Genomic DNA, 60,644 nt, shown 5'->3' with positions numbered 1-60,644 from the left:
ATCTTGTGCAACCCCCCTGTCTGTCATAAAACTGAATGTTGTCTTGCCGACGAGCCACTCTTTGCTAAATGACCGAGACAGAGATTAGCACCTATATGGCACATTTGTTTACATCCATGTGAACACATTTCATCCTTTCATCATGTTGAGAGGAAAATGTAAAAAAAAAAAAAAAAAAAAAAAAAAAAAAATTGACTAAGAAGTCTGGGCTGTGTAATCTGTACAAAATACAGGAATATGTCTATTTACTTTTAATGCTTGTTACAGTTGCTATTGATAAAATGCAATGAAAGCTGTCAGAGACAATTTTTGATGTTTTATGTTGACTTTATGTACAGTAAAAAAAAAAAAGCACCTACAATGGAAGATGAACATACTTCTCCCAAACTTGAGCAAACTTACCGTGAGCAACTATAACTTTACATTGTATTTTCATTTACATTTAGTGTAAGTTTAAGTGGAATACAACAGTATTTAACATACATATATATAATATATAAAGTAACTAGTTTATGTTCATATTTTAGCTGGGTTCTTGATGATCTTCTGTTCTTCGGTCCTCAGGTCTTGAACAGATGGTATAGATGCCTATCAATATTGTATCAAATTTTCTTGTTTTAGAATATTATATTATTTTAAAGATAATTCTCTAATGACTGTGATTTTATCACTTCTTTTAGTATAAACAAACCATAATTTCTTCATACAACAAAATAACAAAATATCTCACTTACCGTCTGGTACAGGCTGGTGTCAGCCACAGAGATATCAAACACAAAAGAAACCAACTGTCACTGTTTACACTGGAGCTGAGATCTGGATTTCTACAGTTGCTCAGGTCCCACATGGAAAACTCTCTCTCTCTCTCTCTCTCTCTCTCTCTCTCTCTCTCTCTCTCTCTCTATATATATATATATTTATTTAATTGTAAATAGGGACAAGCGACATTACTATTTTCTAATACAAAGCTTGGAAAGTTAATGATTGTTTGATCTGACAGTCACAATGCATAAGATCTAAAGGGCTAAACTAAGATTGTATTGGTAATTTTTATTCCACAAAATGCACAATATAGTGTCTTCCTCCAATTGCATGTTCATTCAGGTAAGCAGTAGGACCATATAAAAAAATTGCTCAACAACCTAAGGAAAATATTCACTATATTAAGAGATTACCTTTTTTCTCTTGTCTTAGGTCTTGTCATTTTCATTTTCTCTCTTTTCAAGTTGTAGCCTAATCTAGGAAAGAAGCAATTTATGAGACTCCACCTCCTAAATACAGTTTATGCAGAAAATGTTTCTGCTGCTGCTGTTAGTGGCTCAGTAGCACCGACTTTAAAAATGCAACTGATTTTTTAAGGGGCTAGAAATTGCCTCTAAAATAGTTCACTGAAGGTGCAGAAGGACATGGATTGTAGCTGGGCAGTTGTTCAGAAAGACCTAGTTTATAACTTAATGGAGGTGCATTAGTGGATCATAGTTTGGAGGATGTGTAGAATAACTTGGATCGTAGTTTGGAGGTGTTGCTAAAGGACTTGGGTTGTAGTTTGCTAGAGGTGTAGAACGGTACAGATCGTATTTCAGTGGAGGTTCTAAAGGACTTGGGTCATAGTTTGGTGGAGGTGCAAAAAGGCCTTGCTGGCCCTGAAGCACAATATTGTTGTCGGTCCTATAAGGCACATCTCTGTTTATGTAACTGACTGCAACATGCCTTGACTGAGAGAGAGAAAGATAGAGACTGAGAACACAACAAAAATAGAACATTATGCTGCATTCATTATTGCATGTAAATCTAAAGGGGATGTAGTGACACCTAGTGCCAGATAATTAACCAATCAGAATGGATATGATGAGGATGTTTGTGTCAAAATGCAGTTAATTAATCATAAGAAAGTGGCTAATCAGAAAGCGGCTAATCATAAGTGACTCTATCGCTGTCCATGAAAGTACTAATATGTAAATCTAATATACATTTCTTTAAAAAATATTCTGCATTTCCACATTTAGAAATACAGATTTTATTATGATTTTGGTTAACTTGATATATACAGTGATTAATTTTGAAAGAAAAACCTTTTATATCGTTGTTTGAATCACTTGCTTCTGTAGAGTACAAAACAATCATTAAATGTAACTTTTTATGTCATACTGCTTTGTGTGAGTTTATATGAGTATTTGTGAGCTTTAACAGATCTATTTCAAAATAAGACCTAAGGCTGACATTGCTGACATTGCAAAAGTAAATTTGTCCGTTTTTCAGTTTTAAGATAAAAGATCTTTGAACTTCATCTTTTTACCTTCATGCTGCAGCCGTCACAGGAAGATGAGGCAACAATTACAGAGATGATGAAGACCAGAACATCACAGAAAACCAAGAGAATCAGAATCACACCCTGAGTGAGTATACAGACAGGACGATCACAAACTAAAATGCATTTTTATTATTACTTATAAATATTTCTCTCTAAGAAACTATCAGAAATGGCACATGATTGATATAAATGTTATAAAGGTCTAGTGTAGATTGATATAAATGTTATAAAGGTCTAGTGTAGATTGATATAAATGCTATAAAGGTCTAGTGTAGAGCTTAAATATGCTACAATTAAAACAACGTTGATAATATTGATATTAGCTCTTTGTCTGGTAAAAAATTCTAGTTAGATTGTAAGTTGTTTTAATGCGGTGCTTGATTATGATTTCACCTTTTGAACTTTAGTTAGTGTGTACTGTTGCTGTAAGAGCATAAACAACATCTGCAAAGTTATGATGCTCAGAGTTCAATGCAAAGGGAGAAATCACTGTTTAAGGACTACAAAAAAAAAAAAATGGCTGGTTGGGACTACAACAAACTTCTTCCTGGGTTTGTGGTATCACTAACCCCGATGTTTACATAAACCCCATCCCCGGGAACATGCAACATCTCTATACCTATTGATATTTCCAAAACCTGTAAGATATAAAACAAGACAATATCTGTTTCTTAATTTCTCCTCAAATAAAAATGAAAAATTTAAATGGAATAGTTTGTTTTACCCCCAGAATCTTTGGCCTGATTTTCAGGATTTAGACACCACACACTGGTCAAAAGGTGATGCTGACTGCTGTAAAAAGCTGGTTACATCATCACGTCCAGGCCTCTTTAAATGCACTGAGAGAAATATGTGTTGGGATGGAAATTGTAAGAAACTTAAGTTCCGAATCTAATGCACTTAATGTTTTCGGTTACAAACGAATGTACTAATATCAGTTCCAATTTATTGTCCCTACAGAAGTTAAAAGCATGCATTTCTCTTTACTGTCAACCCAGAGGAAGAGGAACCAAATGTCACTGCACATTCCCAAAGCTGAAAATCAGGATTTACTGGAAGAGTTGCTCAGACAACACATCACAAGGTAATCAAACAGTGTTGGCAAAGACAGCTGATTTAGATTTTGTTTGTCGATCTTTTTTCAATGGAACTTCAAAGTGCAATTTCAAGATAATGGCACAGGAAAAGTCACTATTTTCTAGTGGTCCATACAGAGTTTGGAAAGAACATGTTCACTTGATCCTGCCAGTTACAACACGTAAGATCTGCATGAACTTACAAATCAACCATCTACACAGTATATTTTTGCAATAACCACAGTGAGTACACAATAAACAAATAAAAAGGATTTATGTAAACTGGTATTTTGTTGTAGCTGCTTATTCCAACTTTTACTTAACCCACAAACACAGAGAGATGGATGATAAATGTGCAGAATACTTACACTAAGTAACATTTTTTCAGCCGCCAACTTAAAATCCATTCAGATTAGTAGTATGTGTTAGTAGTATTTTCATTTTGTTTTTGCTAGTAAGAAGTCGTCTTTCTGTTCATAAGCAATGACTCCACTTCCACAAATTATGAAGAGGATTATTCTTAAATGTCACATTGATGTAAACACTGGGTGAATTCTGGTTATACGGATATGATTTTAAAGGATAGGAACAAAAACGTCTGAAATATTGGACGTTTTTAAGAGACTTGCTTATGTTGGGGCATTTTGAGTCAAAAGGGTCAACTCAAAAAAGTTAGTATGGCATATTATGCAATCAAGGAAGCAAATTATCATTTGTATCAGTTAAGGTGCCAAACTTAACATCTTATGTTAAGATTTCTGGAGCTGTGGATTCAATTCCCACTTCTGACAATTGTTTTGGATTGACAGGACTAGAGGTCCCAGCTTTATTATCAGAATAAGTGATTAATAAACAAGTAAGTGATAAATAAGGGATTCAATATCAAAATGTAAATGCAGTTTTAAATATCAAGAATAGTTTGCTTGTTAAAATACAATACAGGGAACCTAATTTAAATGCCTTTACTTATATTATAATAATCATTATATATAAATAAATGTTGGAATAAAAACACAGAATGTCATGTGACTTTATGTTTAAAAAGATAATTGGATGAAAGATGAAAGAAAAATAGATGCTGAGAACTTCTCGACCACTAGGGGGAGATGCAGTACTAGGATAGAAATTGTCCAGCAATTCTCAGCTTGGCATCGATTACCTGAAGTATCGTGTGAAAAAAAATAAGAATAATTAAAATATTTAAATAAATAATCCAGTCGATATCAGCCATAATGTGAAACAAAGAAATTACTATTTTATTTTAAATATTTTAGTCTTTTTCAGACGTCTTTTTGTTTTTTGATGTCTTTTTCAAAGCATTTGTTAGAATCAGTGGTATCAGTAGTCATGCATAGTTGTGCCTAGAAGATTTTTAAATAAAACAAAATTATTTTATCTAATATGCCATCAATAACAATAAATAAATAAGTATCATATACTTTGGGACAAGAACACATTTGCATTTGAGCGTTGTTTTGTTTCAGTCCTCATTTGCCACAACGAAGGACCTTAAAAAATTGTTGACAAAAAGAAATAGTGACCAGTTACAGCTGCGATATGCAATATGATGGACCTTCATTAGGCGTTAAAAAAATGTTCTACTTGGATCTAAAGTACAGTTGAATGATGATACATTATAAAATATTCAAGCATACAAAACTATAATACAGAGTCGGCGTCAGAGCAGATCTACTGGAGGGGCATTGGATCATCGGCGGGGGGGCACTGTCGTTTGATAAATATTTTTTGACGCATTGGCAACATCATAGTAGCATGGAAATCCAGACCTAAATCTGAAAGATCTATATAGAATGACAATGAACGATTTAGACTTGGGTTTTTATCTAAAAGAGGAACAGAAGACAGCGCTGAAATTTGTTGTTTTTGCCGACCGGATACGGCAAGAGTCAGTTAGCTCCAATGATCTTTATAGAATGACATTCTACCCTAGAATGTTAGCTCCAATGATCTATCTATATAGAATTGTGACGAGTGGGGCGGGGCCGAGAGCCGTGGGAACGGAGCGAGGCCGGTGGAGTGATTGGGAAATGAGCGACACACTGCTCCACTCACCGGTCTCGAGTCCCCACGGAGGAGATTGGGAGGATACAAAAGAGGAGCGACGACAGTGAAGGACGAGAGAGGACCAGGCCTGGGCTTTATTTTGTGTTTGGTTTTTGTTTGTGCGTGGCAGTCGACCGTGAGGGGCTGTCGCGCTGTTTTATCTTTATTTGGTTTTTAAAGTTTTATTTAAATGTTCGCCGGTTCCCGCCGCCTTCTTCCCGTGACTATGGAGTTTTTTATTATTACAAGAATGTCATTAAATAATTTTTTTATTTTTTATTTTTACCTGTCTTGATTCCTATTACACAACAGATGACGATTGTTAGTTAAAGCGTTCAGAATACGATTCCATATAAGGTTAGTATAGCCTAGTTCAGCACTTTGCGAATGGACAGCGACTCAAGTAGCACGTAGCCTATTCTCGAGTTCTACGAGTTCAGTAGCCTACATTTTTGGGAAACGCGCGAGGCATTGCGGCTAATGTTTGTAGCCTAAACAACAGAACAGGACAGAAAATAATAATATAAATATAATATAGGCTAAATAAAAAGCATAAAATAGGCCTACAATAAATAGCAATTTATTTTTTATACTTAAATAATTAACAAATTACGACGACAAAAAAATAAAACACTGAATCAGTTTGAAGCTTTGAAAAAAACCGGCAAAAAAAAAATGTCCCCATCAGACAAAGTTTTTTTCGTATAGATGTTTCGGAAAACTTAAGGCTTTTTTCTTCATAAAACGAGTTGGACATCATCACACAAATGTCTGCGTATTAAATCTTTTGGCGGTTGTCCGGAGCTAGCATTTGCAGAAGAAGCGCCAGCTCGGCTCTCATAGACCGTGGTACTGGTGGTCGTGGCTGGAGTATCTAAGTCTGCTGATTGACGAGTCTGCGGAGGTCTAAACCATTTTCCTAAATCCATTTTTTTTTTTAGAATTTTTTTTAAATTAGCTGCTAACAACTTTCTATAATATAGACGGACAAACTGTTCTTCAACTTGAAATGGATTTTGCGCGCGTGCTGCAAATCAAATGTAACAAGTTTACTCGGCGACCAATAAGCATTCACTATGACGAAGCCTAGTAACGTGCCATGAACAACCAAAATTATGCATTTTCCCCATTCTTTTTATTTTATTTTATTTAAGTTACAGTTTGAACATTTAATATTAAGATAATAACTAATAGGGATATTTTTTTTGGGGGGGGGGGCACGCCATGGCCTGTAGGAGGGGCATCAATGACCGCTAGGGGGGGCACGGCCCTCGAATGCCCCACCACAGCGCCGGCGCTGCTTAACTAAAAGGGATATTTTTTGTCTGCAAACAGTTTGTGGTTAAGAAAGAGAAACCCTGAGTTACAGCACCTAATACACACACACACACACACACACACACACACACACACACGCACGCACACACACACACACACACACACACACACACACACACACACACACACACACACACACACACACACGCTCATCGTCACCACGAGTTCTCTTTTCCCTAGTGAATTTTGCAGGCCAACCAATAGTCAATCAAATCTTCCGCTCCTCATTAATATTCAAATACGAGCGTCGTTCCGACGATGTGATTGGCTAGAAAAAAAGCCGGTCGCCTGAGAGTGAGCGGATGGAGTCACCTGTCAATCTCCAAAAGGGCGGGATTTGCCAGGCCCCGATATATGTAAAAATACCATTCACACGCTCTCAGTGGCTGTGACACGAGCGAAGGGGCATTTCGAAATATCATATTCAAATCAGTCTCCGGCGAGGGACGGAAGAAGTGCACAGTTTGAACAAATGGAGGAAGATAGCGCTGAACAGATGAAACCCCTTCTAACCACAGTAAGCACACATTTATTTGTTGTTGTCTCTTCAGATGTGAGGGGTTGCGGGAGCGCATCTGCGCGCGTTCGTTTCAAAGAAAGGAAAGGGACGGGGATGAGGGAAATGGATGCGGACTGGTTTAAAGCATCACTTCCTTTGGGTTGTTAACGACCCAGGAGCTTCCACATTGTGTTAGTGGACTTGATAGGTGTTTGTTTTGAGGTTGTATTGCTGTGGAAATGTACTTTCATTGTTTTGGGGTGGCCACGCTTCTGCCAGGAAGTGTCGTTCTGTCGTTGCGTCACAATAACGGTGAAAGACGAGCGCAGGAGGCTATGAATCTCTCTCTCTGCTGGCACGAAACACACACTTTGAAACTTTTGTTTTATGTTTTATTGTCTTTCCTAACAAGAATGTTCTCTTCTGATACAATTTTGAGAACATTAAAGCAAGAGTTCGGTGTGTATTCTTTCTTTATGTACTTATTTTTTTCTCTTACATGATTTGCTATTTTAAAAACAGAAATGTTTCTTATATATATATATATATATATATAACATGTCATAACATCCTCTCGGGATATGAACACTTGACATTGAAGTCCACTCATTTTTATCAGTTTGTCAGTGGGAGACTAAAATATCAACCTATTTAACATAAATTTTGAATAGTAAACAACTGATGAGTCTTACTCTGTCTGGCTATTATTATTTACTTAAGTATTTATGAGTAAGTGCGCCCTGTCCTCTGTCCCTCTCTTTCAGTCCTCAGAAGCTTAATTTCCATGTAGTCATAACAACTTAAGTAAATATTTCCTTCCCTTCACAAATCATTTGCACTGTCAGTAGATACTAACAGCCTTGATGCGCATTCAGTGGTTGTGTATATTTACATATGGACAGTACTACATCATCTACAAGTATCAATAACGTAGCAACTATTGAGTAAAGATATATTATGAATATTACTCCATTAAAGTATATAAGCTTATATGCTTACACTTTTCTTATGAGTACATGAAACATCTTAAAGGATTAGTATAAAAATGTCCTGATAATTTACTCACTCCATGTAATGTTTTTATTCTGGAAGTTAACTAATCCTTTAAGTGGAAAACTAAATGGCAGTAAGTGGTAGCTGACAGTATTGTGTCTCATAACATCCAAAATGCGATGGATTTGATGAGTAACATAGCCAAAACAGACATTGGATGGCTTATTCGTTGCAAAGATAGTATTACATTCGGAGCATCAGGTGTGTTTGCATGATATTTTGCTTGATTTAGAGCATTTAAGATCATGCAAAGGATAAATTAATTTTTTTAATTTTATGATTGTTTTATTTACATTCAAGAATATTGTTACTTTTGATTTATCTTTTCAAAGCAGAACATAACGGCTTGTGTTTTTATATAAACAGAAACCAGTGGGCCGTGGGTGCACTGTTTTTTTTTTCTTTTTTTTCCCCCTACAGATAGTGTATTACTGATACAGAATCATTATCAAAACCTCAAGATAACAGTCTCTGTCTTGCTACTTGCTATTTCCACAATTGCCAGTCTGTTTATGGAAGCTTATTTTTGCCATGGAATAGAAAATACAAAAGGTATTTCCGAGAAAGAAAGAATTTTGAGATATAAACAACAATTGTGAGAAAAAAGGTCACAATTACCTTTAAAGGGGTCATAAAATGCAATTTCAAGTGTTCCTTTCTCTTTGGAGTGTTACAAGCTCTTGGTGCATAAAGAAGATCTGTAAAGTTGGAAAGACTAAAGTCTCAAACCCAAAGAGATATTCTTTATAAAAGTTAAGACTCATCCAAACCCTCCTAAAATGGCTCGTTTAAACACGCCCCCACATGTCTATGTCACAATGTGGGAAGATTTGCATAACGCCGCCCAAATGTTCACGTAAAGAAAGGCGGCGTAACTTTGATTCTTGCTGTTGTGGAGACGCTGTTACGTTGTGAAAGCGAAAATACTTTGTTTGGCCTTCCAAAAGAGGACACAACTAAATCATTGGATAAGTTGTATTTACAACAGTGTTCCAGAACAGTTCAACCCAAATATTCAGATGTGTGCAACACATTTTATGGATGACTGTTTCCTGATCCTGGGAGAGAAGACTACAGTGCCAGCTGTTCTGACTCAAAGTCTGTAAGTACGTTTACATACAGTATGTAAAGGATTTGCCACTGATAATTCAAACGTGAGTTTTGAGCAGTGTAGAGTAGCGGTTCTCAATTCCAGTCCTTGCGCCCGCCCCCCCCGCTCTGCACATTTTGTATGTTTCTCTTATGGCTTCAGACGTTTGTTTTATTCAAACGTAAGTGGAAATCCCAGGATATTCCGCCATGATTCCAGTTCGAAGGGAGCAGATATGTTCCATTCAAAGTGCATTGAAGTGTGTGAGACCTGAATTTAAATTGTATTTATTTACAGAGGTATATGATGTCACACTTGTCCGTGTGTAAAGATGTTGCGCAGCGCAAATCCGTGAATGAATGTTCCGAAGTGAGGTAAACTTCAACAGATTTCCCCTGCTCAGGGAGTAGGGAGCAATGAACACTGTGTAGGGACCATGTTAATGGGAATCCAGTTCATGCACGGACCTCACTTCTAACGAGCTGATTATCTGAATCAGGTGTGTTAACAAAGAGAGACATGCAAATATGCAGAGCTGGGGGGCGCGGACTGGAATTGAGACCTGCTGAGAGTAGCGCTTGTTGTTTGTCATTTCTCTGATCACAAATGCAGACATTGTTTTATGTTTATGCGGCGCGATGCAATGCAACGTGTAAAAACAGTATGTTATCATAATCCGTAATTATGTCCCCACTGGATGCAACAAATTGCTTGTTTGTAATGGGTTTTATTGTTTTTGGCGCTCCGGTGTTCTGACCGGGACACGCATCACAGTAAGGCAAGGGGCGTAACATTTCCGTCATACGCTTGAGGTATTCGTCCAATCACAACGCACTGGATAGCTGGCCAATCAGAGCACACCTCGCTTTTCAGACTGATGAGCTTTGTTAAAAACGACACGTTTCAGGAAGATGGGGCATAGAGGAGAAACAATAATGTACAGTATGTGGAAAAAGGTTTTTTTTTTTTTTTTTTTTTTTTACCTTAAACCGCATAAACGCATTTCATTACACCAAATACACAAAATAATGTTCTTTTTTAGAAATATCATATGACCCCTTTTTTAATTCTGTGGCAAAAAACAAAAACAGATTTCTGAAATGTAAACTCAGACCTTTAAGAAAAAAAATAAAAATTAAGTGACATATTCAGAAATTAGAGTAAAAAAGTGTAAGATATAAACTCGGAATTCCATGTAAATTCGCAAATACCATGTATATATCTTTCTATTTTTTTATTCTGGGGCAAAATAAGCTTTCATACCTGTTGGCGCAGGTACACTTAAAAATGGTGTAGAAAGTTGCTAGTAAATTTCACTATTAATTACAAAGACACGGCAACTAACATTGAATTAAACATGAAATTTGGAAGCAGAAAAGTGACATGGCATTTTTTTGTAAAACCTACTCTATTAATCTTGGATGTATTCACAGCTTCAAAAAATGTTAACAGTGTATGTTGTCACTATTATCTGAGACTGGAATTTAGATGAGGAAAAGGTTGTGGGTTTTTGCATAAGTATGTATAATGTTTAGATGTCACTAAACAGAGCTAGCTTTCTATTTATCCAAAAATGTTGCAAATGGCCAGTTCCTGTTACGTAACGAGCCTTGTTTCGATTTCCACCTGTTGCTTACTTCACTGATATCCATCACTCAGGTGTCTTCAGGTCATTGATGCTCTTCTGTGCTCTGTCGTGACTCTGTGAGGATATTGGCGATGAAGAAAGATTTCATGGTTAGTTGAGTGTGTGGTATCGTAACGTCATCGTAACATCATTTGTTCAGATGGAAGATTAGACAGGAAGTTTGTCATTGTTCTCTGGCTGGAGGATCAGCAGCTCTCGGGGGTGCTGGGACCCAGCAGACAATGCTGTTGATAAAGCCACAGAGGGCACAGCCGTAAGCTCAGCAGGTTTAGAGTAGTTGGGGAGAGTAGTAGGAGGCGCTGTGACCTGTCAGTGTGCAGTAGTCAACACAGTTGCTCTGCTACAGCTAATTCACAACAAGTCTTTCCAGTCCCACTTGTTGACATCTATTGAAAGGAATTGTTTGAAAATGCAATTCATTAACTCAGTACTGATCAGGCGTAATGTTGGCACAATATCTGTCCCTATAGAGGGAATTTGGAAACATTTTATTTTGAGGGAGAATCTGCAGAATGGAGCTGAGAATACTGCAGTTTTATTTGTACCACAAATATTTATTAAATCACAGAAGGGGTGGAATTTTTATATAGATATTTGTAAATGACAAAAATCTCTAATCACAGGTTAATAACAGTCAAAGCATTTCTGCAGAGGTGGGTTTTATTATTGTGTTGTAAATATTTCATTAATCTTAGATGAGCGTTTGTTCAGCAGTGCAAAGTCTGTTTGCCAGTGCTTAGTATTAGCATAATCTGTTTTATGTTTTTATGATTTTACCAGAGAAGATTATTTACAATAATGTGTTACTTCAGTTTTGTTTACACAGAAGGGGTGGGATATTTTACAAAATATCTGATCACATATCAAAACAGTCAAAGGATTTTTTTCAGAGGTGGGTTTTGTTGTTGCACGTTTTGCATTGTTAAATATTTTGTTAATCTAGATGAGGGGTTGAGACTGTTCAGCAGTGCAAAATCTGTTTGCCAATGCTTGTTAGTATTATAAGTCTGTTTTATGTTTTATGAGCTTATCTAAGAAAATGATTTTGATTAAAGGTTACAAAAAAAACATGTAAGATGTAAGAAAGCTTTTAACCTCATTTTTCTTTAAAACACCATAATTTCTATCTCTCTCATTTTTTTTTTCAATCTCCTTTCTTCATATTGTGTTTTCTATGTCACTTTGTATGTGCAACCTATTACTTTTCACAATTTAAATTTCATTCTAAACCCTAGTTAATTGTGATCTTGGGTAATCCCATTTCATGTTTCACACTGTTCATACTTAAAAGTGAGTTCTAGTTTGTAAACACTGGATTACCATGCCTGGATGTATGTTTTTTTAACTTTTGCAAATGCTTAGTAGTACATCAACTGATAATAAAATGAATGAGTGAATTCTTGAAGCATCCACATTGTCTTTTAATGGTTCCTCCTAGATTAGAATGGGACTTTTTTATTTATTTTAAACCCCCTCCATTCTCGCAGCTTCCCAGATTTAATTACTGACTTTAACAGCTTCACTGGCTGAATGGCACTGACTTCCCCCTCTGTTGTCAGGGGCAACAGGTATGTGTTCTTTCTCTTTATGAGCATATTATCAGTGCTTACTTACAGCTTAGTAGCATTGTGTGCACTTTTTTTCCCCCCACTTGCTATTAGGGAGTAGGGTTGTGCCAATAGACAATAGTATCGTGTATCGACGATATATCTCACCTGTGGCTGAGGATAGCAAGACAGTTGTTAGTATTATTATTATTGTTGTATCATTTTATCAGGCTAGTATTATTATTTATATAATATTAGGGCTTATTTGTTCCATCATATATCTTTTTCTGCGTTTTCACAATGTTGTGCATTATAACCAATCACACACAATCCCGCTGAGTTTATGAATGCAATGGCCAATCAGAGGCATTCTGAAACACTGGAGTTTTGTTGAGTGTGCATGCTCGCCAACTAAATCCTGCTCTCTTGCAAATTCTCTCATCATTAACAACAAAGTGTAGAATAGATGTATGTGAGATGAAAGTATAAGAGATTTATTCACCATAACAGTGTAGTTAGCTTCACTGATTATAACGGGAGTGTTTTTAAAGTGCATAAACTCACACTAGACTGAAGTCAGTGATGATGTTCTTTGATAATGTAAATGTTTTTTGTTCATTTTCTGTAGCTGCTGTTTTAATAACTGAGGAAATGGAAACATTATAATTAGTAACTTACAATGTTTCTATTAAATTGTTATCATGTTAAATACAAATTCAGGGTGTGCTCACACTAGGCATTTTGAACCGTGCCAGTGCCGGAGCGTGGAACACGTATTGTTTTGTGTGTGCTACTCTCATCATTACGACCGCAAACATATTCTATTACTACTACTACACTACATTTTTTAATAAATGTAATTCGATCAAGTATATTTAGGTTTATAATGGCTCTCGTTCTTACCTTATTGATGAACAGGAAATGTAGTTTGCGAGTAAAACTGCAAATTATTTCATTAACCTCAGCTGTCTCCGTAATAATTTTCTGATACATACAAGTAAACGTCAATGCACGGAATAAATTATAAATGAATTATTATTATTAATTATTCGGCGGAATATGAGCTAAAGTGGTTTTCTCCGTTATCTCATACATGACGTAAGCAAGCTCCGGCCTGGAAAGTTTAGTGCAAAAAAGAGAGTGGGCCAGCGGGGGAGAGGGGAGGAGGGATAATTGCACTCTGGCTCAGTTCAGGGCAACCGTGCCTAGTGTGAGTACACCCTCAGATATTAAAATATTTTATGACATGACATCCATACGCTGCTTGACTAAAAAGATATAATCTTTAGTTAATAGATTACAGTAACATTAGGCTGCTTTTAGCCCTACCCTGGAGATGGTTCACTCTCCGGCTATGAATCTAAGTAAGTAAATAATTAAATTAGCATTATAATATTATGTATCTATCGGCGATCTCACATGCTGACGATACGACGATATGAGCATGAGCATATTGCACAACACTATTAGGGACCATTAGTGAAAGAAATATAAATGATATTTACTCTCTCTAACATTTTTGCTACATTCATTTAGTTAGCTTAAAGGGATAGTTCACCCAAAAATAAAAATTCTATCATCAAACTCACCCTCAAGTTGTTCCAAAGTTGTTGTATGAGTTTCTTTCTTCTGTTGAGCACAAAAAAAGATAATTTGAAGAATGTTGGAAATAAAACAGTTGCTCATAGTCATTGACTTCCGGAAGAAAAAAAAGGGAATGGCTACCAGCAACTGTTTAATTGCCATCAATCTTCAAAATATTTATTTTTGTGTTGAACATTACCATTCAGGTTTGGAACAACATGAGGGTGAGTAAATGATGCCAGAATTTTACATTTTGGGTGAACCATGCCTTTAAGGTGTTTTTTAAAGATGAGTAAGTACAGTGCTGAGTTAGTCCAGTGCAGTGGTGGATAAGGGACATTTAAATTAGTCTGAACAAATCTGATTTTATATTTGCTACTTATCACATCATTTGCTTGCAATATTGATGATGTAACTTCCCCTATAGTTTACAGTGTAAGCAATACAGAAAAAATAGAACCGATAATAATCAAAAAGGTGTAGACACTGTGTAAATAAGAGATTCTTTGTGCAGTATAGACACATTTGCTGATTATAATATGATTATCTCAGCTTTGGTGGTAGCCTGTGATACTGCTTTATGCTTCAAACCCTGAATGCCCTTTAACACCTCAGGGCAATGGCACACTGTCCCGGGCAGCTTCCCAGCGCTCAGGCCATGTATAGCTCTAGTGTTGAATGAGCCCAAGCACTCACCCCTACTCATGGAAAAACACATGCACACTCACAACAACACACCGTCACACTCAAATATAAATAACTCCTCATGTTTAGGTCTTTGCATCAGGAGTGAGACCCATCCTTCGTCAGCATGAGAAGCGTGCACTGGCAGCGTCTTGCAGCATTCTCTTTCACTTCTGCTTCCTAGTCAGTGTGACATAGACGCTTTTGCTTCTCTTGGTAAAAGTAGACTGTTGCTTTAAGGAAGTGTGTGGACACTATCTCTTCCACAGATCCTGTTTGTAGCTTGTCAGCTTTTTTGGATTTTAGTTAAATGATTTAACGCTTCAGGTTGATCTTTGATTATTTTTCATCTTTAGCTTTAGTAGCGGATTGTTTTTATGTGCTAGCTGAAAGATCAATATTTCCAGACCTGCATCATTGAAGCTCTTGTGGTCTTAAGTACTGTTTGATTTTCTCGAAGTTTCTCGAAGACCCCTCCCCAGGGTCTGTGAATGATGCAAGACTTCTGGGGAGAAGTCGTGAATCTAAGGACCACCAGAGGAGCTACGAGATTCTCGGTATGTTTTTGGGCTCACTCTTGTGTATCTAATGACCTAATGCAGTTTTTCTTGAGCTTGGTGCATGATTTCGATTATGCCTATCTCACTGAATATGCTTTGGCTTGGTGTTAGTGTTTGTTTGGTGTGCTTGGTTTCAAAATATTGCCTGAACACAGTATAGTGTATTTAGTATGAAATTTAATTTACATGAGCGACATTTGATGGCATTTCACTGAAAAGAGGCAAGTCCACATTTTACCCTTTGCTGTGTTTTGCCCTTTGGGGTGATATCTGATGCCACGGCACTCAGGAATGCTTGGACGGAGGCCCGTGGCGGGACAGGGCCACCTTGTTTTTTTTTTTTTTTTTATACATGGGACTCTCTGCGAATGTACTGGAAGAAAACATACTCATCTCACATCTCACTGCATACAGTCTCGCTGAATATATGCATATAACTAGAAATGTGCGTGTATGTATTTCTTTCTATCTATCTATCTATCTATCTATCTATCTATCTATAACAATTAATCGCATCCAAAATAAAAGTTTGTGTTTAGATAATGTGTATGTGTACTGTGTATATTTATTATGTGTACATATAAATACACACACATATATATATATATAATTGTGTGTATACATACACTCATATAAATATACAGACACGCATGTATATACTTAAGAAAAAAAATTATATATAAAATTCATATTTATATATATAATGTAAATTGCAAATATTATATATTCTTGAAAATCTTGTCTCTGTTGTGATGTTTTCTAAGAGCTGTTCCACTTACGGGTATTTTAAGGTAACCTCACAAAATGTTTCAGGACATGTGGAAGGCAGCCTTGGCACTATTGTACCACATTTTCTCTCATTGTGATAGCCAACATATTATGAAATATCAGTTAGTTATGGCTTGATTTATTTTTACACTGTGCTCCTTTTGAGTGAGCTCAGAAAAATGTGGTCTGAAATAGTTTCGGGGTAAGAATAGCTGTGAATGTGATCTAACTATGGTTACATCATCCTTGTCATGCAGCTGCCCAGAGGACATACTTATGTCTATTGTTTGTTTTATACTTCTAAGCAGGAATGTGCAATGATAGTCGAACAGTCATCCAACAACCAATCAGTCAGTCGATTAGTAAGGTTTATTCATTTGTCTAAATTATTCTTAGAAATTTAGTTTAGATTAGGGATGTGCGCGACAACTAATTTGACTGTCGTTTAAACGGAAGTTTTGTATCCGACTAGTCGACTAGTCTAAAAGCAAGAAACCCCCAAAAGATGGTTAAAAAAAAAAAAAAAAAAAAAAATTGTTGGTGGTGTAATGCAGAGTATTGTGGTGCATACTCAGAACTCGTGCTCTGCATTTAACCCATCCAAAGTGCACACACACAGCAGTGAACACACACACACCCAGAGCAGTGGGGGCTTTTTTTATATATATATATTTTTAAGTGGTGTCACAGGAATGGAAGAGGTTACTATGTTTTCTCATAGATCTATGCAGTGTTCTGTTTGAAGACTTGGCCCGTGCATTAGCAGTGGTAGGGAATTGTGGGAATTGGGTTATTGTCTGGGGAGCTTAAACAAATATGCAGTAGAGGGACTCAGGCATAGTCCTGAGAATACCCTGGGTCACATCTGGAAAAATGTCACGTTATCACAGTCTCTAATACACCAACTCCTTCTACAGCGACCACCAAAATGTTCTCACTGACATGCAGAGATCTCTTGGGAAATTCAGGACAAGGTTAACTGGTGCGTTCCCTTGTGTCCCAAGTGCACTTTAGGATCCCTAAGTGTACTCTAGCATGCAAGTGGAAAATGTTCCTCATTTCACAATAATCATGGTGCCCATAGATTGTGGCTTAGTCCTGATAATGGAGGATGTGGAGTTAACTTTGTTGGGGCCTAATTAAAGCTCATTGTCTTTGTATAAATGTGAGTGAGCAGCATATAACAATTAAAGTCACTCGTTTATATTGTCTCCAAATGTGACTCACTCGACCTATTAAACCGAAGTGGCTGGAAAATATTGTGCAGTAGACGTATTATAGACTGGAAGTGGACATCTGCAGCATGCATTTAAAGAAGTTTAGTTTAAGCCCTGTCTTAGACAAAATTATACATTATTGAAGTGTCCTGTGTCCTAGATCCTCATGATGGAGCATCGATATAGCAAGGATATAGAAACCATTATCATTTAAGGGGGGACATGTCCTTCTCACTTTATAGTATATAATCATTATTTTTCAAAGACTCTTGCTTTAATGTGTCCCCACTGCTTTTCAGATCCTGCTTCCCTGTACACAAGACAGGTGCCAAAAGACAGCAGCTGTTAGATGATAATAGAGTTTCAAAGCACATCTTATTTTAGAGACGTGTTATTATGGGCACAGGTTAAAAAAATACTAGATTTTTAAAAAACTTCCTGTAGAAGTTTTGAATGGTGACTGGTGGCAATACATCATATTTTCATATTTAAATGTAAGTGTCCAATAACTGATAAGCAGAAACCTTTTTCAGCTTTTTTGATACAATAATAAGTACATGATCATTACAATAAATTATAAAAAGAAATGCACAAATGAAGATTAAATGTGATTATTATTAATATTGTTATGAGAACTACTACTGTTAAATATATTATGTTATCTTATGTTATAGTATATATTATATTATTTTATTTATCATTCATTATATTCATCACTAAGTATGTTTACACAGACATAAGTAATCTAATTATTTACCTTATTCTGGATAAGACAATATTATGATTAAGTTGCTTTTAGAATATTCCTTTCATGTTCCCGTTTTATATAGTACATACATAGATCTATTAATGGCAGATGCCATCCAATGTTCCCTCCAGAATTTTACGTATCAACATAGAGTTCATCTTCAGTACTATACAGTTTTGGCTGTTTCATTTTTAATTTTACGAAAGCTTCAAGTGCAGTTATGCGTCATGCTATACGTGCAAATAGACAACGATGGATAAAAATGTGCCTTCTTGCTGGAAGCCATGCTCTTTTGTTTGCCGTTAAACAGTTGACCACTGCCGTGTGTGTATCCTGTCGCAAAATGCGTCGAAAAGTCCTACACAATGGTAATAGTGTGATTATGGTGTGTACATATCTATACTGCACTTCAGTAATGTGACTAAAATAGGAATACTCCACATGTCTTAATTCGATTTGTGTTTACTTCGAGTATGACTTTAGCCAGATTAAGGTAATCAAAAATCTCTGTTTATATGGTAAATTCTTAATCAGAGTATTATCTTAATCGTGTTAATACCGGATTGTTGTTGTCCATGTAAACATACTCTTTGTTATAATGGGCTGTCAGATGGTCGAGCTATTCGATAAAAAAGTTATTTAATTTGGCTACAGTTAAAGGATGATTTATAGTTCATGCAAAGTTTAATATTTTAGGTTAGAGGTTTGTTCTGATCCCTAACTCTTAGTAGGAGCAATATTAATGGTTATCATTGCCTGAGCAAGAATCACTATTTATCTTTATAATTTTGTGGATATGCAGTTTGTAATTTGTTTCTGAGCTACCATGTTCATGTTGGCTGTTGTTCGAGTTTTGGTTCATTTGACAAAATGAACTCTAGGTGTTTATTCTGTGTATTCTGTTTACTTCAATTTTATGCCAAGGAGCGCATTGTCAAAAACAAAAGTCTAAGATTATTTATGGTATAAACTCTTGCACAATTCTCAATTATAGCCAGACAAAAGCAGCAGTAACTGGAATGGCACCCTTTTGTGTTGCTATAGATTGTTTGTTTACTCTGGTGTGACATAAATGTATCCTCCTTTATCTCTCTCTATTCAGGGCAATGATGAGGAAGCTGTTGTTGATCAGGGGAAAACCAGCTCTACCATCCACACAAACTTTGAAAAAGAGGAACTTGAAAGTAAGTCACTTCCTCCGTTCACATAACCCCCTCTTTTATTTACCCCTCATAATCATATGCTTTGTTTTTGTGTGTGTGTGTGTGTGCTGTCTTATCCTCAAGCATAGCAACTGGTCTTTTGGCACATGGAGGTGTACAGTAAATGACTGCTGTGTTTTCATTCATTACTTTGGGTGTGTTTTAAAGTACAATGATTAGAATCATCCCTCCCCCTCAATCTCTTTTCACTCTCTGGCTGAGTTCATTGAGGTTTTTGACCTTAAACTGCCCCCTTCCTCTCTGAGGGCTCTCCCATGGGTCAGCTGTATGTTTTCTGGTGATCCGATCCTGCTGTCAGCCTTCTGCATGTGTTCTGGAAGCTTGTGCGTGTTGGAAAGAGGCACTACAGTAGGTGTTTGGTAACAGTGTTTCCCAGAAGAGTTAAGGCAAGAATGTTTCAAACTCACAAGAACTCATTCTTAAAGTGACTTGTGCCTTTAGTGTGAAGGGACATCTGACCTACATCTAACAACTATGGCATTCATAGTCTGTGAATGATTCCCTTGCTAGCATGAGAGTTGCACAGACTTTAGCCAAAGTAAATGGCATATTTATTTTGGCATGAATGGAGACAAGGCTGTGAGTAGTGGTTGACCGATATGTACTGATATATATGTAAATAATTCAAAGTAGACAAATGAAATACATCCGACAAACCTAAAAAGTAAAACCTAAATATTTAATATTTGTAATGCTGCTAAATATATTCTAATATGCTGATTTGCTGCTCAAATTTGTTTATCATCAGTGTTGAAACTGTTGTCCTGCTTAATATTTTTGTGTAAACAATGATACATATTTTTTTTCAACAGACTAACATCCATTAGAAAGTTAATTCTGTTTTCACAACATCTTGTCTAAGCACTGATTTAAGCTTCAGGAACCACGCCATACAGGTTTAATATAATTCTAATATGATTGTAATGAGTTAAAGAAGGAACCTGTCAAAAGTAGCAAGTACAGTTTGGGCCTTAATAACATTAAGATGGATTAGACAACACCTCAAGATCTAATTAATTAAACTTTGCCTGCTCAGGTCATGCATTTGGTCCCACCAGCATTAACTGCACACTCTATTCCTGACGTAAAACACTATCTTGCTAAACATTCTTGTTTGTCCTCTTTCACTTTCTCTTTGACAGATGACATCATTTTAACGGAAGTCACAGGAAGCCCTATGCCCTATAATAATAATAATAATAATGATGAAGCATATTTTAAAAATGGAATCGGTTACATTTACTGGAATATTTATGGAATCTTATATAATTTCATGACTGACTTACTTTTGAGCCTGATGTTTAAAGGGATAGTTCACCCAAACATTCTGTCATGATTTCCTCTACCAAGTTAGTAACCAAACTGTTGATGGTAGCCATTGACTTCCATAGTATGAAAAAAATACTAGGGCTGGGCGGTACATCAAGTTTGTACAGTATGATATATCAATATATTATTTATAAATGATATGGTATGAGTACATAGTGTGAGCTGCTGCAGGGAAAGTGCATAATCCAGGTTATCCTAAACATGAGACATGCTTATATTTAGGGCTTTTAAATAACTCGTAAGATATAATTAACACATATAGTTAAAAGTAGCTTGCTCTGACAGATACATGTGCTGCTGACAGAGACGCTACTTGTGCTACTTGTTTAATATGTTTGAGATGTGCGGTTTTTCTCAGCACATAGCTTACATTTCACAGGTATATTCTCCATCTTTAAGTGTTAGAAAGTCATAGAAATATTTCCATTTTGCTGTCAGGAGAGCATGAGCCTTCTGCATGTGATTTTCTGCTAAACTTAACATACTTAAGGGAACGAATGCCACAGAATATGAGTGCAATAATTATGATTAAAATATAAATTTTGCTAAAATATTAGTAGCTGGATAATAAATGTGCCATGTGTAGAATTTTAAACCTACAAGTATTTTATGATAGGAGTAACTGTAAATTGACTATTGTAATGGGGGGCATTGTTTTTAGATTGTAATTTTACAATGTAATGTGATTTTAGCCCCTTTTTTTGCACATAATAGCCCATAGCCTGCTTTGTTACTTTCACTATATTTGTTTTCATTGTCTTTAATATATAAACATTGTTTCACTGGACAACATTGAGCAGAGACAGACAGACAGATTTTCAAACCAGTATTTTTTGTGAATGATTTAAAATTTTGGTCTGTTCCTCACACAAACCTATCATGCAGCTTCAGAAGACTTTGAATATAGCACATGAATTGACTTCTTTCATTTACTTTTTTTGGAGCTTGACAGACCTAGTCCCCATTTAATTTCATTGTATGGACCAGCATGAGCATTCTGCCTAAAATCTACCTTTGTGAGAAAATGAACACAGACTTTTCTTTTTTTTTTTTTGTTGTTTTATAAATATTGCTTAAAGTTCTAGATCTCAGATAGGATTCTTTTGTTATCTTTGTTCCTGCCTTTCTGTTAGACATGAATAATGATCTTGTAACAGACATGGATAACTTTACTTTAGTCATGTCATTTTAGTGCCACTTTTAACTCCTCAGCTTTATGCGCTTTGATATCTTTATAATTTTCTTGTTTTTCCTGCCATCGGAGTGCCTTGGCTGATAGTTGTAATTAGTAAGGACCAGGATGGGTTTTCACAGGCATGCAGCTCTGCATAGGGCTGTTGTTTCGTAGCTGGTGTTTAGGGGAGTGACTCAACTCCACCTTCCATTCCTTATTGCTCACAATGTGTTGCTTTGTATCCACACTGCTGTATTCTTCTTAATCTAAATATGTTTTTTGTGTAAACTAAAATTTAGTGTTTAATTTATTTAATTATGTGCTTTAGAGACCTTTGACCCAGGTGTGTATGGAAGTCAGCAGTGACTCTGTTCATTGTGGAATGCATGCTTTTAAAGATTGAAGCACAAGAGATAACTTCTTTGCTGGTTTTGCGATGCAGTTTCATAGCCTCTGTGTGTCTGAAAAAATTGCAAGATGTTTTCAAGAGCAGTTGTGACTGACAAAGTGTGTACTTGGCTCTCAGCCTCATTCTCTAAGCAGACAAGCGTGTGAAATTGGTGGAGACACAGCTGGCATTTACACAGACCACACATGCGTTCGCACACGTCCCACCCTCACTACAAGCCGGCTGAATGAATTTAGCTTTAAATTGCTTGGTATTTTCTTTCCTTGTTCAAATCATTCTTGTGACGCATGCAGCTTCAGCTTCCCAGAAGTCTACCTTCAACACAATAACTCAAGCATGGGTGGCAGATTTAACTTTTAAGCTTTCCTTAAAGCACACCAGAGAGAGTTAAGATGTTATTTATGTTTTTGTTGAAAGCAAGCCGGTTTTCTTGTACAGTTTGTTCACAGTGTCAGATTGGTTTTCGTGAAGTTTAAGAGGGTTGTTCAGCAGAAGTTTGGAATATTTGTACTGGAACATAAGAGCACTTGTGTCACTTTTTGCTCTAGGAGTTTTGTAAAATCATGTAAAACCTGCTTCCATGATGCTAGAGTGTCCTGAGATAGACAGTTCAGACAATTAATAATTCATCTTGTGTGTCTGGAACACTGTTTGTATGTTGAATTTGATCTCTTCCTTTTCTTGTCTATAATGCACTTCAAAAGGTCTTCCTCTTACATGCAGCACAGGACCGAGTAATAAAGCATTTCTCTTTATAGGTCACAGGGCAGTTTACGTTGGCGTACATGTTCCTTTTGGAAAACAAAGCAGGCGTAGACATCGCCACCGTGGTCACAAGCACCATCGGAAAAGGAAGGACAGAGGGTGCGAGCGAGAGGATGGGAGAGAATCGCCAGTGTACGGTAAGAATAACTGTCTAAAATGTCTATATGTGACTAATTTTCATAAATGAATAGTAATTATGTCCTGTTTTGCTTTAAGTATCTTGACTTATTTGACTGTGTTTTTGTCACTCATGGCTATAGATACTCCCTCACAGAGGGTCCAGTTTATCCTCGGCACTGAGGATGATGATGAGGAGCATATTCCTCATGATCTCTTCACTGAGCTCGATGAGCTGTCCTTCCGTGACGGACAGGCTTATGAGTGGAAGGAGACGGCCAGGTGAGGAAAAAACATGAAGCCTGAAAATCTTCATGTGTGTAGTGGGTGTTTTTGTGTGTATGCTATACTATATATATTGCCACAAATGATTACTTAGCTGACAAAGATGGAGTGATTTAACATCGACTCTGAATTAAAAAAAAATAAAATAAATAGAATGTTATTTAATACATCATGGAATGTCGCAATTAATAAAAGTACAATGTAAGCATGAATAAATAAGGTGTGAAATACACTTTCATTAGGCTTATATTTATTGATTTAAAATATTTAATTATGTATTCAGTTATTTTGTGATAATACTGATTTATTTTATGTTGTCTGCTTTATTTTATTTCAAGGTGTTTTTCATTTTGCATTACATGAGTTTTCTCATTTTAAGGCATATTTCAAGTCACATCCTTTTTCATTTTTGGTGCAGGTGGTTGAAGTTCGAGGAGGATGTAGAGGATGGCGGAGAGCGCTGGAGTAAGCCCTACGTCGCTACGCTTTCCCTGCACAGCCTGTTTGAGTTACGGAGCTACATTATCAATGGCACAGTCATGCTGGACATGAGAGCAAACACCATTGAGGATATAACAGGTAACATTTGGCCGTTAGATAAACCCTTATATCTCAGCATGAACAAAATGAACGTCTAATAAATTAATGTCTTCTACCTGTTCCCAGACATGGTATTAGACAACATGGTGGCTTCTGAGCAGCTGGATGAGAGTTTGAGGGAGAAGGTGCGGGACGCCGTGCTGAAGAGACATCACCACCAGAATGAGAAGAAACTTAGCAATCGCATCCCGCTTGTACGCTCCTTCGCCGACATAGGCAAGAAACATTCAGACCTGCACTTGCTTGAGAGGAATGGTGAGAGCATTTGCTGTGCTTAACTTTTTTCTTTCTAATATTTACTCAAAAGCTCACTTTTGAATAACATTCCATTAAAACCACCACTTATTAATCCTTTGTTCCCACTCAAAAACAAGAAATGAAGGAAAGTAGGGGTGCATAAGGTCCTTGAGTTTGTGGCCAGCAGTTATTAAAGACGTCCGCCGGGGAATATATGTGAATAGATGCTCCGTTTCTTTTCAGCACTAAAAGCAACATTTGATGACGTTTCTTTGACTGATTTCACTGATATCTCTGTGTGATGTGTTGGTTGCATTTTCCATCTTTACTCACAACACAACATCCTCAAGGAAGAGCTAAAATCATGGTGTTGATATTGCGTGCATAAGGCCTGTTTCAAACCATACGCATAAGCGCCATCAAGTCTATTTATTAGCTCAAATATACAGTGAAACAGTAATATTGTGTAATAATATTAGATTTTAAGAATTATTTGATGAATAGAAAGTTCAAAGAACTACATTTATTTGAAAAATAAATCATTTGTAACATATATCTTAAATAAATGAATGCATCCTTGCTAATTTTCAATTCTTAAAAAAAATACTGACCCCAAATTTTTGAACTGATTAATCTGTGTTAATGAGAATTCGGACCCCAAAATCTTTAAACTGCTCGGGTCATCTGGATTCAGACAGATTTACAGATGAGCAGAAAGAGCTGCATGTTCAGGTCACTGCATGTGTAACCTTCTTCAAACCAAGCAAAATATTGTATGTATTTCGCACAATTGTTGTATTTTGCTTCATAGAAAAATGTGTATTGATTGTGTTGATTAAACATGTTTACAGAGCATTTTCAACATGTTTTCTGCTTGGTTCAGAGGTTGTTGTGATGCAAAAATAGGCTCCATTCAGAAACTTCTGTGAAACAGGCCTAACCATGATTCTTAGAGTTGAATGAGTGTTCTGTGGTGGTTTACAACCAAAAACAAGTTAGCAAAATTAATTAAAACGTTAACGATCAGTGTGTGATGGTCATGTCTTTGGGTGTTGAATCATTTGACTGATTTGTGTTGTCCGTTCTTGCCACCATCTCACCTCCTCACTTCATTCTAACATTCCCAGCTCTCTCATCGCAACATATTTGCTTTTAATTTATTCATCAATGTTGTTTTATTCCATCTGCAGTCTGTTTACTTTCTTTTCCTCTCTTCGTACTTTTCCCTCATCCTTTTTGACCTCCTTCTCTGGTTCATCAGGGGAGGGTCTCTCAGCCTCCCGTCTGTCCATCCTTAGACGTACCTCCTCCACCTCCACTCCCCCCAGATCGCGCTGTCCCTCCAGAGACTCTCGCGGTTCCTCCATCATTCTCAACCAGCTTCTGCCGAGTGCCAATTCCTCCCCCAATGCCTCCCCTTCCGCCACCCCTCAAAACACGCCCCCTACTGCCCACCGCGCTTCTTCATCTTGCCACTCCCCAGGACCCTCTCAGCAGGGACCAGAGCTGGTGGTGGCACGGGGATGGAAAGAGGACATTCCAGAGGTCATGGTTTTCCCACCCGAAGAGGAGGAGGAACCGCAGTCATGGTTTTCCACCACTCAGGAAGAGCGGGTGGCGCATGACCCGGCCAGGCTGGCACAGCTCTTGTCCCCACCGCAGTCAGGCAAATATCCAGCCCATCAGCATGATGTGTCTCCTGCATGATACATTTGCTCAGCCTCTCACTCTTTATATTTGTCATGACTGTTTGAGCCAAGGAAACAGTCACTAATTACAATTGGTTTTTTTTTTAAATAGACATAATGCTCTACTCTCAGCGGTTCTCAATTCCAGTCATCGCGCCCCCCATCTCTGCATATTTTTATGTCTCTCTTTGTTAACACACCTGATTCAGATAATCAGCTCGTTAGAAGTGAGCTCCGTGTATGAACTGTGTTCCCATTGACATGGTCCCTACACAGTGTTCATTGCTCCCTACTCCCTGAGCAGGGGAAATCTGTTGAAGTTTACTTCACTTCAGAACATTCATTGACGAATTTGCGCTGCGCAACGTCTTTACACATGGACAAGTGTGACATCATATACCTCTGTAAATAAATACAATTTAAATTCAATTATCGCACACTTCAATGCACTTTGATTGGAACATATATGCTCCCTTCAAACTGGAATCATGGCGTAATATTCTGTGATGTCCACTTTGCAGTGCACTTATGTTCGAATAGAACAAACGTCTAAAGCAATAAGAGAAACATACAAAATGTGCAGAGCAGCGGGGCACGAGGACTGGAATTGAGAACCGCTGACCTACACCATGTCCTAATTAGCGATGGGCATTTTGAGTATTATGCACATGCATTACTGTTCAAACATTCGCAGTCAGTAAGATTTTTTTGAAGATATTAATACTTGTATTCAGCAAGGCTGCATTAAATTGATTAAATGTGACAATAAAAACTTTTTCATTTAAAAAAAATGTACTTCCAAAAAATGGCTTTTCTGATTACTTTCTATTCATCAAAGAATCCTGAAAAAAAATCACAGTTTCCTCAAAAATTATTTCTGAAGGATATTAAATTCTAATATTATTTCACAATATTACTGTTTTTACAGCATTTTTAATCAAATAAGTGCAGCCTTGATGAATTTATGAGACTTTATTTAAAATATTTACGGTTGAATTAAAAAAAAAAATAGAAAACCAAACCTGTAGTTGTACACGAAAAAATATTTGAATAAATAGAAAAATAACACATGCTAAACAATCTGGTTATGCATGCTACACTATAAAAAATTATTGTGATTTTAACAGTAAAACACTTTTTTGGAAGAGTTTTTTGGAAGAGAAAAAAGAAAAAGTCACTGTATAATTTACAGTGAAAAACCATAAATTGACACTCCCAGAATTCCCTGCTTGACACTTCATATTTGATGTTTTTTTTTTTTTTTTTTTTTTTTTGTTGAATTCTTTGTTTCTTCTTAATTTTTCTTATCAGTTGTGTGCATTAGGGTTTTATCTTACATCTAATGTTTACATCTAATTACTGTTATTGCATTATTTCAATATCATGTATCATGTTACCATTATGGTGTTTGTGTTTTTGTGAATGAGACTGTGCACCTTCTATATATAAATATTGCCCTCCTCAGCTCGTAGAAAAGCTGTTTGTGATGAGCTTTGGTTCATCATGTGACTTTCTCATCACCACCAGTTTTTGGTGGTTATCAGTGCATTACAATGGTTCGATATTAGTACTTCAATGTGTTGGTTTATGAATATTACATCAGTTAATGAAATACGGTATTTTATTGTGAATTTAATTTAAGTCTGTAAAACCTAAATGTTTCTACCATATTTTTTTACGGTGAAGTTGTGGCAAACACAGCTGCCCGTATTTTACCGTAAATGTCACAGATTTTTTTTTTACAGTGTAGTTTCAGTGCAGTACCTCCAACACTGTCACATTCTCTCCTGTCTCTTTCCCAAACCTGTCTTTCACACCCTGCCCTCTGTCACCCTGAACAGTATTTGAATGTGTTCTTGTGTCACTGTGTCCCCACTTGTTTTTTTTTTTTTTTTTTTTTAATTTTGCCATGACCATGACAAATCCATTAGATGTTTCCATGAGAGCTTGACTGTCAGTATGAGACCTTTAGACTTGGCACTCACTGTTTTATCCTTCCTTTAGAATACACACGTACACAGAACATCCAAAAACATACGTAGCACCTGCAGTGCTCATACTATGGTTCAGATATTAGTGTGTTCTCTTAGATATTTTGTAATGATCTAGTGGCTTTTTTAGACTGATTATTATTTAGCTGTTGCCATAATCACTGCCGTTATATACAGTGACCTCAAAAAGTATTTGAATTAGCATCTCTAGCATTAAATACAAAATACCTCATGATCACACAAATGATGGTTTAAAAGTGCTTAAATACCATTTGGAGCCACTGTATCACTTGCATACAATTATGTATCATGCAAGCTTATGGGTACCTCATTGTGATTTAAAATTTTACTGTCTGGGTTTGCTAAAGGTCTTCCATTTATTTTTGAGTCATTGTGTTTTTTGATTTTAATTTTTGGGTTTGCTAAAGGTCTTCCATCAAATGAATCACCTCAAATTAAGCACACTATGTTAATGGTGGTAGTACCTCACAGTGGAATAAAGAATGTTATCTTAAGGAACAAAATTATGTTATGTTAAGGAACAGAAAGCTTCTTCTTGGAATACAAGAAATGTAAACTGAACTCGTTGAAATGGGCGTGGGTGATATCATAGGGTCGCTGTATGTTGTACTTTGCTGCGTTCACGTTGGCAGAGCATGCAGCTTGCGTGCTTGCAAACCTGACCAGGCTCTAGCGGCTGACATTAAACAGTTGTAATGACTGATTTGTCTGTTCCACGTGTTTACATGGAAGACCATAGAAGGAGGGTCTTTTTGCTCCCTTTATTTTTAAGTTTGTTTGACGTCAAGCAGCAGGCTCAGATAGCGGAGCGCTTGTTTCCATGAAATGTCATTCCAGGGCTAAACAGTTTTACAGTGCCTCTTTAAGGATGTTGGGAGATGGTTTTTGATCACTGTGCTCTGTGAAGCTAAAAGTTTGTTATACCTCAGTTAATGGTTTAACCTTAAACTAATCCTGTCATTCCAAAAAAGGTCTATCCAACAAATTCTCTGGGAATATCACTTTCAAATTCAACCTTACAGCATAGCGTCCATGAATGTACACACTGTAGTGTGATGTTATCTATAAAGCATGTGACCTACTCTGCAGACCAGACACTGAGTATGCAGTTAACCTTCCCTGCATATCAAAGCTTTGAGTCACACAAGTACATCTAAACACTGCCTTCCTCTACCACTTTCGTCTTTTCTCATCCCAACAGGCCTTCTTGCGTCCCCCCAGTCGGCCCCGGGGAGCCTGGAGAACAGTAAACCCAGTGAAAGCCGTATGAACGGTGGCGGTGGCAGCAGGGAAAACAGCACTGTGGACTTTAGCAGGGTGAGCTTCCTCTACATCATGTCCTATAATATTGTTGATGGCTATCACTTAAAGGAGTAGTTCCACAGAACTGAAATTTCTCTTGCTTGGCCCTGGAACACAATAAAGATCTTAGACATGTGAACAAGGATGCTGTTTTTTCATACAAATAAAGTAAACAGTTACCAGGGACTGTTAAGCTACAAAAATGAAGAAAAACACCATTCAAGTTTATATATTACACCATATCAAAGTGATCCGTGTGATTAAAATGATTGCCAAATGATGATGGGACCCTACATTGTTTGAGGTTCATCTACCTTTAGCCATTTAACTCGCATTCGCATGTATCATTTCTGTATTCCAGTGCTTCATAGTAGGACAGTTTGTTCAATAATTGTGGAATTAGAAAGTTTGCTTTACCTGTTTAAAAATTAATTTAAAATAAATTTTATTTTGCATGATGCTTGATGTAATTTTAAGCACTTTTTGGACTTTCAAGTCCAAAATATATATATATATATATATATATATATATATATATATATATATATATATATATATATATATATATATATATATATAGTATTATATAATATATATATATATATATATAAAATATTAGTTTTTTAACAACAATGATTATTATTATTAATATAATTTTATAGTCATATTAAAATATGTACTTGTAATATAATAATAAAAAAAATTGCCCAATTGCGTATTTCTACAAATCTTGAGTTTTTCTTTCTTTCTTTTTTTTGGTTCCCAAAATCGTTCAGCCCTAGGTTTTGTTTTTGTCTCAAAAAATGTATATCTAATATAGACCATAATGTAAGTAATCAGGTTTAAAATATAGATAATTATCACAAAATCGTTAAAACTGTTTTGGAAGCATTCTTTTCACCACCAACTATTTTGTAAACATGTTATAATGTAATTCAGGTTTTGCAGGCAGATTGTAAGTAAAGGATGGAGTTTAAATTTAAATTGGAGATTATGACTGTTTTTGGTGCAAAACACTAGCATTGTAAGTGGATCAAATTACCCGTTTAATTACTGGTATGTGATTGTTCTCACCATGAAAGTCTCATGGCAAGATGATATATTCCAAACACTGAACGCTCTCCGTGTCTGTCTGGTTGGTATCAGGACAGCCAATCCCCTTTTCACTGTAGTTGTGGCTCTCTGGGAGGGCGCGGAAAAAGGCCTGCAGTAAGTCTCAACACTGATATAGCTTATAACCTGTCTTGCAGTGTGTCGTCATTGAGTGCTTCATGAGGTTGTGTTTGTGACTCTGGTCTTCTGTGATGTCTTCTGAGTGTTTAACCATTACCATTGAGTGGTTTTGATTACTGTATTGAGTGTCGTGATTAAATGATTGTTTGAAGTGTCTTGCGAGAAGGAACAATGCTTCTTTTTTATAGTAGTATATACTTCACAGTGTTTCTAAATCTGAGGCTGTATTAAATCTGTTGTTGCCAGTAGGGTAACACAAGGTTAGCAAATAACTTGTTTCTGTTAAAACATTGTGAAGTATTGGTGTGAACGAATTCTCACAGTCTTATGTTTGTTTTTGTTTTTTCTTCAAAATAAAACAAACTATAGACTTTTTTTTTTTCTGTTTTCCAACAAATGTCTACCTGGTTCTGGATGATTAAACTCACTGGAAGAAGATGGACAGTGTTCTTTACCTGGTTTAATTTGATAGTTTGCTTTTATTCTGCAATTGATCCAGAACTTCAGATGATGTCCTGTGTTGTTAGGAGTTAAGTGACATCTTCCCATGAAGCCTGATCCTGGTTAGAAAAACGTGACTCGCTAAGAGGAAAAACATTTCTCGAAGCCGAACTGGTCTAGATTCTGCTGTCCTGTGGATTGTGAAATATCACTTCTCTCTCATGTGTCAGTGGTTTGGTGCATTATGTGGTTGTGCAATTGTTGTTTTTGTTCATTGTCAATGGTTTATCATTGAATTGTTTCTCATAATTTATATTTGTGTTTTTCATAGTTCATGTGAAGTTCGTTGATCACTATGTTAAACAGGCTTAACCACATTTTTGCGGAAATTCAGTTCCTGTAGTCTTGAAACCTGTTTTAATTAATGCATGATTACCAGAAATGACCAGATTTGCCAATAGACTACTTTGATTTCCAGGTTTTGTAACTTTTGTAACTACATAATCCCAGTAAGCCAATACACCATTCTTGAGGTTCATAAACACAGAAATGTCTAAGACTAGCACCACTCACCTGATCTTCTACTTTTCCGTGCTCTTATAGGTGGACATGAATTTCATGAAGAAAATTCCTCCGGGTGCTGAAGCTTCAAATGTTTTGGTGGGGGAGGTTGATTTCCTTGAGCGTCCAATCATTGCTTTTATCCGTCTCTCACCTGCTGTTCTTCTCACTGGACTGACCGAAGTGCCCGTTTCAACAAGGTAGTGCTCAAGCACCCCTGAAAACATGGCTTGCTTTTACTTAAATGATCATGAATAGCTTATGTCTCTTAGGGCTGGCATTGTATGTGAAGCCTTTTATGCAACTTTTTCCTAAAATTTTATTTCCTCAACTATATTTATTTATTTATTCATTTTTTTACAGGTTTCTATTCTTGTTGTTGGGACCTTTAGGTAAAGGGGGCCAATACCATGAGATTGGCAGGTCAATAGCTACTTTAATGACAGATGAGGTGAGGAATCAACTTTGAATAAGTATTTACTAGTCTAGGGTGCCTATAGCTATAACAGTAAAGCATGGCTTCAATTACCAAAGAATGCATGAACTAAAAAGATGTATACCTTGAATGCAATAGGGGAAAAAAGCATCTGTCGATTGCATAAATGTAAATAATAATGTAATTTGATCTGAATGAAAGCAGTGCTGTCAGAGATAAAGTACAAGTTCAGTCGTTTATATTAGCAAAAGGTCCATAGAGATCAAGATAAACTCTAACCAGATGCTTTAACCATATTTTTAAGTCTTCAGTAGCGTTTATAGCATTTAGGATGTACGCTATTTTTCAAAAGTTTGAGGTAAGTAAGGTTTTTTTTTGTTTGAATAAATTATTACATTTATTTATCAAATATACATTAAATTGACCAATAGTGAAAGCAATACCATTTATAATGTTGGAAAAATTTTGTTTAGTTAAAAGCTGATCTTTTGAACTTCCATCAAAAAATCCTTCAAAATGATCAGGTTAAACAGATAAGTCAACATTGATAATAGTAGGAAATGTTTCTTGAACACCAAATCAGCATATTGAAGGATCATGTAACACTGAAAACTGCAGTAATCACTGCTGAAAATTTCAGCTTTGCCATCACAAGAAAATATTACATTTTAAAATATATTACAATAGGATGGAAGCTCAGCTTGTCTTCAGTCATAATCATCATTTTAATGTTGCAACAGTTCCATTTAGTTCTTCATAATCATTTCCACATTTTCTCTAACACAATGCCAGATCTTTCATGATGTAGCATACAAAGCCAAAGACAGAAATGACCTTCTGTCTGGCATAGATGAGTTCTTGGATCAGGTGACAGTGCTGCCTCCAGGAGAATGGGACCCCACGATACGAATCGAGCCGCCAAAGAGCGTCCCATCTCAGGTAATCATCGCTTCAGAGATGTGGTGTTAGAGCTGTTGTGGAGTAGTGTAACCAGAAGTTTGCTGTTTCAGTCTCTGAAAGAAGCCATTTGGGAGCGACAGGGTTAACGGGGTTGTTGTTGTCTTTTTTTCATGTGTGCAGGAGAAGAGGAAGATGCCTTCCATGCCTAATGGCTCTTCTCCACTATCAGAGATTATCAAAGAAGAGGAACACCACACTGGACCTGAACTCCAGAGGACAGGACGGTCAGAGCTAGTCCAACCTCCACCATTTATATACTGCATACCTTTTTTTTTTTCTGCGTACATCAGCCATGTTATTGTTGAGTTTGTCTATATTTATAGCAGGTAAAAGTTTGGATCCATATGAGGTGCAAAGCACAGAGAAATTCATGCCCTAAATATGGCTGATGGGATTATATACATGACATACTTACATTAAGCCAGTAAGGTGTCTGGACATTGAGGACATGTATAAATGTGTGTCAAACCTGAACCCTGCTGAACAAAGTGTTAGGGAGAGAGAGAGAAGGGGGTGGTGTTGGCTTTACTTAAGTCTCTTTTGATGAAGGAGGACCTTATTAAACAGGCATTAAATGGAGGGGGGTAAAAATGTTTTTATGGTGCAAATTTTGTAAGCCTTTCATGTTGGAGGTATTAAATAAAGGTGGTATATTAACAGTGGCACCCGTCCTTTGATGTGCAGCTTAAAATGGCCAGCTGGAGACAGTTGTGTAAGAGAGCCGTCCATTAAGATTTGTTTTAAGAGCTCCAGAGCGCTCTGAAAATACAGCACACCCCATTAGGACCAAATGAGAAGCCCTTATAATATCATTTCCAAATGCATTTACTAATTTTATTTCCATTAATGGTGGTATTTTACATAGTTAACTTCACTGTTATACCCAACAGTCATTCATAATTTCTATTAATTAGAAATTAGTGGATATGTATAGATACAAAATATACAACAACATTTATTATTATAATTATTATTAGTTCGATAACATCTGTACATTTTTTTCAACTCCAAGTTTGATTACTTTTGTGGTAGAATGAAAAAAAAAATTATCCTTTTATTTTCTTATCACAGGATATTTGGGGGTCTGGTGTTAGACGTTAAGCGGAAAGCTCCGTTTTACTGGAGCGATGTGCGAGACGCTCTCAGCCTGCAGTGCCTGGCCTCCATCCTTTTCCTCTATTGTGCCTGCATGTCCCCTGTCATCACCTTCGGAGGCCTTCTGGGGGAAGCCACCAAAAACAACATAGTGAGTCAGACTTGCAGTCTCGTCTCTGTCTGGAAAGAGTAATGGAGGATTATTCTCTCGAGTGGAACAACCAGTCTGAATATGATTCAGATTCACTGGAATCAAGAGTGTTTATTGAGCATACTCCTTCCCTATGCCTTAAAAGATATCATTTTTGCTTCCACAGAATGTGTTTATTCTTTGTTTGAAACTCTCCCACATTGTTGATAACATCTCTTTTGTCTATGTCTGTTTTAGAGTGCCATTGAGTCGCTGTTTGGAGCTTCACTGACCGGTGTGGCCTTCTCCTTGTTTTCTGGTCAGCCTCTCACTATCCTGGGCAGCACTGGGCCAGTTCTAGTTTTTGAGAAGATTCTTTTTAAGTTCTGCAGGTGAGGGAGACTCACTTTCAACAGAGTGTCACAACGTTTCTCATTCTGTCCCTCATGCATTTTACATTACATTAATATGTTATTCTCACATTTTAGAAATTATGCTGAGAAACTGGGACTATTTTATGTAGTTTAAGTTTTATGTGGTTATAAAATATATTTGTGCTGTAGTATTACATTCCATGAAATGATTCATTAAGAACTTAACCAAACTTACATTACCAACCTATTGGCCAAATAACAATCTAATGAAAATCATTGTGATTAATTGGATCCTTTGTTTTATTTTACTTGCAAACTTATAAATTAATGAATGCTGAGTACCTCACCCTGATATTTTTATGAAATGCTGTTTGTCCAGTCAAATTATTGGCTTTTAACTAACAATTGTTTAAAAAAGTTTAAGTATAAAAAATTGAAGCATAACATGTTATACATCAGTATAACATTTCATGTCAACTACAATTTAAAAAGTTAAATACAATTCTGATTGCATCCTTTTGTGAAAGGTTGATTTTTAAACTATAAGTAACATAGCGCCATCTACTGGTGTAGGAGTTGGTGGAGCACTCTGGGGCACACATTTTAAGTTTAGTATAGCCTCATTTTGATCCTACTGTGCAATTATCCAAAACCGTCAGTGTCTGTGTGTTTTTTGTACTGCAATACATAAATAAAAATGCATAATTGCTTGGTTTCAAAAGTCCTTTTATCCCTTCTCTATACAAAAACACATTGCTGATTATATGAATCCCACAGAAGATATTTATGTTTCTTCATTTAGCAGATGCTTTTATCCAGATAGTGATATATAACATCTGTTTGTCTCTCCTCAGTGACTACGGTCTGTCCTACCTCCCTCTGCGCACTAGCATTGGCCTGTGGACGGCCTTCTTGTGCATTGTGTTGGTTGCCACAGACGCCAGTTCTCTAGTGTGCTATATAACAAGATTCACGGAGGAAGCCTTCGCTGCTCTCATCTGCCTCATTTTCATCTATGAGGCCTTGGAGAAACTCTTCCAGCTGGGGGAGATGTTCCCTTTCAACATGCACGACAATTTGGACAACCTCACGTTTTACACGTAAGGAAATATTTACTTTGTTTTTGATTGTTTTATGTTATACAGTATGTTTATTATATTATAGGTTAAATGTTTTTTTGTCTTAGATGTCAGTGTTCACCTCCATCCAATATCACAGAGAAGATGGTACAGACATGGAATCAGTCAGATTTTACTCCTGACACCATTAACTGGAGTGAGCTTGATGTGCCAGTAAGCATTTCTTTCTTCTTTCTTCTTCTTAATAAGGCTGCCAAAGTTAACGTTATGAGGAGAAGTACTATTAAAGGCATTACACATTAACTTCATTTTATCTGTCCAGTTTCAAAAGACATCAGAATAAAGTGGACAGTCAGAATAAAGACAGTATCAAAGGTGCTAAGGTGTCAGACTATGTTTTTTTAGTAAATGATGAAGAAACAACTTCTTAACAGCATATTTCTTTCTAAATCAAATGCCTATGGAGCTTTTAACAGAAGTAAAATAAATTTCTTTCTTTTTTTTTGTTCTGTTGTTTTTTTTATCATTAAATCTTAAAATCTTTAAATATATATATATATACACATAGATATTTTTAAATAATTTTTAGTTGCAATAGTATCCATATCAAATAAATCAAATATCTTTAATTATTATTTGCTATTTTTTTCTCTCTTTTTAAAGAACTGCAAGAAACTCCATGGCGAGTTTGTGGGTCCTGCTTGTGGTCATAGTGGCCCGTACATCCCTGACGTATTGTTCTGGTCTGTCATTCTGTTCTTCACCACTTTCTTCCTGTCATCCTTCCTCAAGCAGTTCAAGACCAAGCGCTATTTCCCCACTAAGGTCAGTAGAGTCATGTGCTGATCATGCGCTGATAGAGTGTTATTTACTCTAACATTTAGTTTCTGTTCTCCAGGTCCGCTCTTCAATCAGTGACTTTGCAGTTTTTCTAACCATCATGATTATGGTCTTGGTTGATTACTTGGTGGGCGTCCCCTCTCCTAAACTACATGTCCCAGATACCTTTGAGGTACTATAAATGTCATTTTCTGTGCTTAATTAGTTTTTGTTCATCTTAATTTGAGGAGTTGTTAAACTAGAATTAACAAAACATGTTTGGGTGGTTTTAGGGTTTTTGGACTTTTGACCTTTGTTTCCTCTCTTCTAAATTTGGCCAATAGTTATTTTACAAAGAAAAGTTGGAATAGTATTTCTCAGAAGCTTTATATCTTCGAAAACAGTTGAAATGAGTGTATCATCATGTGAATGGAGGCAAAACTTTGTTGTAAATAGTCCATAATAAACAGAAAACACACTTAGCAGGGTTTAGTTGACTCTAAACCACTCCAGCTGTTTCTGTTTTCTGTTATCCTGCTGAGCTTTGACTGTTGATTTAATCTCTTTTGTCCAACTATGTTTTTCTATAAAGCCTAAGAACCAGGTGCTGCACTTTTTTGGAAGTATTGCCATTTATCAGTAATGCTCAAGAGTTTAATAATGTTCAAATGTTTGAAATTTAGGAAGTTGATACTTTTATTCAGCTAGGACACATTTAATTGAATAAAAGTGACAGAATAGAGATTTATAAAGTTACAAAAGCGATTTCAATTTCAAATAAATGCTGTTCATTTAGTGTCATTAAACTGTGTGTGTTTTTAAAGATTAGCTTTATTTGAACATTAGATAATGGCAAAGGTTGTCTTAATGTGAAAATAGGAGAAATAAGCATATATAAAATTGAAAATACAATACAGATACCAATAAATTAAGCATTCTCTAATATAAACTGATAACTGATATGACACAAAAAAATGTGCATCCCCAATAAATCACATTTTATGTTTTTTATAAAGGGAAGAATATTAATGTAAAGTGTTTTCTTCTGTCCAATAGCCCACCTCTAAGAGCCGGGGCTGGCTGATCTCTCCTCTGGGCGATAACCCCACATGGACGTTGTTTGCAGCAGCCATTCCTGCCCTTCTGTGCACCATCCTCATCTTCATGGATCAGCAGATCACCGCTGTCATCATCAACCGTAAAGAACACAAGCTTAAGGTCAGTTCGGCTCCTGATCCTGTCTGTCAGAGCACTGCAGTGGTCCTGGTGCTCATGAATCTGTTCTTCTGCAGAAAGGCTGTGGGTATCATCTTGACCTTCTGGTGGTGGCCGTGATGCTCGGTGTGTGTTCTGTGATGGGCTTGCCCTGGTTTGTCGCTGCCACCGTCCTCTCCATCTCTCACGTCAACAGTTTAAAGGTGGAGTCGGAGTGCTCGGCCCCGGGGGAGCAGCCCAAATTTTTGGGTATTCTTGAGCAGAGGATTACTGGACTCATGATCTTTGTGCTTATGGGTCTGTCTGTCTTCATGACATCTATTCTAAAGGTATGCCTCTGTTTATAATGCAGAAAAAATTGCAATAAATTAAAATTTTATTTTGCAAATATTTCAATATAAACACTAAATGAACTGAAGTAACTTTGGTGTACTTGATTATCCATACATGTTTTTTTTCCTCTCAGAAAATCACATTTTAAGTCGTAATATATGCCGTTATAGAGATCACACTGATTTACTTTTCAAGCTATCATAATTTCTTCTGTTTGCCCATGTAAATATTTATAGATGTATATAAATTGCATATTTCAGTTCAGTTAGGGCCTCTGAAAACTGAGATTTTTTTTTTCCTCCTGGAGTATGAGCTCCATATTCTACCAAATTAGGCTATGTGAGCTGTAGAAGCCTAATGCATCAAAAATTATAACTAATAAAAATAAAACAAATTTGCAGTTTTTATTTTATATATTTTGTCTAAAGGTCCAGTGAACTCTTCCATTGCTAAGTTAATAAATTAATTATAAAGACTACTATTTCCATATGTCTGGCTTTACAGGGTTAACTCTATTTTTCTTTTTCTTAATTAGTTTTTTCTAATTTCTCTATAGTTTATCCCAATGCCCGTCTTGTATGGAGTGTTCCTCTACATGGGTGTGTCCTCACTCAAAGGCATACAGGTTAGCACACTTTCATATTCACAGTACTTTATTTAATTACAGGATTGATGCACGTGTTATTTATACATGCAGCTGAAACGAAGGCTATGATGGATGTGTGGTCATAGTGTTTGTGTATCCGTTGCACTGCAGTTCTTTGACCGTATTAAGCTGTTTGGGATGCCTGCAAAGCACCAGCCTGACTTGATCTACCTGAGATATGTGCCGCTGTGGAAGGTTCACATATTCACAATAGTTCAGTTCACCTGCCTGGTACTGCTGTGGGTCATTAAAGCGTCTGCTGCCGCGGTAGTCTTCCCTATGATGGTACGTTTAAAATTCACTATAAAATCTCATAGTACCCCTTTACACCTGCATTTATTAACAAGTGTTTTGTGTATTTGATATTTTTTAGCCGAATTGCATTTACATCTTAATTCTAATGTGTCTCCAGTGTGATTAGATAACACTTACCTACACAAAATATAAATCACCTTTTCAGATGTTGCATTAACTGAAACCCTGACCAATATTCAAAACACTTTAAAATAATAGTTTGTCATTTCTTGCATTTTTTTTTTTTTTTTTCAAAAAAAAAAAAAAAAAAAAATTCAAAGAATGTAAATAGGAATTGAAAATTGTGGAAAAGGGTTTAAAGAGTTATTTTTGGGTAGAAAATTTTGATTTCAAGTGTAATCCAGTAAAATCCTACAGTATATAGTGAAATTGTTGATTAAATATCTTTTTCACATTGCAAGAATAAAATACCAATAACAGTATGATGTATATGATTATTTGTTGCATAACCTCATTATTGCATATTATTTGTGTAGCTTTCTTAATTTAAAAAAAAAATTAAGAAAATGTATTATGCACTTGCTACATAAAAGTTAATTTATCACAGAGAAAGAATTTAGCACATAAATTTGATTTTGTCTCTGCATGCTCGTAGATTACATTTAGATTTTTTTTATTTATTTGTTTAGTCTTCATTCAGATTGTCCTGCGCATCATCCATTATTACATGTTTTTTTACTCCGGTCTTGTATTTGTCTTCTGTAGGTTCTTGCTCTGGTATTTGTGAGGAAGCTTCTGGATTTCTGCTTTTTGAAGAGGGAGCTTAGCTGGTTGGATGACCTAATGCCAGAAAGCAAGAAGAAAAAGGAAGACGACAAAAAGAAAAAGGCAAAAGAGGTACTTGTTCAGGATGTGGATCTTGCACTGTGACATTTTAAAGATAGCTGTCTTGTACCTCTTCGTAGGCATTTAACATTATCTTCTCTTGATAAAAAAAGAGACCTCTTGATGTGTGTAACCAGGAAGCACAGCGCATGATGGAGGTTGATGGAGGAATGGAGGTCCCCTATGATAATGGTGACCACCTGGAAATCCCTGTGAAGAGCCTTAAAGTCAGGTTGGTGAAAGTTGCTTGCTTATATACGGTTAGATTTCACAGGATGTCTTACATACTGCAGCTAAGGCATTTCTTTGTTGTGGGTTTCTTTTAAACATCCTGTGTTGGCCTTATTCAGAGGCTCATTCAGTAAGCTTTGGCCTGTTTCTTTTGAAACAGATCTGACAGCGTAGTCTCCGACACCTCGTACGAGGAAGACACGAGCAGAGTGGTTGGTCTTTTGTCTACTTGTAGGCCTGCTTGAGTTCTGGTTACCACATACTTTCTCTTTACAGCTATTAATCATCTCTTACGTTTAATTAACGCAGAGTATTTTACACGTCATGGTGTGAGTGCGTTGTTAAGAGTCTAAATCTTCCTCTAACAGCTCTGCATTGGTTAACAGCGGTGGGAAGCTACTGATGCACCTCATTCCACTCATCGTTTCCCAATGCAGAACAGCTTCAGATGATGATTGTTGCTCATGATTTACATTTCATGTGTAAACCAAAGCTCAGTAATATCTAAACAAATTAACCAGGGCCATCTCATTGACGAACAGCTGTTTCATTGACCAGTACACTTGTAGTGTTCATTTCATAGTTACTTTATCTTATCTAGAGGGGTTTTATAGAAGAAAAACAATTCCATAAGTTTGATGTTTAGCTTTCAGCAAGCGAGCAAGTAGGTCTGCAAGGGGTCTGTGCTGGGAAGGCTTATCTTGGTTCATCTGATGTGATTTCCTTGCTTTATTAATCAAATGGCCATCAAGCACAGAGTGTTAAAGTGTGGGCGACCAGCTGTAAGTGCTCTGATGTGTCTTTTCTGCAGCACTGACCCCTCTGTGGTTAACATATCTGATGAGATGGCCAAAACTGCTGTGTGGAAAGCTGTTGCCATGAGCTCTGACAGTCCCAAAGTATTGAAACCTAGTGCCAGGTATAGCCATTGTCCCTCTAACCTCGTACCTGTTTTTCCTCTCACTGCTTCAGCGCACAGCCTGTTTTCCTACATAGATGTAAAGCTGTACAGAAGAATGGTATATTTTTCACCAGCCTGTTTGTCCAAGTTTTCGTTTTAATGTATATTGTTAAATTTGATTCAGTGCAACTACTTATGCAAGGTTGCCATGGTTAATTTGTATTATAAAAATAAAAATAATTATAATACATTATATTATATATATATATATATATATATATATATATATATATATATATATATATATATATACATACATACATACATACATACAACATACATACATACTACATATATATATATATATATATATATATAGATATATATATATATATATATATATATATATATATATATATATATGTGTGTGTATATATATATATGACATATATATGTATATATATATGTATATATGTATATATATATATATATATATATATATATATATATATATATATATATATATATGTATATATAAATATATGTGTGTATATATATGTGTATATATATATATATATATATATATATATATATATATATATATATATATATATGTATATATGTATATATGTGTGTGTGTGTGTATATAAAACACACTACAGTAAAATTGTTTATGTATTTTATAAAAGTGTATTTTTAATAAATATATATAATTTGTATATTTATAAAGGTTATTAATTTATATGAACTTTTTTGGCATAAAGGAAAAAAATAACATTGTTAAAAAAACTATAAAAATTAAAATATTGTTTTTATTTTATTAAAATATATTTGTAAATAAAAATATTTATTTCATAAAAATTATTAGTTTGCTTATTTTTATTTCTCGTATTTTTATTGATATTTATCTTCATGTGACCAGGCCTCTATCCATTGTTCATAACCAGTGCCTGTGAAAAGTGTGTGTGCTGGATTTGCTTTTGAATATTTCCTTAGGTGTTGTGACATGTTGTTTGCGCTTTATTGACTGTGATACTGTGTGTTACAAGTATGGCGATGTTAACGTTTAGAAAAATGTTGCTGGGCATCTGCTTCGAGTAAATTTTTCCTTAATCTTTTGTCTTTGTTTTACAGTGAAGAGAAGATGGTTAGTATTAAGATCAATGTGGAAGACGAGCAGGGGGATAAATGTGTGGATACAGAGACATCATTATGATAGACAGACTTTGAGAGCTCACTGTGGACACTTGCAGGGCCCTTCCCAGAGTCCTCTAGCCTGGAACGGTGTTGCTCTGTTCTGTGTGCCCTACCAACCTGCCTAAGTCAAGCCAAAGGTAGAGATGCCCCACAGAGGGCTGAGAAATGACTTCCAGGTATATTTATCTAAGTTCCTATTTTTAATCAAACCAACAAACCTTTTTATTTTGTACTTTTAGTTTTTAATATGAATAAAGCACCATGATTTCAGACATATACTGTAGGGTATGTTATGTAGAACTCAGACTCTTAGGTTTCATATTTTTATTTCATTTTTTTATTTCATTTTTCTTGAGAAAGATATGAAGACGAAGTCTTTTAGAATTAGTTTTACACTCCAAAATCTTGTTTCAGTGATGTTTCTAGTTTTCGGATAATCACCCTGGATGTTTTTCTTTAAGTACATTAAAATGCTGTTTGTTGCAGAGTGCTGCTTTTTTTTTTTTTTTTTTTATAAATGCATATATGAGAAAATGTCTCATTGAGACCAAAGTTGGTGATATTAGGCTGCATGACTGACCTTCCAAATTACTGGAAAAAGAGTGTGCAAAGCGAACACTTCAAAATGTCACATGAAGGACATTTAAATATGAATAAAACTACAAAGTAAATTATTATTATTGTACTTTGTAACAATGTCATTCCAGTTGACGGTCTGACAGATTACTTGATGATTTATGTACAAATACTATATTATAACAGTCGGATAGTGCAAATTGAGAACAAAGTTCTTGCAGTCACTCTGAAAATAAATAGCAGGTCAGAAAATTCAAACTTGATTGTTTTTAAGAGTTTTCCCCCACATTTTTTCAAGTGTTTATATTGTTTCTCTTTTTTTAGTTTTGTAAAAGAGAATTTTGTATTGTTAGTACTTATGATTTTTACAATGTGTTAATCAACTAATTTATTAACGGTCATTCAATGGTTAAGTAGGCGATGCAGAGGTATGATGGGGCAGAAGGACTGCTGCAGTGTTGTTGGCCTGTCATTTCTTTCCTCTTCTGTTACTGGTGTTAATGTGCACTTTAGGTATGCTTGCCATCGCGGCTGTAGGCCTGACAACAACTTATTTAATCTAGAGTAGTCTCAGGAAACTTTGCACTCTTTCCCCACACTGCTTTTTTTTTTTTTTTTTTTTTTTTTTTTTTAATCACGTCCTCCTTTTTACTTTTCATTTTATGAGAAATGTCTTTTAATATTACAATAGTTGTCTTTTTATGCCATTCTGTTCATGCCAAAAACATTTTAAAGTCTACAGATGTTGACCGTTTTTGCTATGTTTATCATACTCCAACAGAGCAAGCAATTGTCAATTTTATATATATATATATATATATATATATAGATATATATATATATATATATATATATATATATATATATATATATATATATGTATATATATTATTTTGAACTGGTTTATACTGTGTGGAAGCTTATTTCCACCATGGATAAAAGTAAATAGGTAATTCAGATTTTTTTTTTCTTGCTATTAAAAACAAAATAATAATAATAATTTTGAGTTGTAAACTCTGTATTGCAAGGGGAAAAGTCTGAATTGTGAGATAAAAAAAAAGCCACAATTAATTTTTTTTTATAAATCTATTTTATTTTTTAGTCTGTGGTGAAAACTTCCATAGGTATAGGTGTTGCCAAGTATAGCTTATTTGAATTTTGATATTCATGCAGTAGTAAACAAGCTTACTGTCCTCATGCTCACAGCACTTCATACTGTAGATCCCACAATGAAAATGAAATGCCTCTGACTGCTATACTGTATGTGAAAGCACTCTTGGATTTGTAAATCAGTAGGTTCATTCTGTACACTATCATTCTTGCAGCAAGTTGCTTGTTAAATATGACCAATAAATGCTGGAGTCTGTGGGTGGGAATAAAATTGAATATCCTCCTGAAGAAGGTTTTCAGTCATATGCAGTTAGTATCTTCCTTTAGCCTTTTTAATAAGACTCTGAACAAGTATTGCTGCAGTGGTGTTCTGAGCTTCTGTCTGTACAGAATTCTGCTCAGTTCAGACCGATGTTTACCTTTTGAACTGGCCAAATCAATATTTAAGAAAATGTAGGACATAAAGTTTTGGATTTGTACAAAATACACACACAGGGGAGAGAGCTGTCTTTTGTAATGTTGAAGTTGTCTATTAAAGGAAAAAAGGAAATGTGTCTTGATGTCTTTACCATTTGTGTTGGTTTTTATTGTGTGGGATTTTTTCCTGAATAATCTTATAGCTGCACTAACACTATGTAACTTAAAAAAATATATTATTGTAGTCTTTCAAACAGTATCTTTATTTTACCCAAATACACTTTCATAGCCTATAAATAATTATAAGTTTGTTTTAGAGCTGTCGGGACGGATTTCATTGGAAATTGCATACATACGTCATGTCCGTACACAGAGAACCGCAGTTCCGCCGCGGGTTGCATGAATCTTGAAACGAACGAGAAAAATCGACCATAGATCATTAAAAACGGCAACATTTAAAATAAGTCCCTGCTTGTTTGTTTTTTTTTTAAACCTGCTCTGATACATACATGAAAAAGAGCAGAAGCGCAACCGTAGCACTGATCTGCCGCTAGAGGGCCAGATGGTACATATAGTCTAACTTTAAAATGGTTGTTTCAAGTCAATTTTTAACTAAACTTTTAAGGCACACGCTTACTATCCAAATAATACTACTACTTTTTTCTGAGCGTGAATGGGGATGATACAAATAAGATTAAATTTATGTAATCTTAGCAATTTACAAACAAAAAAGGAACAGACTTCACCAGCTGAATAATCTCGACCACGTTGTAGTCATTTGATGAAAACGTACATTGTGCATCAATTTTAACATCAACATTGTTCTCCAAAACAACAAAAAGATCCAATGAATGATTCAAATAAAATTTAATTGGTGAAATAAAAAATGTTCTGTGATGAAATGAAAACTCCAGTTCTGAATTACAACAGAAAGAACAGTACAGATTTATTTATTTAATAATATTGTGGTGGTTTTTTTAGTTCTTCTTGTTTTTTTTTTGGATTGTTTTTTTTTTTTTTTATTAATTGAATTAAGTTAGGTAAGTTGGACAACAAAAACGTTTTTATTTACTGTTTATTGAGTAGCTAGCTAGCTGTTTTAAATCAGTACAGAAACTGACATGATCCAAATTAAAATACAGCTGAGCAAGACATTTAAAGGATAAAAAAAACCAACAAAAAAAAAAACCACGGTACTTTCTAAGATTCTCTAATACATAACACTGATCATGATTTCCACATACAAAAAGAGTAACAAGCAGTTTATTTACAACCATTGACTAATAAAATTGAGATATATATCATAATCCTCCCTCAAACTATATATATATATATATATAACTGTTTTGTAGGTCACTTTGGTAAGAGCATCTGCCCAAAACAATGTAAATGTTAAAACTATACATGAAAAGTGTTTTACAATACTTCACAGGTTGAAAAGAGATTGAATAAAAGTTTTTTGCACCAAAAAAAAATTAAAAGATTTAGGTAAACAATTCTCCAGACCATACAAAACTGTCAAACAGCAGCACCATCGATGGCAAAAATCACAGTCATCCTAATAAAAGACATTTCAACAAGCATGAGAGCAGATGGTTAAAGGAACAGTACATCAAACATGAAAATTTGCTGACAATTGACACCTTTAGGCCAACCAAGATGTAGAGGAGTTTGTTTTTTCATCAGAAAAGATTCAGAGAAATTTAGCATTACATCACTTGCTCACCAATAGATCCTCTGCAGTGAGTGAGTGGGTGCCGTCAGAATGAGCATGCAACACAAATCTGTTCTGATGAAGAAACAACCTCATCTATATCTTGAATGACCTGAAGGTGAGTACATTTTCAGCAAATTAAATTTTTAGGTGAACTATTCCTTTAATTGAAAAGGGGTGATTCAATACTGATTGACTCTCTTACTGTGGTTGAAACATCTCTTACAGGTTATCAAAACATAAAGGACACCAAAGTGGCAGAAGCAGGGCTCAAGAAAACACATCTGACGGTCACAAAAAATAATCACTGCTGTGTATATACACAAACATATCAAAGACAGGAAACAGTAAGGTGATGGAAAATCTGCTGTTATCTCATATCTCTCACTGATTTGGGAACTTGAAGGACTTTGTAAATGTTGTTGTGAAAGACAGTGGAGAAGTGAGGACGTGAATCCCTCCACATGACAGTGCAAAGTGGCACTTTTCCTGCATTCTCATCATCCTCCACGTCCCAGATCTCAGGCATGCTGCAACCGGGCCTGGAGATGAAGAAGAAACACACGTGAGATAAAATGAATGATCAAACAGTGTTAATAATTCAAAGTATGCGGCATTTACTTGGAGCGTCTGGTGCACCACGAGTCCTCTAAGATGAAATAGTCCACCTGCAGCTTTATCAAGTTTCGCTTCACTACCTCAGCTGGCTTTCGGCTGTACATGGCATATACCATCTTTGTTCTTTCTCTGAATAAGGACAAAATGAAATCAAACTCTTTAAAATGAACATTATTATAAGAATTAAATATTAGGATAAGTACCTTAACAGAGAGACAAAATGTATGTTAAAACGTGTCTACCTCAATCCTGCGTCTTCATAGTGCGGGTGGTTCACTATGGCTCTTCCTGTGGACAGTTTCACACTCGCCATGGTGGGCATCGCACCAGCAAACACAGCATCTACAGAAATATTGCGTGGATGCAGGAGTCAGACACTGGTCACGTTTCATTTTGTGCAGTTGAATAGCAAAAGTTTCTCACTAGGCCTTGTGTTGTCCTTGATCCACTCCAGGAGCTCTTCCTGAGGGAAGTTACTGAATTCTCCTATGATGTCCCATTGACTCTGCAGGTTGGCGACTCCTTGGACTGCCATGATGGACAATATTCCCACGACTGTCAACTGGAGTTTAAACTTCTCTCCTACCCAGCCGAACAGCTGCAGATGCAATCAACACATTAGTCACACCACATTTTTCATTTAAAAGCTTTTGCTCAAATCAGTTTCCTTGCATTGTGGAGATTTTGGGGTGAGAGATAGAGCGTGAATGGTCAGTCACCTGTCTGGAGCAGATCAAGCAGGACATGATGCACATGTGAGGAGTGAGGAAGAGCTTCAGTCTCATGATGAGCACAGCCAACACTGCAAACGCCACCAACTGCAGACTGTGATAAACCAGCTAGACAAACATCACAAGATAAATACAGCCTCTGGATATCAACTTGTACATCATGGGTCATATTTATTTTATATATATATATATATATATATATATATATATATATATATATATATATATATATAGATATATATATATATATATATATATATATATATATATAAATTCAGGAGAAAAACAAAATGATGACAAAAACAAAAAGCTTAAATCATAAAAAGCTATACATAAAACTAAATCATCTTACCACTCCCTTTGCCAACATCTGGGTCCTGACAAATGGAAGAGCAAAGTTTAGAAGACACAATAGCCATTATTATCCCAAGAAATGTAAATATACACTACTGTTTGAAAGTTAGGGGAAAGAAAGAAAGAAAGAAAGAAAGAAAGAAAGAAAGAAAGAAAGAAAGAAAGAAAGAAAGAAAGAAAGAAAGATGGTTATTCTGCCATCACAAGAATAAGTTACATTTAAAAATAGATTTAAAAAAGAAAACAGTTATATTAAATATATAAAATATAAAGATAGAATAAAATTGAATAAATATATTTTATAATTTTTTATTTTACTTTGTAATTTTTTCATTTTATTTTTCACCTTATTGTCTGTTCACTGTTCAAATCAAGCATGCCAATGAAGTGCTGAAGATATATAGAATACTTACTGCTCCATTTCATCATCCTCTGACTTTTCTGTCTTCTTATTTCTGAGGAACCCAATAATGTCCTGTATAGTCTGTACTCAGGAAGCAAAAGGAGGAAGCATATGTAGGGAACTTTAGTATGTACATTTCCATACGCTTATGAGAAAAGGCTAAACTGTAAACCAACTGATAAACACCAAACTGACAGAAAACTTTAAACCAAGAATACTGGTGCAAATAGATAAAAGCAGGACATGCATACCAAAATGTAAGCGAGGGAAATCATCAATTATCTAAGTGAAAACAACTCACCCTTCCAGCAATAAAACCCACAATCAGCACGTTAACTGGAAGCAGCATGGTTTTGATGTACCGGATGAGAGTCTGCAAACACATCAAGTACAATGAAAAAAAGGGAAACGGATGACTGATCGCAAGGAAATAGATCACATTACCCACCTCTGTTTCGATGAAGTCAAACTCAGCTGCACACGTGTACATCATTGTGTCAAAGTCTTGGTAACTTGTGAACTTGGATTTGATCAGACTGCTGATGTGGGCCTATATTTCAAAACAAAACGAAAATGTCAAAAGCCCTGCGAACTGTTTAACGGACCCCTGAAGCTAAAGCTAACTGATGTTCACAGCAAGAGAAAACAGCACTGCTCTCGTTTTACTTACATCATCTGATGCCCCAAAAATCACTGAGAGCATGAACTTCAGAATGACAGTGGAGACCACCCATGCAAGGCACTGCATGACCTAACAAAAACACAACTGTTTTTTGGTAGTCAATCCAGGCACATTTTACTGATGCATTAGTCAATACACTTACCCATGTGAAGAGTCCAGGTTTGAATATACCGACCAAACGATCCCTGAGTGCAATTACCCCCTGAAATGAAAGCAGACCAACCAGTAAAGCTGACATGTTTCTTCACAGTATGTTTGTGTTTAAGGTCACCTATTTGTAGGTACTTTGTACTTGCTCATGGATACTTATTTGGCCAGACTATAGTACTATTTTGCCAGCATTTTCTACATGAGACAGCATTCATCATATCAGCTTCTGGTGCTTTCCTGAGCAAGTAGCAAATGAGGCCTTACTCAGTCCAACTCACCCACATGGAGACCAGTGAAGAGGCGTAGAAGGACGTCAGCAGCATCGAGTTCCCGAACATCAGAAGAAAACAGACAGCCAAGGAGATCTGTGAGGAGCAGTCAGTTCATCAGTGAATCAGAAAGACAACATGAGCAATATTGTGGCTCCATCAGTTAAGTCTAGATTATGTTACATTACCATGTGTGTCACTAAGACGGACTGCATTTTTGCCGGACTCAGATATCCCAGGATGTATGAAGCAAAAAGTGATGCCACCTGTAAAACACACAAACATTCTTGTCATAGCATCCTTTGCGATCTTGCTGCAGAACAATTTTCTCATAAAGGATGAAATTGAAAAGTGCATTGCACGATATTCCTGACACAGGCAATCATGTTAGGCTGATCTATGGTAGGTTTTCTTCAAGCAAAATATCATTACAAATGACTCTGGAGGTGAACTGTATTACATTTCTATTAAGAAACTATCAACACTGTTCAAAAGTTTGGGATAAGATTATTTAAAAAAATGTTTTGAAAGAATAAATACTTTTATTCAGCAAGAATGCATTAAATTGATCAAAAGAAACCGTAAACATGGAACAAATCATTTCTATTTCAAATGAATGGTTATTTTGAACTTTCTATTCATAAAAGAATCCTGTAACAAAATATTTAAATAATTTTTTCTTAACAAATTGTATTTTTTATTTAAATACAGTTTCCACAAAAATATTAAGCAGCACAAATGTTTCAACATTCATATCAAAGAAATGGGTGATCCAAATCAAAATTTTAGAATTATTTCTAATTTCTGCTGAAAATCAACTCTGCCACTACAGAAATAAATTACATTTTAAAACACATTAAAATAGAGTAGTTTAAATTATAAAAATATTTCACACTGTCACTGTTTTTAACTATAATTTTGATCAAAATAAATAGTCTTGGTGAGTTTAAGAGACTTATTTCAAAAACATTTTAAAAATCTTACTGATCCCAAAATTTTGAAAACTAGTGTACAGGTACTTCTCAATAAATTAGAATGTCGTGGAAAAGTTTATTTATTTCAGTAATTCAACTCAAACTGTGAAACTCGTGTATTAAAAAAAATTTGTGCACACAGACTGAAGTAGTTTAAGTCTTTGGTTCTTTTAATTGTGATGATTTTGGCTCACATTTAACAAAAACCCATCTCAACAAATTAGAATACCTCATAATACCAATAAAAAAATTTTTTTTAGTGAACTGTTGGCCTTCTGGAAAGTATGTTCATTTATTGTACATGTACTCAAAGACTTAAACTACTTCAGTCTGTGTGCATTGAATTTATTTAATACACGAGTTTCATAATTTGAGTTGAATTACTGAAATAAATGAACTTTTCCACAACATTCTAATTTGAGAAGCACCTGTATTTCAGCCAAACTCTTTTCAGTGGATGTCTAAAAATGAAAGGTCGCAGAAGCTAAATGCTACATTCAGCTGCGTTCTGTACTTTCTTCAAATATCGGCATTAAACACAAGTGTTTTTGGTCACCAAGCTTTTGATCTTGTTATCTCTTCCACCACTCACCTGAGTAAGAAGGACAAACTGAGCAAACTGCCATGGCAGCATGAAGAAAATATTGGAGATTCCCAGAGCCATCATGGTGTTCTTGCTTGGGTTCCTTGTCCTTACAAAATCAAAAAAATCCAACAAGATTCATTTTAATTGTATGAAATAATCGAACTACAAATGTATAATGATAATAATATACACATAAGCAGCCTAAATACACAAACATTGCTTAAATATGTCTGGTGACCACATAATATTTAAAAAATCTTAAGTCATTTCAAAGTATGAACAAAAAGAGTGAACATGAGCATGAATGGTTGAATACGAACATGAAATAGCTATGATTAAACCAAACTTGGGGAAGAAAGCAAGTTACCGGAGGATGTAAGTGAGCAGAAGCATCTGCAGAACCAGGAAGGGGTAGGAGAAGCTCTCTCTCAGAGGTGGTGTCCACATGACCCGAGTACTCTGGGATTCAAGGGTTCAAAAGAGATACAGAAGACTGTAGTGAAAAAAAAATAAAAATAAAACATTCACTAGAGATGCTGAAGAAAACAATCTGCTTTACCTCTCCATGATTAAAGAAGAAACACAGAACTGTAACAGTGCCACCCAGTCGACTGCCACTATAAGAACAGCCAAAAAAGAATGTGCATGTTATGATCTAGCTTTTAAAACCATGCTATCAGGATCAACTCATTTGTAATCAAAACGAAACTCAAAAGATGCACTTTCTTCCGTATCAATTAACTGACTCTGAGATGTTTAATCTAGGCTGCATTACCTCAGATATGTTCCATAAATGAAGAAGAGGCTCATCATTGCCCCATTTAACAGGAACACAAATGTGACATAAAAGTATGCGGGATCCCCCAGACCTGTGGAAAAGCCACTCAAAGTAAAATATCCGTGAAATTAAGAACTTTTGGCTGTCAGTCACACAGTGAAGAAAACAGCACCTTCTGCTTTCACTTTTTTCTGCAGCTCAATAACACTTTACAAAAATAAATCTTCCCTCATGATGAATGTGTTAGCAGAAGTGAAAGTTGCAAAAAAAAAAAAAAAAGGTCTATTTCTAAAGCATGCATTTTAATTACAACAATGAAGGAAACTTTTCTAAGAGGAAACTTTTTTAAGACAGCAAGACAAATTAAATGTGACTTTTATAAAAAATCACAATGAAATGAATTAACAAGTCATGCATACTTAATCTGTGGGCCACAATCTAACTAAAATGAGTTGTTGGAATATCATGTGTGGGGCTCTACAGTTATTAACAATGTACTGTACTGCACTGCAAATGCTCTAAGATTAAATAACAAATAGATGTGTGGGCCAAACAATGGACATTTATTTGACATTTGGCTTGTCCAGTACCTTCACAACTCTCAACTGGATCCAGATCCTCCCCTCTGTTGATGGTCCAACACATCTTAGTAGGGATCCCAAAGAAATTCATTGTGCTTGTGTATGCTCTGTACCAGCTGGCCAAGACCACCTGCAGTACACAACAGAGCAAAAAAGATGGTTAACTTCAGCGCTCAAGACTTTAAGCAAATACTGTGGAATAAAAACAATGCACTGATATTCAGAAGATGCCAAAGAGCTCATCTCACCTCAGGGTACAAGTTAAACCTCTTTAGAGTGTTTATCACCAGAGGGTATTCAGTGAGCCGGTCATTCATGATCATATAAAGACCGTCCATGAAAGAAGGAGCCTCAATGATGGTCTTAAAGTATGAGTAATACAGTCCCTAAAAAGACAAAATATAATATGCCGCTGTGAGACAATTCAAGTTCAAGCGATGTATTTAACTAAATGAGTTGCAAGGTGAAGGAGAGCTATATATAGGGCTAACTCCGGATAATAAGGACCCAGTCATCACAATAGCAAAAAATGTCCCAACCCTATCTGGATAGACATTGTATATTACAGTAAAGTATATAGTAATCATATTGGAAATGTTAAAAGGCAAATATAACCATCTCTGTTCGAAAGGCCATCTCCTTTTCCAAGGATGACATGTGGGAAAAGTGTCTGTCATTTTCAAATATATGTGAGAGATGATACCTGAGAAACACAGGACAGGATTGATTTAGTCACAACTACAGGAAACACTCTATGTTCAGAATTTAAAGATCTAAAGCTACTCACCAGTGTAAAAATCCCACAATAAGAGCTGTGGAAAATAAACACATCAGGTTAGGTGACTGTCCAAAGACTGATCGCTACGTGGCCACACTGCAGGACTCTTATCTGACCAACCAGAATGAGTCTATTTAGATGATGTGGTAGAAGTTGCCTACTTTAAAACAAATGAATAGGTCTGATCAGATATTTTAATCAGTTAATGTCTGTGTTAAAACTGAGGGGAGTTTATATGTACTGACAAATAAAATGTGTACATGTATGGTCATCATTGGTTAATAACTGAAGTTTTATGAATGAAATTTGATTGGTTGCTAACTAACGTGAGAGTTAACATGTGAGCATTCCCCAATAACCTGTAGTTTAAACTGATCATCTGTAGTTAAGAGTTTAAGAATACAATTAAATATGAGTTCTACACATATTCGTTGCTTACACGCGAGTTGCTACAATATTGATACTGAGAACATGCTAACTTAGATGCTAATCTGAATAACCGTTAGCTAACGTTACCTAACGTTAGCGGCTAAGAAACAAAGCCTTACCGAGGACCAATACTGATATTCCTCTTGCAAAAGCGGACGGCCTCAAACCTAATTTGTTTCTAATGAACCCCGCAAAAAGTCCGTTTTTACTCTGGAAAGCCGAGCCCTTCCCATCTTTCGCACGCTTGCTTTTCCCCGACACGGACTGACTCCTGTCCTTCTCTTTTCTCTGCTCTTTTGCTTTTTGTTTTTTTTTCTTTTTTTTACCATGTTTTCATATTTCTATCTGTAACAGGTAAGCGGCAAGAGCGTAGATACGCGATAAAACCAGTTGTTGGTCTCTTCCGAGCGCCTAACGTCTGCGGTCCTGCACAGTTTGAGTGCTGTGGGACTTCACTGATCTGTTGAATGAAGCGGCCATCGCCCCCGTCTGGCCGCTGCGCTCAACTGTCAGCCTGACGAGTAACCATGACAATGTGTTTAAATAACCTGTGGTAACCGTCGTAGAGAACTTTGAACATACATAAACTGGTTTATACCAAAGACTATAGAATACCCTTTGTGTCCTCACAGACAATGGTAATTAATTCCAGAGTTTAGGGGCAGCTACTGCAAAGGCACAATCTCCCCTGTGCTTCAGTCTTACTCTAGGGATGACCAGCAGCATAAGGTCAGCAGACTTCAAAGACCCGGGTGGAACGTGCAGTTGTATAAGATCACAAAGGCAGGTTGGGGCAAAGCCATTTAAGGATTTATAAGCAAGCACTAAAACCTCAAAATCCATTTTTAAACGGAGCGGAAGCCAAGGAAGCCAATATGGGGGAAATATGTTCCCGTTTACGTGTTCGAGTTAAAAGTCGAGCTGCAGCATTCTGCACTAACTGCAATTTGTGAGAGAGGCCTGGTTGAGACCAACATAGAGGGCATTACAATAGTCTAATGAGATGAAATAAAAAACATTTCAAAATCATTAAAAGACAAAAAAGTCTTAACTTTACATAAAAGCCTTAACTGATAAAAACTTGAGTTTATCTGTTTGTCAAGTTTAAATTCCATATCCATTATGCATTTTTAACAGTGGATTTAACATGGGGAAGCAAAGGGCCCAGATCAGTGTTAGAAACCTTATTAGTACAGTTTGGACGAAATATCATAATTTCAGTCTTGGTCTCAATAAAATGTAAAAAAAATCCAATATTTAATATCTCTGAGGCAGTCAAACGGAAGTTTTAAAGGACTGGAATGTTTCCGGTTCAATGGCAGATAAATTTGTGTGTCATCTGCATAACAGTGAAACGAAATGTTATATTTCCTGAGAATGGACCCTTATGGGCGCATATACAGGGAAAACAGCATTGGGCCAAGAATAGAGCCTTGAGGGACTCCAAATGAAAGGGGTGCTGATGAGGAAACAAAGTCTGTTAGATAGGAGCTGAACCACTCCAGAGCAGTACCCTTAATACTGACAACATGTTCCAACTGGGAAAGTAGGATATTATGATCAATGGTATCAAATGCAGAATTCAGATCTAAAATCATAAGAATGGCTGAATTTCCTGAGTCAGTGACCAATAAAAGGTCATTAAAAACCTTTAAAAGTGCCGTTTCTTTGCCATGAAGATTTTTAAAACCCAAATGATATACTTCTAAAACTCTGTGCATGTCTAAGAAATACAACTTTCTCTAATATTTTAAAAAAGAATGAGGAGTTTACAGATTTGTCTATAATTAGAGAGAACCATAGCCTCCAGGTTGGATTTTTTTTCTTTTTTTTAATCATAGGTTGAACCACAGCATGTTTAAAATCTAAAGGAACAACATCTTCAAACTGCTATTAATAATTTCTTGAACTACAGGACTACAAAACTACAAAAAATCTCGAGGACAAAAAGATACTAAACAAAAGATATTGTAGAAATAGTAAGTATTTCGAATTCATTCACTCATACATTAAAGAACTGGCTTACAAGAGTAATCCGTTGGAGAATGGACCTACACAGTGGTCGCGCTGCGTACTTTTTGATTCACTAAAAAGAACAGGCTCATAAGAGTCATTTGTTCGGGAATCAGAATACACTGCCTCTATACGAAGTATAGATGTCGCTGTGATACAGCAAGTTCAGTTGTGAGCCAGACGACCGTAACACACCTTTGAAAGCAGGCTATAATTGATATAATAGGCTTTTATAGTTAACTTGTTGATTTAAACGCAAATTTCAACCGTTTTTATAATATTTAAGCAGTTCTAAGTGTATTCACACGATTAGTGGTTTAAATGAATAATAGATAAAAGCGGAATGACACAAATAATTGTAATTTACTTTAAGATACAGTATATGTAAATAATAATAAATAAAAAAAAAAAAAAAAAAACTACAGTTGCACCAAAAAGTATTGGGACAATTAGAAGTTGCACAATTAAAATGTATAAATGTTGCATTATATAACAAAACATTTATTTGGAAGAAAATAGTATTATTTCACATAATACATTTGTTGGTTTTTAAATTACCAATAAAACAATAGATTTAGTGTCTACAGCCATTGAAATGATTTTGGGTCCAGTTATTGTAATTGTAAAATCTACTTAGATCTCAGAAGATATGAGAAAATGTATAGAATCGTTGGTTTACAGGTGCCATTTGGTTCGAGATTTATTTCTAATGCATACAAATTCATACATTTTAAGCGTGGCTTAAGTGTCCAAATACTTTTTGTGAAAAGTTTATGCTCCTATAATAAGTGGTGTGTTTACTATGAATTTTTTGATGGTACCACAATAAGTTGGATAGAGTTCTTTAAGTGGGCAAGGAGCTGATGGAACGAAAGCAACAGTAATCTGTTTAGTTTGGAACATGCTGAGAATTAGGGTTGTGAGGTTTCTCTTCATCTCCAGAGAGCCAGAGCAGACTTCTCAACAGGGCATCTGAAGGAGGAACAGTTTGTTTTCACTGTTCTTTTTTACTTGTAGGCCTTGGGATCAGAAAGATGCTTACTTTCACTGGAAAGCATGCATGAGAACCTGACAAATGCAATGACTTACACAGTTCGACTGGTTCCCATAGAAGAAGAAAAAATAATTTGTATATAAATGATAGATTACCTGGTCTAAACAGTTAAATGTAGCTTTTTTTATTTTTTATTTTTATCTTACATACGTCTAGATGATGATCAGATTGAGTGTAGTCTAATCACATAATAATACATGGGCTGGTACAGACAGTCCTGTACAATGATGGTCTTGGTTGCCATGCGATGAATTGTTTTTCACCATTGAACTGATCTCACCGTTGCCCTTCATGGCCTCTGAGTGAATCATTGGTGCTAGACATAACCTAAATAAAATAACGAGACTCTGTGCCCATCTTGAAAGTTATGGTTATGGGTGCCACTGAAATGTCGGTGGTGTTAGCACAGCTTGTGGCCACACTGAGGGAATTTGTTTTTTCACCAAACATAGCTGAGATCTGGCCTGTTTGGAGGGTGAGAGCGTAGGTTCTGTTGTTAGCTGATGACACCTCCTGTCCAGCCGCTCGGGTTGCCAGTACACTTGGCCCATCATGAAAGCCAACAAGCAGATGCAGCTGTGCATCATTTGGAAGGCATGTTGAATAGGAGGCTATTTATTCACATTTTTGTGTGGTTTGAGTTATGCACTTAGACTGAAAAGTGATGCATAATTAAGTGCATGACAAATAGTACCTACTTATATTATTTTAATGTATAACATCTCATTTAATATTATTTAAAATGTTATTTTAATCTGCATATGTCTAATATGTTATGCAAAAATGCTCTAAAGAGGTGATGATACCACATTTGAGTTCAATCTGATGATAAAATGTACTAATATCAAAAGGAGATTCAGCAAAGCCACCCACTGTATTAAAGGCCTGGATGGCTGAAGAGTGAATCAGAGATCAGTGTTTATGTAAAGGTTTTTTTTTTTTGTGCCCTGAAGGTTCCCCAAAACTCTCCACAAATATCTCCCAGATGGGCTAAAGACATGCCAGTATAATCATGGGACAGTGAATATTGGCTCACTTTTCTCACTCGCTGAGCTAAGTTTATAAGTATGAATGTGAGTGTCAAAAGAGTTTAATGCATGAGTAAAATCAAATTCAAGTAATAAAAACTATGAAATAACTATGAAATAACACAAAATAAATGTTGTAAAGTTACCAAAATATGTGTGAAAATGTGTGTACACATATATATAAAAAGGCAACATCTCATTTACCATCAACCTCATTTTCATTTAGTTTAACTTGATGTACTAAAATAACTAAAATGGAAATAAAAATTAATAAAAACTATATAGCCATATTAAAAAAAACTAATTACAATAAAAAAAACAAAACAAAATTACTAAAACTTTAACTAAAATAAGCATGAAAGCAAAAAGAAAATAAAATCAAATTATAAAACCTAAAAGTCAAATTCATACATATATATATATATATATATATATATATATATATATATATATACACACACACACACACACAAACACACATATACAGAAATAAAATAATATTTAGAACTTGAACTTATGTTATTTCAGCTATTTTCCAAGTCAACATTTCTCATTTTTATTTAGTTTAACTAAAATTAATAAAATTATTAGTTTCAAATAAAATGAATAAAAAACTACTTAGACATATTTAAAAACAACAAAAACTAATTAAAATGATAAAAACAAAACAAAATGTCTAAAACGTAAAAAAAAAAAAAAAAAAAAAATGACAGCAGAAAATATAAAAATATTAAGCAGCACTGATAAAGAAGTCAGGAAATATTTCTTGAGCATCTGCATTTCCAGTAATAATATTTCACAATATTAGTTCTATTACAAAAATGGTGATCATAAGAGACATCCTTCAAAAACATAAAAAAATCTTACTGACGCCAAACTATTTTTACACACTTTTGGTGACTAAGTACTGTCTTTTTTTGAAATTATATTGTAGTTGTGCTATTCTGTGTAAGATCTTTGTGTTTGGAGCGCAGTGTATCTGTGTGTGTGTGTGTGTGTGTGTGTGTGTGTGTGTGTGTGTGTGTGTGTGTGTGTGTGTGTGTGTGTGTGTATGTGTGTGTGTGTGTGTGTGGTGCAGTGAGGTAATTGCGTTGCAGCTACTGACTGCCCGTCTGTGTGACATGTTTATTACTGGCAAGAAACACATGCTGTCAATGATCACTTATTCTTAGGGCTTCAGTTATCTCAACATTACGCCCCATTAGTATTCTCTGGAAACCAATTCAATTAGAGCCCTCCTGGGTTCCACAGATGCCATTTATCTGAGAGAACAGAGCATCAATCACACTGAGAGTTTATCAGCTGTCTGAGCAAAGCACAAGAAAAGTGTGTCTGTGCCTAATTCCTTTTACGACATGCTTTATGTATCATTCATTTGATTATTAAACTGTGATCTTCAAAAGTGACCCTTTGTGAATAAATAATGACAGAATGATGATTTTTGTGTGAACTATTCCTTTAAGATTTCTCTCTGTTCTTGTCTGTACAGACACACCTGCTCAGAGTGACGTATAAGGCTGCAGACCTTGCTTTAATCCCGATCCAGTGCTTTCAGGATTACAGCTGCTCTCTCCTCTCACTATCTACAGTCACCTGCTGCCTCTCCAAGGTGATCACACACATGCTATGTCAGCATCTGCTCCCTGCTTTATCCCCAGGATACACATCATGACTATTATGGGCTTTTCTGTGAAAAAGGAAGAGATGTTCTGTAAAGCAGCTCGTTCTTACGGAGGTTTCTATTTCCTCAAATCATCATAAATGTTTAGGTAAAACACACAAATGCAAAGATATCTTTCAAAGGTTCTTTGAGGTGGTATAGAATTTTTTTTTTTCTAATAAGTTTGGTGTGTGTATTTTTTGTTCAAATGCTACAAGACCTCCACCTATCCTTTCTTTTTATGCATTATAAATAAACCATTCATATGTTGATTTCTACAGATCGAAAAGAAAAAAAAAATCAGTGTCTTTATTTGTCGATACAATGAAGGTCAATGTAAATGATATATTTTTTAATTGTTTTTTTTGTTTTGTTTTAGTCCTATACTTTTTTAACAATTATTTTTTTTAACAACTACAATGATGTAGTTATTCTTTATTTAAAATTTTTTAATCTATAATAAAAAAAAAAATAATAATAATTCTCTATACAATGAACATCCATTTAAATGATCTTTTTTGTTAGTCCTATTAATTTTTTTGAAAATTAAAAATAAAATCATTAAAAAAAATACAATATGTTAAATAATCAAATATTCTTTATCTGTATTAGATTATGTATATTTTTCATTTATTTATAATTTTTACTAATCTATTTAGTTTTTTAGGCATCAGTGTTGTTTTGGAATGAAATACGAGGGAATAAATGATTTTGAAAATTATTTTTGAGTGAAACTTAAATTATCATTTATGAGTTTTTTTTTTTGTTGTTGTTGTTGTGTTAGTCCTATTATTTTAATAGTGATTCTTATTACCATAATATAGTAAAAAAAAAAAATCTAATTCTTAAAAAATGATTTTGAAAATGATTTTTAGGTGAAACTTAAATGACTGTTTATGAGTTTTTTTGTTTGTTTGTTTGTTTTTTTTTAGTCCTACTATTTTTACTATTGATTCTGATTACCAAAGTAATTACATTGTATCATTATTATTACACACATACTTAAGGTTTCGAATGACATAAGAGGGAATAAATGATGACTGAATTTTCATTTTTGGGTGAACTAGCTCATTAACTTTAACTAAACTTTATTGAGCTCGCTGTAATCTGTGGCACTTACATAAAAAATTCTGATAAATATATTGTGGTGATAAATGCAGGCTGCTTTCAGTTGAATATTTAATCAAAGTTGTATCAAAAGCACTTTGTGGCTAAGAAGTGGTTGGAGGTTGGAGAGGACATGATTGGCTTAGTCCAGTGCAGAAAGATTGTTTCCTTTGGCCCCGTTCAGCGATTTCCTGCCCTGTGATCATCTCTTCCATATGATTAGACCGATGTGCAGAACATGCCGTCATGTGATGGGCTTATGCCACAGGCCGTCAGTGGGTGTGAGCATTAAGAGAAATGAACTGCAACAGGCTTTGCAAGAGATGGTAATTACTGGGAGAGAGCAGTAAAAACCCAACATAATTTACCAGAAGATATTAACATTGGGCCTGATGCCGCAAAAGCAAAGATATTTCTGTCAGCAGCCTATGACAATATTATTTGTTGAAATAGCACAGAACCTCCTCCCCTACACGCATAGAAACGCATATGGCACCACAGCTGAGACACACT

The 60,644-nt window shown here is 35.6% G+C and overlaps 2 protein-coding genes across 14 annotated transcripts; one reads left to right on the top strand and one right to left on the bottom strand.

Moving 5' to 3' along the window:
* Positions 1-7,148: 7,148 nt before the first annotated feature.
* Positions 7,149-43,312, top strand: LOC109105012 (sodium bicarbonate cotransporter 3-like). 11 transcript variants are annotated; one of them, XM_019118343.2, is made up of 27 exons: positions 14,988-15,451; positions 19,290-19,371; positions 23,081-23,224; positions 23,348-23,486; positions 23,908-24,068; positions 24,156-24,344; positions 25,588-25,992; positions 29,228-29,343; positions 30,475-30,537; positions 31,606-31,763; positions 31,927-32,014; positions 32,792-32,938; positions 33,080-33,183; positions 34,031-34,205; positions 34,443-34,576; positions 35,413-35,658; positions 35,745-35,850; positions 36,301-36,462; positions 36,536-36,649; positions 37,513-37,674; positions 37,749-38,000; positions 38,561-38,629; positions 38,762-38,935; positions 39,671-39,802; positions 39,928-40,022; positions 40,833-40,940; positions 42,057-43,312. In XM_019118343.2, exons 1-27 carry the CDS (start codon positions 15,386-15,388, stop codon positions 42,136-42,138), a joined length of 3,873 nt encoding a protein of 1,290 aa, XP_018973888.2. In that variant the 5' UTR covers positions 14,988-15,385; the 3' UTR covers positions 42,139-43,312. The 11 variants fall into 11 exon arrangements, with proteins under 11 accessions (XP_042628984.1, XP_018973888.2, XP_042628987.1 ...); XM_042773050.1 differs by lacking the exons at positions 14,988-15,451; positions 25,588-25,992 and adding an exon at positions 7,149-7,306 and having other exon boundaries at positions 39,904-40,022; XM_019118353.2 differs by lacking the exon at positions 25,588-25,992 and having other exon boundaries at positions 15,012-15,451; positions 39,904-40,022.
* A 2,668-nt stretch (positions 43,313-45,980) lies between these two features.
* LOC109075630 (probable C-mannosyltransferase DPY19L1) lies at positions 45,981-53,531 on the bottom strand. Of its 3 annotated transcripts, none has more exons than XM_042773059.1 (22): positions 53,389-53,531; positions 52,850-53,000; positions 52,678-52,765; positions 52,311-52,448; positions 52,072-52,192; positions 51,479-51,572; positions 51,263-51,320; positions 51,071-51,162; positions 50,710-50,809; positions 49,332-49,409; positions 49,153-49,239; positions 48,867-48,926; positions 48,713-48,793; positions 48,491-48,592; positions 48,344-48,415; positions 48,053-48,123; positions 47,638-47,662; positions 47,274-47,393; positions 46,978-47,152; positions 46,797-46,896; positions 46,558-46,683; positions 45,981-46,478 (listed from the first exon to the last, which is right to left on the bottom strand). In XM_042773059.1, the coding sequence occupies exons 2-22, from the start codon at positions 52,891-52,893 to the stop codon at positions 46,307-46,309; spliced, it is 2,004 nt and encodes a 667-aa protein (XP_042628993.1). In that variant the 5' UTR covers positions 52,894-53,000; positions 53,389-53,531; the 3' UTR covers positions 45,981-46,306. The 3 variants fall into 3 exon arrangements, with proteins under 3 accessions (XP_042628993.1, XP_042628995.1, XP_042628992.1); XM_042773061.1 differs by having other exon boundaries at positions 52,850-52,997; positions 53,389-53,530; XM_042773058.1 differs by having other exon boundaries at positions 52,850-52,951; positions 53,389-53,508.
* Positions 53,532-60,644: the final 7,113 nt, after the last annotated feature.

Source organism: Cyprinus carpio, chromosome A16, assembly GCF_018340385.1.
Source record: "Cyprinus carpio isolate SPL01 chromosome A16, ASM1834038v1, whole genome shotgun sequence".
Lineage (NCBI taxonomy): Eukaryota > Metazoa > Chordata > Actinopteri > Cypriniformes > Cyprinidae > Cyprinus > Cyprinus carpio.
This window is presented reverse-complemented; position numbering and strand designations above follow the sequence as displayed.

Excerpts from the sequence above, each read along its gene's own strand:
- LOC109075630 (XM_042773059.1), bottom strand. The coding sequence starts at position 52,893 with ATGTGTTTATTTTCCACAGCTCTTATTGTGGGATTTTTACACTG. Across the intron at positions 48,124-48,343 it reads TGGGTTTTATTGCTGGAAGG|ACTATACAGGACATTATTGG; the intron begins GTGAGTTGTTTT and ends TCCTGAGTACAG. Across the intron at positions 47,394-47,637 it reads AGATGTTGGCAAAGGGAGTG|CTGGTTTATCACAGTCTGCA; the intron begins GTAAGATGATTT and ends ATGTTTGTCTAG.
- LOC109105012 (XM_019118343.2), top strand. The coding sequence starts at position 15,386 with ATGATGCAAGACTTCTGGGGAGAAGTCGTGAATCTAAGGACCACCAGA. Across the intron at positions 32,015-32,791 it reads CTACTTTAATGACAGATGAG|ATCTTTCATGATGTAGCATA; the intron begins GTGAGGAATCAA and ends ACACAATGCCAG. Across the intron at positions 38,630-38,761 it reads CCTCACTCAAAGGCATACAG|TTCTTTGACCGTATTAAGCT; the intron begins GTTAGCACACTT and ends GTTGCACTGCAG.